The sequence below is a fragment of the Hemiscyllium ocellatum genome, chromosome 13, assembly GCF_020745735.1.
Source record: "Hemiscyllium ocellatum isolate sHemOce1 chromosome 13, sHemOce1.pat.X.cur, whole genome shotgun sequence".
Lineage (NCBI taxonomy): Eukaryota > Metazoa > Chordata > Chondrichthyes > Orectolobiformes > Hemiscylliidae > Hemiscyllium > Hemiscyllium ocellatum.
In genome coordinates, this window is record NC_083413.1 from 89389569 (window position 1) to 89461657 (window position 72089).

Below are 72089 nucleotides of genomic sequence, written 5' to 3' on the forward strand. Positions count from 1 at the left end.
AGATTTAGGATAGATATTAGGATAGATTCTTTACTCAGAGAGTAGTAGGGGCATGCAACGGCCTGCCTGCAACAGTAGTAGACTCGCTAACATTAAGCGCATTTAAATGGGCATTGGACATGCGTATGGATAATAATGGAACGGTGTAGGTTAGATGGGCATCGGATTATTTTGACAGGTCAACAAAATATCAAGGGCTGAAGGGCCTGCAATGTGCTGTAACATTCTATGTTCTATGTCTTTTTTAAATCTTTCTCCTCTTACCTTAAAGATCTGCCCAGAGTCTTGCAACACCGCATCCAAGGGAAAATTCACCTGCTATTCACCTTGTCTCTACCCCTCATTATTATATAAACCTCTATAAGGTTATCACTCAACCTCCCACTCTCCAGTGGAAAGGTTTCAGCCTATCCAGCTTCTCCTTCTAACTCAAACCTCCACTTCTGGCAACATCCCTGTAAATCTTTTCTGAATTCTCTCCAGCTTAATAGTATCCTTCCTATAACAGGGTGACCAGAACTACACTCAGTACTCCGGAAGAGGCCTCACCAACATCCTGTACAATCTCAACATGATGTCTCAACTCCCACACTCAAAGTTCTGAGCAAAGAAGGCAAGTGTGCTAAATTTCTTCTGAACCACTTGTCTAAATGTGATGCAAACTTCAAAGAATTATGTCATTGAACCCTTAGGTTTCTCTGTTCTGCCAACACTATCCAAGGTCCTATTTTTAATTTCATAAATCCTACCTTTGTTTGTTTTACCAAAATGCAATACATTGCAATTACACAAATTAAAATGGATTCATCTGTCACTCCTTAACCTATTGACCCAATTGATCAAGGTCTTTTAGCAATCTTCAAAACCTTCTTCACTGTCCAATAAACCACCAATTTTGGTGTCATCCGCAAACATACTAACCATCCCATCTATATTCTCATCCAAATCATTTATAAAAATGACAAACAAAAGTGTATATAGCACTGATCTCTGCTGAAAACAGGTCTCCTGTTCAAAAAACAACCCCCCACAATCACTCATTATCTCTTACCCTTAAGCTAATTTCATATTCAATTGGCAAGCTTACCCTGAATCATGTGATCTAATTTAACTAATTAGTCTACCATGCTGGATATTGCCAAAGGCTTAACTGAAGTACAAACAAACTATGTCTATTATTCTGCCCTCATCAAGCTTCTTGGTTACTTCCTCAAAAAACTCAATCAAGTTTGTGAGACATGATTTCCCTTGCATAAAACCATGCTGAGTATCCTTATTCATTCCTTGCCTCTCCAAATGCATATAAATCCAATCATTTATTTCAGTATCACGTCCAACAACTTACCAACCTCTAAGGTCAGGCTCACAGGTCTATGATTCCAGGCTTCTCCTTACATCCCTTCTGAAAGAAAGGCACAACCTTTGCCACTCTGCAGTCTTCTGGCATCTCACCGTATTTATAGATGACACAAGTGGCCCTGTAATTTCCTCCCTTAACTTCCTACAACATCTTGGGATACACCAGATCAGGTCACTGTGATTAATCCACCTTTATGTTTTCTAAGACCTCCGGTACTTCCTCTTTCAGGGAGAAAGCGGGAGAACGGGGTTGAAAAACTTATCAGCCATGACTGAATGGCAGAGCAGATTTGATGGGCTGAATGGCCTAATTTCTGCTGCTATGTCTTATGGACTGATGGTTTTGCAATGTGAACTGTTTTCAAAACATCAAGATTTGAATTCCTGAGTTCTCTCGCCTTCATTTCTTTCACCACAGTAAAAACTGATGTAAAATATTCATTTAGTATCTCTCCCATGTCCTGCAGTTCAACACATAGGTGGCCTCTTTGACCTTTAAGGAACCTTACTCTCTAGCTAGTTGCTGTTTTGCTCTTAATGTGCTTTGGCTTATCCTTAATCTTATTTGCCAAGGCTGTTTTATATCCCTCTGCCTCCCTGATTTACCTCTCACGAATGCCCCTACACTCTTTATACTGTTCAAGCGATGCAGTTGAACACAGTTGCCTGTATCTAATATATGACTCATTTTATTCTTGACTCGAACCTCCATATATTTAAGCATCAATTGATCTCTAATCCTACCAGCCTAACCTTTCACTCTAACAGGAACATAATGACTCTAAACTTTCGTTATCACACTTTTGAAAGCCTTCTACTTATCACACATCCCTTTACCTGCCAACAGTCTACTTCAATCAACTTTTGAAAGTACTTGTTTTGTATCATTAAAATTTGCCTTACTCCAATTAAAAATCTTAACTTTTTATGGAAGGCTTATTCTTTTCTACAATTATTTTAAAACAAATGGAATTGTGATCACTGGACCCAAAATGGTTCCCTATTATCACTTCAGTCAATTGGCCTGCGTTATTACCCAAGGGAAGGTAAATTTTTGCACCTTCTCCAGTAGGGACATTTACATATTGATAAAGAAAATGTTTTGAATACATTTAACAAATTCTTCACCATCCAAATCTTTAACACTATGGTAGTCTGAATCAATGTTTGGAAAATTAAAATCACCTATTGTTACAAGCTTATCATTCTTACCTGGAACTGGGAACTCTACATATTTGTTCCTCAAATTCCCTCTGATTACTGCAGGCTCCAATTCAGAAAGGTGGAAGGTAAAGTTAAATTCACAGTTAGATTTTTGTTTGTTGAGAAAGAGATTGTTGCAAGAATAATATCTGAACTCAACTTAACTCCAGAGCTTGTTAATGGTTTCAGCACAATATCACCACACTATTCACTGGCACATGAATTCAGAGAAGGAAAATTCCTAAGTGTCAATGAAGTGATAGTAGACAAAGGGAGAATTTAACATTGACCTGCTCTGTCTCTCTGATCTACACCACTCAAGCTTGACATGAAAGCGCTTGCAGATCTCCCCGGTGATTGGAAGTACAAATCCATCTTCCAAAGCAAGCTCCACACTCCAAGTGAGCAGGAGATGAAAACAAAAACTACATATTGAGGAGTAAGGGACAGACTTTCCATTGGTTGAGTACAGGAGTTGGGAAGTCATATTGAGATTGTACAGAAGATTGGTGAGGCCTCATCTGGAATACTTTGTCCGGTTCTGGTCACCCAATTTTAAGAAGGATATTATTAAGCTAGAGATGATTCAGAAGAGATTTACCAGGATGTTGCCAGTTATGGAAGGTTTGAGTTATAAAGAAAGGCTGATAGGCTGGCATTTTTTCACTGGAACATAGGAGGTTCAACCTTTTACAAATATATAAAATAGTGAGGGGTACAGATAGACTTAATGGTAGTTGTCTTTTTCCCAAGATGGGGCATTTCAAGACTAGGGACCACATTTTAAAGGTGAGAGGAGAGATACTTAAAAAAAAATGACATGGGGCCAAATGCTTACGCAGAGAGTGGTTCATATGTGAAATGAACTTCCTGAAGAAGTGGTGGATGTGGGGACAGTCACAAGTTTAAAAGACATTTGGATAAGTACATGAATAGGAAAGGTTTGGAGGGATACGGATGAGGAGCAGGCAGATGGGGCTAGCTTATTTTGGTGGATATTCAGCATGGACTGGTTGTATTGAAGGACCTGCTTCTGTGCTACATGACTCACTGACTCAATGACTATGACCGGACAATCATTATTCCAGTGTAAACGGGAGCAGGAACACTGTGGGATTTCCTGTTGTAGCAGGCTCTGAAGGAATTAACCGGGAAATTGAATTATCCACTGAGCAATTCCTCAAGACATGAAATATTCAGAAAGTAACCATTTAAATTGAATTGGGTAGAGGGTTCTGATTGAATTAAGTAAGTACTGTACTCAGGTATTAGATCATGTATTTAATTGCCTAACTTCTCCTGAGTGAATGTTACATTGACTTCACAGCTACCTCTCACAGCCCCAAACTATACTGCCTTCAGACTTTTGCCTGACACCTCCAGGATGTTACACCTTTGACCCAGGGCTCAACATACCCCAATCTACAGACATAATCCCCCAATTCCTCCATCCTCACCACCTCAACACTCCCCCACCATCCCCATCCAACCTGACCCAATTCCCATCATGATCTTCCCTCTTCCACTGTGATTAGACCTGCCCCATGTCATCGGTTCCAACCATTCATTAACCTGGACCCCTCTAGTGCAGAATGGAACTCAACCCTCCCCCAGCTGGACCCTACCAACACCCTCTGCCAAACCCCACTCACCACTGGATCCAATTTCTCTCATTCATCCCAACCCAACCAAAATACTTAGTTTCACACTTGCTACCTTGTGCCCCTACCTAGCTAGAAACTGGTAGCAGAGTCTATCGGGAGTCAGTAGATATCACTATGATGAACCAGCCTGGATCCTACTCAAGGCTGGGAGGCTGTCACTGAGGCCTAGACATAAGGAAGAGGGATCAACTTAATGAACTAACGACTGGCTTTCCGCATTCATACACTCTCATGCAGCTCGCTCCTCAGTGCCCCAGAGGAGGGTAAAGCCTTCTTGCTCATTTCTCTGTTCTCATGGCTGCAAGGAAAATTGCAGTTGAGCAGTTGAGGACGCCTGAGTGGAGGACATGCCAGTGGTGTGGCATTCGCTCCCTCTTCAGGTATGTCCTAGCCAGGTAGGCAACCCCAGCCGATACAAAAGAGGCTGCCAATGGAGCATGGTTGGCATCTTATCCAACACCACAGAGGGCATCATGTCTTCTATAAACATAATTGCTGAGTTTCGATGGAGGAGTTGGGGATGGTGGGGTGGGGAACGTGAGAAGGACAGCAGTCAATTCATGGCCAAGAGTGGCTCGATTCTGCGGGAGGTGTGAGTTGGACCAGTTCTGTTGGAAGGAGAGTGGTCAGGAGTGAAGATGAATCGTGGGTCTTGCAATCTTTGATTGTGAGGGTGGGATAACAGGAAGCAGCAATTAGACTTTGGTTTGGAGGGGCAAAGAGCGTCTGTGGCAAGGATGGTAGTTGGAAGGGGGTGTTGATTGAAGGTGGTTTGATGTGGGTTGGTTAACTGGAGTGGGTGGTCAGGAGGGAGTTGATGATGGGAGAGGAGTTGGGATTGGGCTGATGGTTTGAGTGGGTAGCAGGATCAATGGGATCAGCTGTAAATCCCACACAGAGAGGGGCTTGTCAACAAGATTGGACATTAGAGTCTCATGATGAGATAATCATGAATCTGTGTGGAGGGCTCAGTGTGTAAGGGCAGGGCATCAGGGCAGATGGGGGAAGAGATTTATCCTGGGGGGTAATTCAATGGCTTAAGATTGGAATGGAGACCTTGAGCCAAGAAGGGAGTCAGATCTTGGATAGATCTGAGAGCTGGGATTTGGGTTCATGCAGGAAAATCTCCATCGCATAGGTTCCTTGGGGGCTCCTGAATTTCATTTCAAATCTAGAATCCTCCGACTTCAATCCATGACTCAATCTGGATTCAGTCTTACTTCAGGCTGAATGTTGCCAAAGGTTATCTTTCCTGTTCATCAGCAGCTTCATTGGCCTTTGTCACCTGCTTTAAGTCATTTGGCCTGTCAGCAGCTGTTTATGCCAGCAAGTGTATTTCTGTCAGGACTGCGAACAGCTCGAGGAATTGAAGGGGAAATGCTGGGCTTGACGATCGGAGGAGGTGACAGAGTTTGTTGTAGAGCGCTTGTGACAAACAATAAGATCACACTCTTCTCCCACCCCCTTCAGAACTTGTCAACATTTTTAATGGGCACTGGATCTGAGAGAACGCTGCTCTTTATTTATCGTTTTATGTGAAAGGTGACAGTCCTGACAGTCACTGAAGTGCTTTCCTGAGCCCTATTCTTAAACAGGGGGGAGAAAGTGAGGACTGCAGATGCTGGAGATCAGAGTCCAAGAGTGTGGTGCTGGAAAAGCACAGCAGGTCAGGCAGCAGGAGAATCGACTTTTCAAGCATAAGTCCTTCATTAGGAATATGCCTGAAACGTTGATTCTCCTGCTCCTCCGATGCTGCCTGACTTGCTGTGATTTTCCAGCACCACATTTTTGACATTTTTTGTTAAAACCTGGACTGGAGCCTGAATCTACAACAATCTAAACCGCAGGAAGTGAAGCATTGTCCAGCCAAGTTAGAGTGTGACTCGAGGAACTATTTTCACCCAACTGTCCCAGCGATTTGCTTTTGCTTTTTAATCCATTTCCATACGCCCAGAGACTGGAGTTGTTGTTCACTTTACTTTCTTCGGTGAGTCAGTGTCTGAGGTAATGAAGTGAGTTTGGGGTACTGTATTCTGGAAATGTTGGAGGGTGTGGGGAAACTGTGACTCGCAGCTCAGTGTGGCCTGAACTGGGTGAAACCACACTGTGATCTGAAGAAAATTGAGTCAATATATTTTCATACCAGAATTTGCAGCTGCACTATGTGGAAAACGTCCAGCGACTTTGTAGCTTTGACACATTCGGGGTAGTGAACTACAACCCGAGAGCTTTTAACCAACTTTTCACAGTGGCAACTTAAGAGTTGTTCCCGCTGTCTAGTAATGGAGCTGGTTTAATTGGATGCGGGCTGCTGTTGAGGATAGGGTTGGGGGAAGACTTACAGCAGAGAATATTTCAGCTCCGGACGTGCTAGAATTGCAGGAAATGAAGTGCATCTGATGACGCACTGGATAGGAAGAAGAACAGACCCAGCATGAACAGACCCACAAGCCCGCTCGTCTACGGAGAGGGGAGAGGGTTAGAGAATGCTGCCGAAATGGACAAAAGGCTCGGGTGAAGTTTACAGCTGGATCTCGGAGTAAAGCCTGCTGCACTCCCACAGCCATCTCTCCTGCAGCAGGAAGCTGTGGAAACTAACGGCGGGGCAAGCCGTGCTAGAGAGGCAGTCTTGACCGCGAACGCCCGAGTAGGGGCGAGCAAAGCTGATCCCTGTCCTTCAGCCGCATGTTAATGGTCTGGTACTGTGAACGTTAACGCCGAGAGACACCATGGCTTCATCTGACGCCGAAGGTACGTTTTGTGTGCTTGCTGAGGTGGGAATGTTTTCACAGCCTGGGCGAGCTGGGGTGGGGGGAGGAGGTGGATATCAATGTAACCGCCAAAGCCGGTCTGCAGATGGCAAATGCTGCAATGGACACTACAGGATTTCTCAGCTCTTGTGTGAGTTGCCGACTGAAGGTCTCCCTGAGTCGTCTCTCTGCCTCTGAGCTGCACTTGCTTTAGTTGCACCATTTTTCATTGTGCGGGTTTTAGTGTCGGTGCTGTGATCCCAGGACCAGAACTCTGTCTCAAAGCACTCGGTTTCACAGTCATAGTAACATATCCCAGATACAAGCTCTTCATTTGAAGATTCACCTTGGCCAGGGTGTGTCAGAGTTCAAGAGCGCAGCCTCCTCCTCCTCCCCCCACTCACCCACCCAAGGGTAGACTAGAGCTGGTTGTCTTCACAATGCTACATTCCTACACTATCTCTTAACATCATGAATTTCCGGAAATCTATCTTGCGCCTGCTCAATGGTTGAGCCTTCATAGTCCCCCTGGGGTACAGAATTCTTAAGATTCATCACCCTTTGGACAAAGAGCTTCTTCCTTAGCCCAGATTTAAAGGGCCCTTCCCTGATCCTAAGGTTAAATCACCTGGGTAGAGAGTGTGGCGCTGGAAAAGCACAGCAGGTCAGGAAGCATCCGAGGAGCAGGAGAATTGACATTTTGGGCATAAGCCCTTCATCAGGAATGAGGCTTGTGGGTCAGGGCTGAGAGATAAATTGGCACGGTGGCACAGTGGTTAGCACTGCTGCCTCACAGTGCCAGGGACCTGGGTTCAATTCCCGATTTGGGCAACTGACTGTGTGGAGTTTGCACGTTCTCCCCGTGTCTGCATGGGTTTCCTCCAGGTGCTCCGGTTTCCTCCCACAGTCCAAAGATGTGTGGGTCAGGTGAATTGGCCATGCTAAATTGCCCATAGTGTTAGGTAAGGGGTAAATGTAGGGGTATGGGTGGGTTGCGTTTTGGCGGGTCGGTGTGGACTTGTTGGGCCGAAGGGCCTCTTTCCACACTGTAATGTAATCTAATCTAATAAATGGGAGTGGTGTGGAGTTGGGGGTGGGTGGGTTTGGGGGAGGGAAGGTTGCTGGGAAAATATAAGTGGGAGAAGGTGATAGGTCAGAGGGGGGAGTGATGGACATGTTCAGAGGGTGGTGCCGAGTTGGAGTCTTGGGACTGGGATAATGTGAGGGGAGGGGAAATGAGGAAGCTGTTGAAATCCACATTTATTCCATGTGGATGCAGGGTCCCAAGGTGGAAGATGAGGCATTCCTCCTCCAGGAGTCAGGTGGTAACAGTTTGGCAGTGGATGAGACTCAGGACCTGCATGTCCTTGACGGAGTGGGAGGGGGAGTTGAAGTGTTCAGCCACGGGCGGTGGGGTTGATGGGTGCGGGTGTCCAAGAGATGTTCTCTGAAGTGATCCACAAAAAGGCGTCCTGTCTTTCCAATGTAGAGGAGACCACACTGGATACAATGGATGCAGTGGATGACATTGGTCGAGGTATAGGTAAATTTGAGTGAAAAAGGATCCCTTGGGTCTTGGATGAAGGTGAGGGAGTAACGTGCTCGCAGGTTTTGCATTTCCTGCGGTGGCAGGGGAAGATGCCAGGAGTGGGGTGTGGGTTGGTGGGGGGGCGTAGACCTGATGAGGGAGTCACGGAGGGAATGGTCTCTTTGGAATGCTGTTGGGGGTGGGGAGGGAGGTATATCTTTGGTGGAGTCTGTTTGGAGGTGATGGATGTGGTGGAGGATGATGCAATGTATGCGGATGTTGGTGGTGTGGAAGATGAGGACCGGGCGGGTGGGTTCTGTCCTTATTACGTTGGGAGGGGTGGGGTTCAAAGGTGGTGGTGCATGAAGTGGAGGAGATGTGCTGGAGGGCAGCGTCAACCACGTGGGAAAGGTAGTTGCGATCGTGGAAGAAAGAGGCCAGCTGGGACTTTCTCAGGTGGAATTGGCCATCCTGGGAACAGATGCAGCAGAAGCGGAGGTATTGGGAATAAGAGATGGCATTTTTACAGGATGTAAGGTGGAAGTCAGTAGGCTTGTAGTATATTTCTGTGGTTAGTCGGTTGCCAAAGACTGTGATGGTGAGGTCCAGGAAGGGGAGGGAGGTGTCTGAGATGGTCCAGATGAATTTGAGGTCAGAGTGGAAGGTGTTTGTAAAGTTGATGAAGTGTTCAACCTCCTCGTGGGAGCATGAGGTGGCGCAGATACAGTCATCAATATGTTGGCAAAGTTGATGAACTGTTCAGTTATGTCCACTGGTTCTAGAGTCTGCCAAGTTAGAAGTTATAGTCCAACAGGTTTATTTAAAATCACAGGCTTTCAGAACACCACTCCTTCGTCAGGTGGAGTCTTCAACCAGGGAAACATCCCAACGATATCAATCTTATCAGTTTCACTGTGAGCACCCCTCATCCTTCAAAACCCTAGAGAATACAGAGTGAGTCTTCTCAGACTCTCAGGAGATAGTTTGCCATCCTAGGGATTATCAAGCAAACTCTCTATGGCACATGTATCATTTGCTCAGTAAGGAGATCAAAATTATGTACAAAACTCCAGATGAGGTCTCCCAAAGGATCTATACGACTGCAGCAAGACATCTTTACTTCTGGACTGGGATCTGCTTTAAATGCTACATTGACAAATCACTTGTTGCTGCGTACTAGCTTTTAGTGACTCGTGAGTAAGAATACTGTCTTTAGATTAGATTAGATTCCCTACAGTGTGGAAACTGGCCCTTTGGCCCAACTAGTCCACACTAACCCTCCGACGAGTAACTCACCCAGACCCATTTCCCTCTGACTAATGTACTTAACACTCTGTGTCAATTTAGCATGGCCAATTCACCTGACCTGCACATCTTCAGACTGTGGGAGGAAGCCAGAGCACCTGGAGGAAACCCACACAGACACAGGGAGGATGTGCAAACATCCACACACAGACAGTCTGCCCGAGGCTGGAATTGAACCTGGAACCCTGGTGCTGTGAGGCAGCAGTGCTAACCACTGAGCCACCTCATGGATGCTCTCACTTGCCAACCTCTTGAATAGTATTCTGTTCCCTTTTTGTCTATCAAAGTGAATCACTTCACACTCAACTACATTATGTTCCTTCAGCCATGTTCTAGACCATTCACTTAGCCTGGCCAAGTTCCCTTGAAACCTCCTTGCACACACCAAGCAAATTCCATTCCACTTCTTTGTCATCAGTAAATTAGAAATATTATAATTGGCCCCCACATCTTTAATGGACTGTATAAATTATGAACACTTATGGACATAGTGCAGACCCTTGTGATGCCCCATTTGAATTCTCGGCTTTCTGTCTATTGGTACAACCAGACCCTTGGTGAAGTTCCCAGTGTGTTATGGTTCCAGATTGGATACACAAAACAATTAAGCTCCCAGTGTTAGATTCTTTTCCCAAGGTTTTGCACATGAACTGCAGTTCACACACATCAACTTCTGAAAACAGTTAAAGTTTATTACAGGTGAAAGTGAGGACTGCAGAAGCTGGAGATTAGAGTCAAGATTAGAATGACGCTGGAAGAACACAGCTGGTCAGGCAGCATCCGAGGAGCAGGAAAATCAAGCCCTTCATCAGGAAGGGCTCTTGCCCGAAACGTTGATTTTCCTGCTCCTTGGATGCTGCCTGACCTGATGTGCTTTTCCAGCACCACTCTTATCTTGACTCTAAAGTTTATTACAGCCTGTCCAAGCTAGGTGACCTTTGACCCTTTTTCGCAGGCATGCTAAGTGGAGCCAAAGAGAGGCTCTGAACAAAGAAAGCACATCCCTTTTAGACAGGTCAGTTCGTAATAGTCACAGAGGAACGAACTGGCTTCCTTCTATTCACCCTCACTCTACAATGGTTGATTGTAACAAGGTTAGTTTTAAAAAAAAATCCCTTCCCTTTGTGGATCCCTTTCACCCAGACTCAAATCAACTTGTCTTTTGAACCACACTTTGTGTAAACAAGGAGTGAGTATGTTCTGATATAAGAACTAGGAATGTAACACACGCAAATGTGGATTAGAAATAAGAGGCAAGTCTAAAATTATTGGCATCCTTCCAAAGAAGTGCTAATTCTGACCTCCTTGAATCTTCTAGAATCCTAGGTAAAAACAATGACTGCAGATGCTGGAAACCAGATTCTGGATTAGTGGTGCTGGAAAAGCACAGCAGTTCAGGCAGCATCCGAGGAGCAGTAAAATTGACATTTCGGGCACAAGCCCGCTGAAGGGCATGAATGCAATCTAGTGAAGAATATAAAGTAAAACTGTAAAACGTCTATTGATCTGTGACAGGAAAATGGCTAGCAAGGATAAATGTAGGTCCATTGCAAGTGGGGACAAGAGAATCTTCATGGAAAATACATGAAATGTGGAGAAACTAAATGGTTACATTGCACTTTCATGGAAGATGGCACAGAAAACCTCTCTGCAATACTCGGTGCCCAAGGGACATGTGTTACTATCATGCTGAAAGAAATAAATCTGGCTAACTTATTCTATCCTGTTAATTTGTGGAGGGGTGCCTTTGGGACACAGACTGCCTCTCTGATGGCAGTCCATCTCCTATTGCACTGGACAGCACCTGTTCAGCCAGGTGAGGCATTTCCCTCTTTGTCTGGCCACCTCTCTGGCAACCTTCCTGTTCTCCCTCTCTAAGTTTGAAAGGATGCAGATAGCTGACCAAACTTGCCGCTTATCTTCATGAATTTTACCCCCTGGTTTTGGACCTTTCTCACATCCCAGTCTTGCCTCCTATCTCTGGGGACAGTCTCAGCCACAGGCATCGGTCTAGCTTCAGCTGCTCTGTCTCACAGCAGCTTCCACACCAGCTAGGGCTCTATTTTGGAGCCTCTTTCTTCAAAAATCAAGAAGAAGAATGTTTGAGCTAACAAGAACTCACACTCATTGACCAAGATTAGGGACTGTCTTCCTTAAAAACCAAAGTGAGGTAGCTTTCACATCTCTTGGGTCTCTATCTAAATACGGAAGGAAGGTTTCAGTTCGCCAGACCTCCCAACTCAACAAGAGTTCAAGCCCCCTTTTAAACAATCTATCTGCGTCTGGGAGCTTTCAGTGCTCTTGTTTATCCCTGGTTGGGTGGAGTAATCCTGCCACGCTTGCTAGTTCTCCTTCAACCTCTGCTGATCTCACTCCAGCATCATTGCTACTTTTCCAGTTCCCCAGCCTGAGTCCTGCACACCAGATTTGGATAGCTGTGGGAGCCACCAGTAGAGTCAAACTGTCCTTTACTTGGTTAAAGGCTGTTTTGCCTCTGGAGGAGTAATTGTTTTTTCCAAATCCGCTCCTGTGGGGATGGAGTAGTCCCTGTTCTATTCCATGTTGTTTGCGACCACCCAGGCTGAAATAGAGCAGCCTACCTTCAACTGCTCTGCTGAGTCAGCCAATTGAATATGGAGACACTCTCCTAGTTGGTTCATTTTCACCAGAACTGCCCTGAAATACTGCCCATACAGTTCAGCTTTTGCCAGTTCGATTTCTGGCTCACTCCCTCTTGTGACATCTGTTTTTGACCCAATTTTAAATTTTATTTCCCTGATGTCAGTCTTTGTAAAATTGGGAAGCTTCTCCTGAGCACCTTTTATTCTTGACTGGTTGCCTCACCTCCTGCAAGGCCCCGAAAAGCTTTCATGCTTTCTGCAGCCAGCAGAGTTTTGCTGTCACTATCCAGCCCCACGGCACTGTGTCTCCTGCTGTTGGTCCCAAACCTTTTTGACTGTGGGTTCTTTTTTGGCCTTTTCAGTTTTCTCACCTTTCCCCAGTTTTTGGTGCTGCCCTATCATGCTCTCCTGCACTCTTCATTAAACCTGGCTTGGTGGTCATGGTTGAGTGGGGTATGTGATCCATCCAGTTTCATTCCTTTGTTGAGTCTTTATAGTGACTGATACAACTGAATGGTTTGCTAAGCCATTTCAGAGGGCAGTTGAGAGTCAACCACATTGGGTCTGGAGTCACATGCAGGCCAGACCAGGTAGGGATGGCAGATTTCCTTCCCTGAAGGACATTAGTGAGCCACAGGGGTTTTTTGAATGATCAGCAGTGGTTTCATGGTAATTAATAGATTCATATTTCCAGATTTTTTTTATTGAATTGAAATTTCAGCATGGTGGAATTTGAACCTGGGTCCCCGGAACATTGGCTGAGTTTCTGGATTAATAGTCTAGGTGTCTGGTCAAACATGAGAAAGGAAACTGCCTGCTGATTACCGCCAACCATGCTGAGCTTGGCTGAGGAATCAGCACTCCTCCATGTTGGACAATCTTCGGATGAAGCACTGAGGGAGGCATGGGTGCAGAAATACTCTGGGAGGAAATACATTTCAAACTCCACCACCAAGAATGGCTTGGCAGCGCCAGGCATGGAGGCTTTGGCTAAATGGTGTTATCGCTCGACTATTAATCCAGAAACCCAGCTGATGGAGCGGGGAAAGTGAGGACTGCAGATGCTGAAGGTCACAGCTGAAAAGCTTTTCCAGCAACACATTTTTCAGCTCTGATGGAGCGGGGACCCAGGTTTGAACTCTACCATGGCACATGCTGAAATTTCAATTCGATTTAAAAACTGCAGTCAATGTTAAGGATGCTCAGGGCAACTCCTTCCTAACTGTCTACCACTGCTCTACTGCCTGTTAGAGGTCTGTTGCGCTGATGGGACAGGACCCAGCCATACACTGGAACCAGGGCTAGAGTCAGAAATCACAGATCATGGTGTTGGTCCCCAACCTGGGTCCAGCAGCCCCAGGGCTTGGTTAGCAGGCCCCAATATACCCTATCAACCTGGAGCCTGTCTGGGACATAGGTATTTTCATGGAATCATACCTGTCAGGCTGTTATTTGACCAGAGTTCATGAATTCCTTGGTTGGCCAAGTTAAAGTTTTTCTCCAGCAGAGCTGTTTGTGTCATCTGTGAAGCCCAATCCCCCCTCCCCTAATTGGTGTTATAGTCCTTCACCCACTACACTGTCCGTGGGTCCTCACTTCAGGTTCTACACACTTCTTGTCTCTGATTCTGTGGGTCCACTCACCATCTACCATCATGTAAGTGAAAATTAACAAGCTTTATTAAATATAACCATATGTCAAGGATGGGCGTCTTCCAAAATCCCTCGGAGTCAGACTTCAGTTCCATTTGACCTGACATCACTTTCTCTTCACTCCTTGTGCACTTAGTTGCTTTTTCAAGACAAGGTATAATTACCCCCTAGTCTGCAATTGCAACAGTTATTTAAAAAGCCACATCAAAGAGTCATAGTCATGGAGTCATAATCATAGAAATGGCATGGCAACAGACCCTTCGGTCCAACCCGTCCATGCTGACTGTTGCAAAATGGAGGTGGTATAGCAAGGTTTCCCAATTTTCTATAATTGTATCAGACAATGTTAAGAGCTCATCTGTGGTGAAAGGTATACGTTTAGTCTCTCTCGTTAAGAAAGGATATACTTGCAATAAAAACAGTTCAATGCAGGTTTATAATGCTAATTCCCAGAATGAATGGGTTATTTTATGAGGAAAGGAAAATTGAAAAGGTTGTGCCAGTACTCATTGGAGTTGATAAGAATGGGAGGTGGTATGATTGAAACAGATAAGATATTAGTGGAGCTTGACAGGGTATTAACTGAGTGAATGTTTCTGAACTCTCTCACTACCCAGCACTACAGTCTTACCTTTTCTTGTTAACTTAGTGAATTTCCACCCTGCCCCAGTATAAACATTCCAGTCTTCTGTCAGTCTGGCCAGTTAATGGCTACCCAAGACTGAGAGCACTGAGCTACCTGCTGAATCCACAGGGTGTTACCATTAACTGTAGGAGTCCTGCACTTGTTTGCCTTACCAAACATTTATCTAAATTCATCTCCATCTGTCACTCAGTCCAGAGGTTATAGAAATATCTAATTATATTTTTCTCTACCTTTCTTTCCTGTGTTTGGCCTTTATTTAGATGCCAGAGCTGCTGATCCTTAACATGGACTTTTGACTTGGTTCAATCTGGAAATAAACACAGCCCTAAATGCTTTGCAAAAGTAGAATGACTTGTCTTTGTTTCAAAAGATTACATTCCTCTGTTCTGAGCATACTCTAACAGCAGGGACAACAGCATGTGATTTGTTTGGTACTGAAGTTTAATTGTCTGAGCATTTCTGTAAGCTACCCATGAAAAACATCGCGGGTGTTGTCGAACTGTTTTCTTTAGAGTCGCAGAGAGCTGCAGCAAAGAGAAAAGCTCTTTGACGTGTCTGATCCACGCTGGTGAAAAACAGCCACCTTGTTTTTCTAGTTCCGCGTACCAGCACTTCGTCCATAGCCTTGTATACCTCGGCATCACAAGTGCATAACTAAATAGTTCTTAACTATTAAGGGGTTTCTGCCTCTATCACCCTTACAGACAGTGAGTTCCAGATTCCCACCACCCTCTGCGTGAAAATGTTTTTCCTCACATCTCCTCCAAACCTTCTGCCCCTTCCCTTAACTCTATGCCCCTGGTCAATAATCCCTCCATCAAGGGGAAAGATTTATTCCTGTCTACTCTCTCTATGCCCCTTATCATTTATACATCTCTATCATGTCCCTGCCTCAGTCTCCCCTACTCCAAGGAAGTGAAACCCCAGTCTATCAAATCTGTCTTCATTATTGGAACTTTTCAGCCCAGATAACATCCTGAGCACTGTGCCCTTCCTTGGAACAATTCCATTTACTTGTTTCTGTTAATACTGGAGAAGACTGAACAATGGCTTGCTGATGCAGAAGAGTTGTGGGTGAAAGGTTAGATGTTGAAAATAGTTAATGTTATAGACAGAACAACTTCAATTATCTGAATGAGACAGGCAGGGTGTATTTTGTTCAGATAACAGATTGTTCAGATAATGAACAGGATCTTGAAATCTTGTTTGGTAATCCAAAATTTGGATAATTGACGTTTAGATAACTGAGGCTGTTCTACATAGGGAGCCAGTGCTGATTGCCTTGAACTAATAATCCAGAGGTAGTTGAATTGTAGCATAGTAACTAGTGGAATTTAAATTCAATTAGTCTATCTAGATTAGCCACCATCATTAGATTGCTATAATTAAAAAAAACTGGTTCGCTAATGCTCTTTAAAAAGAAGGAAATCTGTCTCTTATTCATTCTGACCTACATATGATTCCAGATCCACAGCAATGACTGATCACAGTTTGACAATTATTATGGTGGACAGAAGGAAGCCCATTGTGTCTGCACTGGCTCTCCAATTCCGCACTCCATATAAACCCATTTTCATGTTTTTCACCCATCACTCTGCATGTTGCTCCTTTTCAGGGAACTGTTTGAGACCCTTTTTAGGTGTGCGCAATTTTTATTTTATCAGTAATGGCAAATTCTTGTGAAGGCTGTTAACTGTGCAGTCCTTGCAAGTCAGCTCGGTGCTTTTAAAATTAAACATGGTTTGCTGAAAAGTAACTTCAAAACTTGTTTTCCAATGTTGGCCCCATATATTTTGATCCTTGTTCCTTCACAGTTCTATCTTTCTCATCAAGCCCTCTGCGACCTCTCTCTCTCTCCTCCTGACTCATCCGAGCCACCCCAATCCAATGCATAATGCCCAAGGCCGTCATCTCATGCCATCCTCCTCCCAGCACAAATCCATGCTATCCCTGACCACTAATCTCAGCTCCCCTCTTTGCCCCACAACCAGACCGACTGTACAAGCAGCAAGAAAGTGTGAGGTGGGGTGCATGTAAGAGAGATTAGTGTAACAGTGTTGACCCACCCTCTGAGCCCAATCCACCCAGTCACTGGCTATCCACTGCTCGACTCACCCAGTCAGGGTCAGCTAGTCTGGAGCTTATCCAAAGAGCAGTGGGCAGGGAGTCAGCTCAGTGCCCAGTGGGGAATCTCGGCCAGGACCCTGTGAGACAGAGTCTGTGCCACAAACAGGAACTCCCTGTCAGCCCCCAATGTAAAGAACCCGTGTCCCCTCGATTCCTATAGCAGGCTCCAAAAGAGCGAAATGAAATGAATCAAAGATAGAGACTGGCAGCTCCAGCTGCAGAATCTGCTGCTCCATCCAGCCCTGATCCCAGTGGGCAGACCCCATTATTCCAGCGACTTGTGCCACCTCCTTGTGGCAATTGTAGAGCTGCCCCTCAAACGTGTTCCAGTCTGACACCTGGAAGGTGCAACGGGGAATGCAACATTGCCCACCACTGGGTCATCACTGAGCTCAGCAGCTGATTTATTACAAAGTGGTGGAAGGGCAGGGGAGTGAGCTGCCAATGTCTGCTCTCTCTCACCTCCACCCAGCCTCAGGGACTGACACAGCAATATCCGATTGCACACCATAATTAACCTCCACATGGCAGTGTGGGAGGGGGAGGTTGGTTAAGGCTTAAGGCTGACACTTGAGTGTGGCGCCATGGAAGTGTTGCACTGCCAGAAGTGCAGGTTTTGGCTCAAACACTCAGCCAGAGGCGCAACCTGCTGATTCTGCTGGTTATCATCAATCCTATGGCAGTATGTCTTGAAATGGTTAAAAGTGGATAAATCCCCAGGACCTGATCAGGTGTACCTGAGAGCACTGTGGGAAGCTAGAGAAGTGATTGCTGGGCCTCTTGCTGAGATATTTGTATCATTGATAGTCGCAGGCGAGGTGCTGGAAGACTGGAGGTTGGCAAACGTGGTGCCACTGTTTAAGAAGGGCGGTAAGGACAAGCCAGGGAACTATAGACCAGTGAGCCTGACCTCGGTGGTGGGCAGGTTGTTGGAGGGAATCCTGAGGGACAGGATGTACATGTATTTGATTCAGGATAGTTAACATGGCTTTGTGTGTGGGAAATCATGTCACACAAACTTGATTGAGTTTTTTGAAGAAGTAACAAAGAGGATTGATGAGGGCAGAGCAGTAGATGTGATCTATATGGACTCCAGTAAGGCATTCGACATGGTTCCCCATGGGAGACTGATTAGCAAGGTTAGATCTCTTGGAATACAGGGAGAACTAGCCATTTGGATAAAGAACTGGCTCAAAGGTAGAAGACAGAGGGTGGTGGTGGAGGGTTGTTTTTCAGACTGGAGGCCTGTGACCAGTGGAGTGCCACAAGGTTCAGTGCTGGGCCCTCTACTTTTTTGTCATTTACATAAATGATTTGGATGCGAACATAAGAGGTACAGTTAGTGCAGATGACACCAAAATTGGAGATGTAGTGGACAGCGAAGAGGGTTACTTCAGATTACAACAGGATCTGGACCAGATGGGCCAATGGGTTGAGAAGTGGCAGATGAAGTTTAATTCAGATAAGTGCGAGGTGCTGCATTTTGGGAAAGCAAACCTTAGCAGGACTTATACACTTAATGGTAAGATCCTAGGGAGTGTTGTTGAACAAAGAGACCTTGGAGTGCAGGTTCATAGCTCCTTGAAAGTGGAGTCGCAGGTAGATAGGATAGTGAAGAAGGCGTTTGGTATGCTTTCCTTTATTGGTCAGAATGTTGAGTACCGGAGTTGGGAGGTCATGTTGAGGCTGTACAGGACATTGGTTAGGCCACTGTTGGAACATTGCGTGCAATTCTGGTCTCCTTCCTATCGGAAAGATGTTGTGAAACTTGAAAGGGTTCGGAAAAGATTGACAAGGATGTTGCCAGGGTTGGAGGGTTTGAGCTATCGGGAGAGGCTGAACAGGCTGGGGCTGTTTTCCCTGGAGCGTCAGAGGCTAAGGGGGAACCTTATATAGGTTTACAAAATTATGAGGGGCATGGATAGGGTAAACAGGCAAAGTCTTTTCCCTGGGGTTGGGGAGTCCAGAACTAGACGGCATAGGTTTAGGGTGAGAGGGGAAAGATATAAAAGAGACCTCAGGGGCAACCTTTTCACACAGAGGGTGTTATGTGTATGGAATGAGGTGTCAGAGGAAGTGGTGGAGGCTGATATAATTGCAACAGTTAAGAGGCATTTGGATGGGTATATGAATAGGAAGGGTTTGGAGGGATATGGGCCGGGTGTTGGCAGGTTGGGACTAGATTGGGTTGGGATATCTGGTCGGCATGGGGGTTGGACTGAAGGGTTTGTTTCCATACTGTACATCTGTATGACTCTATGACTCTAACATGTCCAAGAAGGTGTTATTCCAGACTGGCATGTATCCCCCAGTCAACATCAACAGAACAGGTCATCCAGTCATTATCTCCGTGGTGTCAGCGGAAGTCTGGGGAGTGCAGGATGAGTGCCTGTTTCTCTATTTTAACAGTAACCAGCCGACACAAATCATTCATTGGCTGTCATGCAAATTAAGAGGTTTGTTGACTGTGAAAAACCATAGTAGAACTGTGAGACATTTTCTTTTTATAAAGACAAATAGATTTGTGGTGAAATTACAGAGCAGGACGAGGATTAAATTGTTATAATTAGTGACTTATTATCTGAGTGAATATTAGGATAATTATAGTGTAAAGAACCGAGAGGCTGAACATTTCTGACGTATTTTTGGAAAATGTTCAAGTCCCAGTTTGTTTCATTGTAATTTAGTCTCCCTAATGGGTGTCAGGTCAGACCTAATTATTTCTATTAGTGTATTCATTGTAAGCTTTGATGATGACTGTTGTGTGTGTTAGATTCAGGGGCTTTAACTCTGTTTTTTTTATAATTCTTGCACACTCTGATCTGATCTGCTGGAAAATGTCCATCTTTTATGCTCTGTATTTTCCTGTTGCATTCCATTCCCGGGTCACTCCATTGCCTCAAGTAGGATGTTGAAGCGTGACACTATAAAATCAATAGAGGCGTAGATAATGTGAATGGCAAAGGTCTTTTCCCTAAGGTGGGAGGAGTTCAAAACTAAAGGGCATAATTTTAAGGTGAGAGGTGTAAGATTGCAAAGGGCCTGGAGGGGCAACGTTTGTGCACACAGGATGGTTTGTGTGTGGCATGAACTGCTAGAAGTAGTGGTAGATACAGATACAGTTGCAACACTTAGAGTCAGAGTAATACAGCATGGAAACAGGCCCTTCGGCCCAAACCATGGTGCCCACTCAGCTCGTTCCAATTGCCTGCATTTGGTTCTAACATCTCTAAAGCCTTCCCACCAATGAACCTATTTAAATATTGCTGTTGTACCTGCCTCAACCACTTTCTTGGGCAGCCTATTCCACATCCACACCTCTGTTATGGACCAGGCCAGACCCCTCAATACATTTTAAGAAGGTAGCCCAGTCCCTAACTTTTTATCTTTTTGTAAAAGCAGGTGTAAAGTGGATATTCTAGGAATGATGTGCAAACCAGTCAGCTTTAAACAAAACAGAATTTATTTAAACACTATGGATGAAACATGAACAAAGGAAAACAGAATTTAGAATAACTTAACGTGTTTTAAGACCCATTATCACAATTTATGAAGGATGTTCCAAACCCTGCAACACCCGCTGGTAAAAGGTAAATTCAAACAGACACCCTTATAGGCTGGAGAGATTTCAGAGAAAGTCCAGACAAAAACTCTGTTGAAGCATGGAACCTCTTTTTACAATAGCTGCTTCTCTACAGTCCTTCCAAGTGAGACAGAGGTTCATCTGCCTCTCCTCCATTCTAGTTTATTGTATCCAGAGCCCCCAATGTGGTCTCACTAAACATCTCAGCCGGGCCCAAAAGAGCAAGCCTGATCTTCCAACTCCCTCTCCGACACGTCCATCCTTGGTTTTCTCGATTGCCACAGTGAATCAGACCACAAATTGGAGGAACAACACCTCAACTTCCCCCTGGGTAGCCTGCAGCCTGGAGGACTCAACAGTGAGTTCTCCAATTTCAAATAACCTTCCCACCCATCCCCCAAATCCCTTCCCAGCCCCGCTTCCTCTCTTTCATCTCTCCTACTGACCCCTCCTTCCTGCGACCAACTGGATTCATTCTTCCTACCATTTATATTCACCTGTTACCACCTCAACCACCCCCCTCCCCCACCCCACTAATGACCTTTCCCTTACTCCGCCCCCCCGCCCCCTCCTTATCTGCAACTCCCCCTACCCCACCTCCATTCCAGCAGAGTGATAGTGTCATAGAGATGTACATACAGCATGGAAACAGACCCTTCGGTCCGACCCATCCATGCCAACCAGATATCCCAACCCAATCTAGTCCCACCTGCCAGCACCCGGCCCATATCCCTCCAAACCCTTCCTATTCATATACCCATCCAAATGCCTCTTAAATGTTGCAACTGTACCAGCCTCCACCACTTCCTCTGGCAGCTCATTCCATACGCGTACTACCCTCTGCATGAAACAATTGCCCCTTAGATCTCTTTTATATCTTTCCCCTCTCACCCTAAACCTATGCCCTCTAGTTCTGGACTCCTGTACCCCAGGGAAAGGACTTTGTCTATTTATCCTATCCATGCCCCTCATAATTTTATAAACATCTGTAAGGTCACCCCTCAGCCTCCGATGCTTCAGGGAAAACAGCCCCAGCCTGTTCAGCCTATCCCTTTAGCTCAAATTCTCCAACCCTGACAATATCCTTATAACTCTTGACTAAATCCTTTCAAGTTTCACAACATGCTTCCGATAGGAAGGAGACCAGAATTGCATGAAATATTCCAACAGTGGCCTAACCAATGTCCGTAAAACTGCAACATGACCTCCCAACTCCTATACTCAGTGCTTTGACTAATAAAGAAAAGCATACCAAATGCCACCTTCACTATCCTAACTACCCACGACTCTAGTTTCAAGCTATGAACCTGCATTCTGAGGTTTCTTTGTTCTGTTTAAGTGTATAAGTTCTGTTCTGATTTGCTTTTTCAAAATGCAGCGCCTCACATTTATCTAATTAAACTCCATCTGCTGTTTCTCAGCCCATTGGCCCATCTGATCAAGATCCCATTGTAATCTGAGGTAACTTTCTTCGCTATCCACGACACTTCCAATTTTGGTGTCATCTACTAACTATGCCTCCTATGTTCACATCCAAATCATTTATACAAATGACAAGAATAGTGGATCTAGCACCAATCTTGTGGCACTCCACTGGTCACAGGCCTCCAGGCTGAAAAGCAGCCCTCCACCACCACCCTCTGTCTTCTACCTTTGAGCCAGTTCTGTATCCAAATGACTAGTTCTCCATGTATTCCATGAGATCTAACCTTGCTAACCAGTCTCCCATGGGGAACCTTGTCAAACGCCTTACTGAAGTCCATATAGATCATGTAGAGCGCTCTCTGCCCTGATCAGTTCTGTTTCTTCTTCAAAAAACTCAACCAAGTTCGTGAGACATGATTTCCCACACACAGTCATGTTGACTATCCCTAATCACTCTTTGCCTTTCCATATATATGTAAATATTGTTCCCTCCTTCTAACAACTTGCCCACCAGTGACATCTGGCTCACCGGTCTATAGTTCCCTGGCTTTTCCTTACCAACACTCCCCCACCTGATCAAGATCCCACTGTGATTTTACATTACCTTCCTTTGGAAGAGATACAGAACCTCCCAATTCAGTGTAATCTGCAAATGTACTAGTCATGCCTTGCACATTCATATCAAGATCATCTATATGTAAGTAACAAAGGTCCCAGCACAGGCTCCTTTGGTACACCATTAGTCATAGACTAATTTGAATCCGATTAGTGAGCTCTCCCTGGATTTCATACAAGCTAACCTTCATGACTAGCCTACTGGGTGTGACCTTGACAAAGGCCCTACTAAAATCCATATAAACAACATCCACTGCCCTACCCTCATTTATTCTCTTGGCTGTCTCTTCCAAAAGATTTGTCAGACATGACTTCCTGCACACAAATCCATGCTGACTGTCCCTAATCAGACCTTGACTATCCAAATGTTTGTTGATCCTGTCCCTCAGTATCCTTTCCAATAATTTGCCTACCACTGATGTCAGGTTCATCCGCCTGCTGATTTTGCTACCTTTCTTAAACAATGGAACATTTGCCACCTTCCAGTCTTCTGGAACTTCAGTGGCTTAAGATGAAGCAAAAATCTCTGCAATTTCCTCCCGTGCCTCCTTCAACTTCCCACGGTTGGGAAAGGTTTAGAGAGATATGAGCCAGTGAACTAGATGGAGTTTCTGCTGACAATCGAAAATGATTTTATGGCCATCAGTATATTCTTCAATCCAGTTTTATTTTAATTGAATTCAAATTCCACTATCTGCTGTTGCAGCATTGAACCTGGCTCCCAGTGGTGCCTGTATTTCACTTTAAAGATTCCTCATTTCAACTGCACGGTGGCTCAGTGGTTCACACTGCTGCCTCACAGCACTAGGAATGCGGGTTTGATTCCAGCCTCGGCGACTGTGTGGAGTTTGTGTTCTCCCTGGGTCTATGTGGGTTTCCTCCCACAGTCCAGAGATGTGCAGGTTAGCTGGATTGGCCATGCTAAATTTTCCATGGTGTCCAGGGATGTGCGGGCTTGGTAGATTAGCCATGGGAATGCAGGATTATAGGGATAGGTTAGAGAGCTGAGTCTGAGTGAGATGCTCTTTGGACGGTCAGTATGGACTCTATGTTCTGAAAGGAGAAAGTGAGGACTGCAGATGCTGGAGATCAGAGCTGAAGATGTGTTGCTGGAAAAGCGCAGCAGGTCAGGCAGCATCCAAAGAGCAGGAGAATTGATGTTTCGGGCATGAGCCCTTCTTCAGGAATCCTGAAACGTCGATTCTCCTGCTCTTTGGATGCTGCCTGACCTGCTGCGCTTTTCCAGCAACACATTTTCAGCTGTATGTTCTGAATGGCCTGTTCCACACCGTAGGGATTCAATGATTCTTTGAACATGAGCTGGGTTTCTGGATCGATAGTCTACCAATAATACCAGGACATCATCACGTATTCAACTGCTAATGTTATTTATTTAACTAATGTGTGCAGTTCAGGAAGTTATTCAGCGAATATTGTCTTTGTGGTCCTGTTTTGGACTTTGGCCCATAGCTGCACAAACAGATCCTCTTTCCAAGTCTTATCTATGTTATTGTACCAAATATGAACGACCAAAAGGGGATCCCGACTCTTCCTACCCAATCCTATATAATCCTACCCAAACATGAGCAGACATCCTGAATCCAGGCATGGGGCAGCCTCTATAGCAATCTGGACTTTCATTCCTGGTTGAGAAAAAGCATCTCATCCCTCCAAAACATGTAGTGCCCTGTACCAGTGCATTCCTTTTACTTCTCCAAATTTTGAGTGTTTCCTTACACCACAGAAGCACTGTCAGTTCTCGCATTCCCCATGTTTGTGCAATTAAAGAAGTAACTGCAAAAAGAGGCTCCACAAATCATCCTTTCCTCAGTGGTGAGGGATGTAAATTGATATCGGAATGGTCCAGATCTTGGTCTGCTGGATGGAACGACAAACTCTGTCGATGATATGAAACTTGGAGTTTTCATAAATGGCGAGGGCAGGGTAAAACTTAGGAAAGATGCAGAAATGTTCATGAAATAGTTGGATAAGTGAAAGATAAAATCCAAAACAGAGAAATGTGAAGTGATTATATATTTTAGTAAGAGTGCATCCAGACCATAAGGGATATCACCGCAAAGTAGGTGCAGGGGCAGAGAGAGCTGCACGTACATCAGCACAAATCGTTGAAGTTGGCAATCACACAGGTAATAAAATGTTCCGTATCCTAAGGACACATACACAAAAGCAAAGTGGTTCCATTAAACTTGTCTACAACACCAGTTTGGCCATGAGTGGTGTATTTTACCTAGTTTCAGTATCCAGTGCCTCCAACTGTTTCATGATATGACATGCAGGGAATTGAATTAGCTGAACACTAATCCATGATGCGAGGGACAACTAGAGAAGTTCAGACTTCAGCAATATCTTTTATACTGATGTGCTGAACTCTCATGTCATTACAGATGGCGGTCTTTGTGGAAACTGCTGGTGCAGTTAGTTCTTTAGTTGCCAACTACCATTCACGATTCATGACTGGATATTTTTGAACATTTGCTGATGGGGTGTGGGCGTTGCTGGCCGGGCCAAGTCCCTGGTTCTCCTTGAGAAGATGGTGGTGAGTTGCCTGCTTGAACTGTTGCCGATCATGTGCTGTTATGGAGGGAGGTCCAGGATTAAGACCTAGGGACATTGAAGGAACAGCCAAATATTTCCAAGACAGGATGGTGAGTGGCTCGGAGGGGAACTTGCTGATGGTGGCATTCCCATGTACCTTCTGTCTTTGTCCCTCTAAGTGAATGTGGTTGTGAGTTGGGAAGGTGCTATTTAAGGATCTTTGGTGAAATACTACAGCGCATCTTGTAGATAGTACACATTGCTACTGCTGTCGAGAGTGCGGCGCTGGAAAAGCACAGCAAGCCAGGCAGCATCCGAGGAGCAGGAGAATCAATGTTTCAAGCATATGTCCTTCATCAGGAATCATGCCCAAAATGTTATTTCTCCTGCTCCTCGGATGCTGCCTCACCTGCTGTGCTTTTCTATCACCACACTCTCGATTCTCATCTCCAATATCTGCAGTCCTCACCTTCTCCACATCGCTGCTGCTGAGTGTCAGTGGAGGGAGTGGATAGTTATGGATGTGCCAATCAAGCAGCCTACTTTATCCTGGATGGTGTCAAGCTTCTTGAATATTATTGGAGCTGCTCCCATCCACGCAAATGGGCGGTATTCTGTTATATTCCTGACATGTGCCATGTTGATGATAGATAGGCTTTGAGGGGAGGGGTCAGGAGATGGGTTACTCACCGCAGTGTTCCTTTGCTTCTGACCTGCTGTTGTAGCCACTGTGTTTATGTGTTGAGTCCATTTGAATTACTGGTCAATGATAACCCCAGGATGTTGATAATTCAGTGATGGTAACACTATTGAATGTCCATTGGCAGTGGTTGGTTTGTGTCTCAGTAGTGATGGTCATTGCCTGACATTTGTGGGGCACAACTTTGTTGGTTAGAGTAATGAGTACAGGAGTTGGAAGGTCATGTTGCGGCTGTACAGGATGTTGGTTAGGCCACTGTTAGAATATTGCGTGCAATTCTGGCTTCCTTCCTATCGAAAAGAAGTTGTGAAACCTGAAAAGGTTCAGAAAAGAGTTACAAGGAATTTGCCAGGGCTGGAGGATTTGAGCTATAGGGAGACGCTGAATAGACTGGGGCTGTTTTCCCTGGAATGTCGGAGGCTGAGGGGTGACCTTATAGAGGTTTATTAAATAATGAGAGGCAAGGATAGGATAAGTAGACAAAGTCTCTTTCCTGGGGTGGGAGAGTCCAGAACTATAGGATATAGGCTTAGGGTGAGAGGGGAAAGATATAATAGAGACCTGAGGGGCAACTTGTTCATGCAGAGAGTGTATGGAATGAGCTGCCAGAGGGAGTGATAGAGGCTGGTACAATTGCAACATTTAAAAGGCATCTGAATGGGTATATGAATAGGAAGGGTTTGGAGGGATATGGGCTGGGTGCTGGCAGGTGGGACTAGATTGGGTTGGGATTGGCATGGACAGGTTGGACCGAAGGGTCTGTTTCCATGCTGTACATCTCTATGACGCTATGACTCTAAATATTATGATGTGGCAGGAATCCAAAGTTGAAATCTGATCTTGGATGTTGCATCATTTAACTCTGTCTATCACAGATTGCCTTATGTTGTTTATCCTCTGTTTTCCTGTATTGTGGCTCTACGAAGTTGACACCTCATTTCTAAGTAGCTTAATCTTGAATATCTTAAAGAGCTTTACTGCCAATATTTTTGATCTCGCTCTCCTGTACTAAGTTCCCATGAAAATGCATTCCAGAAAAAAAGGAATAATAATGAACTCTCAGCAGGCTAACATAAAGCAGTATCTATTTTAATTCAAGTATCTAATTTAAGTTCACAGTCACATACACATTCCCTTTGCAAGTCCCTTCTGCTAGTTAGCTTTCTATTCCTGTTACTAAAGACTATAGTTACAAGGTCACCAACTTCAATGAGAATTCTGGTCATTTGTTTCTCTAGGAACTTTGTGAGTGTTCATTTGGAACGGGGTTCCTGAAAAGCAGTGGATAAAGAATCCTTGAATATCATTAAGCCAGAAGTATGTAAAGTCTTATAGCGGGAGGTGGGGAGGGAGGGTGGAGGTTGGGGGGGGTTGAATGGTTATCAGAAGTATGTGGGAATGTGGTTCCAATCAGGTCAACTGTGATCTTACTAAATATTGGAGCAGTCTTGAGAGGCTGCCTGGTTTACTCTCACTTTAAACTCGTGTGTATATTCATTTGTTGGACACTGCATCCTGGCTGACTGATCTCTCTTCAATCCCAATGTTTGTTGGCAAATCTTTGCCCTGAACCCAAGGCTGAGCTGATGCTTGTACATTCTTATACACATCTAGATTAGTCTTGTTCATGTTTGCTAAGTCAAGACTTTAGCACTATGGCAGGAATCTCCTCCAGTTTTGGTAATACTGCTGTGATCTCGTTTGTGAGTCTATGCTTTTGCTCTCTACCACTTCCCTGGGCAGTCCTCCAGACTGTGGACACTACATTGACCCAGGTGGCATTGCCTGACCAAGTTGGCTGAGCCTGGTGTTACAGTCTCCTCTGGTGGCCCTGAGGAAAGACCCTCTTCTCCGTCACCTATTCCACCATACCTTGACATTCCTGTCAGCAATGCAGGGTGCCAGTGTGACTCTGTCAGCCATTTCCAGACAATATCATTGACTAGAAATTCTACTGGACTCACAATGACTACAAAAGCAGGCCAGAAGTTAGGAATACTGTGGGAAGTGACTCACCTCCTGATTTCCCCAAAGCCATCTACAAAGCACAAGACAGGAGAGTGATGGAATACTCCCCATTTGCCTGGATGGGGACAGTGCCAACACCACTCAAGAAATTTGACACCATCCAGGACAAAGCAGCCTACTTGATTGGCACCACATCCACACACATCCTCCCTTTATACCACAGATGCTCAGTCACAGCAATGGGTGCTGTCTACAAGATGCACTGACAGTCACCAAGAATAGCAACTCCCAAACCCATGGCCACTTCCATCTAGAAGGGCAAGCGCAGTAGATACATGGAACCACCACCTGTAAGTTCCCCTCCAAGCCACTCACTATCATGGCTTGGAAGTACATTGCAGTTCCTTCAGTGTTTCTGGGTCAAAATCCTGGAATTCCCTCCCTAAGGGAACTGTGGGTCAACCAACAGCATAAGAAGGCAGCTTATCACCATCTTCTCAAGGGCAATGAGGAATGAGTAATTAATGCTGGCCCGTGCTCAGGATCTCCTGATTGACAGCATTTGATCTGGTGCACAGCAGTTTTAAAGATGGCGTTGGCACTAAGTTTTGAGGATTCATGCAGCTAGCAAGACCATAAAGACATGAGCCAGACATCATTGTGGCATACTGCATTGATCCTGAAGTGATTAACACACAGACAGATCTGGCCATGCAGGTCCATAGTTCTCTAAATGTGCCAACATAGGTGGCCAAGACAACATCTGATGTGCTTGCATTTGTTGGCTGGCGCATGGACTACAAGAGTTGGCAGATCATATTGTAGGTCGCATTTGGAGTATTGTGTCCAGTTTTGATCACCACATTACTGGAAGAACGTGGAGGCTCTGGAGAGAGTGCAGAGTAAGTTCAACAGGATGTTACCTGGTCTTGAGGGCATTGGCTATGTGGAAAGGTTAAAAAGACTCAGATTGTTTTCACTGGAAAGACAGCAGCTGAGAGGAGACCTGATAGAGATCTACAAAATTATGAGCGGCAGAGATCGGATGGATAGTCCGAGGTTTTATCCCAGGGTTGAAGTTTAAATTACAGGGAGGCATAGAGTCAAAGTGAGAAGGGGGAAAGTTTTTAAGGGAGATGTACAAGATGAGTTTTTATTGCAGGGAGTAGTAAGAGTGTAGGATGCTGCCAGCAAAAGTGGTGGAAGCAGGCACATTGGCGACATTTAAGAGACATCTAGATGGTTACAGGAATAGGGAGAGAATGGAGGGATATGGACTGAATAAGAACAGAAGCTTTGTTTTTAAGTTTAGTTAGGACATGATAATCGTCACAGGCTTGGAGGGCCTGGTGTTCTTTTGTTCTTTTGATCTTCAGAGAAATGTGTGAGAAAAGCTGCTGAGGCCCACAAAGAGAAGCATTCTCTGAAACACTCAGAAATTAGCTGAGTTTTCAGTAAAGAGTCTCTGACTCTGCTTCTTTGTCCATAAATGTTTTTAGATTAGATTAGATTAAAGTGTGGAAACCGGCCCTTCAGCCCGACAAGTCCATACCGACCCTCCAAAGAGCAGCTCACCCAGACCCATTCCCCTACATTTACCTCTTCACCTAACACTACGGGCAATTTAACATGGCCAATTCACCTGACCTGCACATCTTTGGACTGTGGGAGGAAACCGGAGCACCCGGAAGAAACCCACACAGACATGGGGAGATTGTGCAAACTCCACACAGACAGTTGCCTGAGGCGGGAATTGAACCTGGGTCTCTAATGCTGTGAGGTAGCAGTGCTAGCCACCGTGCCGCACCCCAATAAGGTCTGTTGTCAGACCCTACTGAGAAGTTCCAGCATTTTCTGCTTTTATTTGGATTTCCAGCAACCAAACATTTTGTCCATTGGACTCATAGCTGGTACATGTCACAGGTATAAAGCAGACCTGGCTGTTTTACTGACATCTCAATGGTTCTTCCTTTTCGCAGGAGTTATCCATGAAAAATATCCAGTTATGAAACAGTATAAAAGATCACTTCGCATGGGGATGGGCATCATCACCGTCTTTTTGCTTGTGTGTTTATTTTATGTACTCAATAACTCATCTGATAAAATCAAGGAAACTTTCATGCAAAACACCCTGATGTATAAACTGGGAAACTCCTCCAGCAAACCAGCAGAAGCTTCCCAAATGAAATTGACCGCATCTGGCCAGGTCTCTACTGAGAGCACTTCGCATCCAACCACAGAGCGCAGAATTATGTTTGTGCAAACATCCAGTGAACTAAACCCTTCCCCGTTGGTCATATGCAGCGTTGAATCAGCAGCTAGACTAAACCCAAACAAGTCAGTTTATTTCTTCATGAAAGCACTCAATGGTGATATATCTGAGTATCAAGAACCTGAGTACAAAGGCATCCGTCTGCTTTCTTCATTCAAGAATGTGATCATCTTGCCTTTGAATCCTAAAGAATTGTTTAGCAACACGCCCTTGGCTGGATGGTATGAGAAGGTAAGGAGTTGTACAGAACTGGCTGCTTGATTTTGTGGATGATAATAGCTGCCATTAGTCACTAATCTGCCAAATGAAATAGTAAACTTTACACTGACAAGCGGATGGATAATGCTGGACTGGAATTCCTGTGGGTTTTAGATTGAATTTCAGTTTCTGGTCCAGACAAAATCATTTGCAGAATCTGAAAGAAAACCAGGATAATTATTTTTCTAAAAATCAATGTTTATCTCAATTATTCAGACTGGACTTTGTTCATTGGCGGTATGGGGACCATTAATTTGGCAACTCCCCAGAGATTATTAATTCAGTCTTTATCCAGCAAAGGTTAGCAAATGTTTTGTTTTGCGTCTCTCTCATGTTCATTTGATACAATGGGGTTGTCTCTATATCCCAGTTAATTCCACACCAATACTATGTTGAATTGGCTTGGCTCATTTAAACAGAGGGTGTGATTTAGACAGTAGATGTCAGGGGAACCATGCCCCAGAAGGAATGTAGCAGTTTTAATTGGTGACTCAATTAGTTATTCCCTCATCCAAAACGAGAGGAGATCCAGGTCAAATCTTTTGTTGTAAAAGCAAAATCTGAAGCAAACACGCACAAAATGCTGGAGAAACTCATCAGCATCTGTGCACAAAATTCTGAAGAGTCATCCCAGACTCAATGTTATCTCTGTTTCTCCTAGCATATTCCTGCCAGACCTGTTGAGTTTCTCCAGTATTCTATATTTGTTTGTGATCTATTGCTTTAGATAATGTGGACCAGATTTTGAGGAGTGGTAATCTTACACAGATTGTAGAGGTTGAGGGGACAGGATACCAGTGTAGTGGATTGCTAGCTGGGTAAGGTGTTGCTAGGGAAGTGGTCAGTTCCATGGATGGAATGCCAAATACATAGAGTGATTTGATTTTATTATTGTCACATGTACCATCATACAGTGAAAAGTATTATTAGGCATGCTATCTAGAAAAATCATATGATATGAGAGTACATCAGGATAATAGAACAGAATGCAGAATACAGTGTTACAGCTACAAAGAAGGTGCAGTGAATGATCAACCCTAATATGTGAGAGATCTGTTCAAATAAAAGTAGGGAAGAAGCTGTTCCTGAAACTGTTGTCAAACTTTTGTATCTTCTGCCTGTTGGAAGAAAGTGGAAGAATCTGATTGAAGATTTGTAGCTCGGGTGTCCGTTGTTGTGGTTCTGCTCGCCGAGCTGGAAGTTTTTGCTGCAAACGTTTCGTTCCCTGGCTAGGGAACATCATCAGTGCTGTTGGAGCCTCGTGTGAAGCGCTGCTTTGATGTTTCTTCCGGTATTTATATTGGTTTGTTCTTGCCGCTTCCGGGTGTCAGTTTCAGCTGTAGTGGTTTGTATATGGTGTCCAGGTCAATGTGTCTGTTGATGGAGTTTGGGGATGAATGCCATGCTTCTAGGAATTCTCTGGCTGTTCTCTGTCTGGCTTGTCCTATGATAGTGGTGTTTTCCCAGTCAAATTCATGTTGCTGGTTGTCTGAGTGTATGGCTACTAGAGATAGCAGGTCGTGTCGTTTTGTGGCTAGCTGATGTTCATGGATGCGGATTGTTAGCTGTCTTCCTGTTTGTCCTATATAGTGTTTTGTGCAGTCCTTGCATGGTATTTTGTAAACTACGTTAGTTTGGCTCATGCTGGGTATTGGTTCCTTTGTTCTAGTGAGTTGTTTTCTGAGCATGGATGTTGGCTTGTGTGCTGTTATGAGTCCTAAGGGTCGCAGTAGTCTGGCTGTCAGTTCTGAGACGCTCCTGACGTATGGTAGAGTGGCTAGTCCTTTTGGTTGTGGCATGTCCTCGTTCCTCGGTCTATCTCTTAGGCATCTGTTGATAAAGTTGCGTGGGTATCCGTTTTTGGCAAATACCTTGTATAGATGTTCCTCTTCCTCTTTTCGCAGTTCTGGTGTACTGCAGTGTGTTGTGGCCCTTTTGAATAGTGTCCTGATGCAGCTTCGTTTGTGTGTGTTGGGGTGGTTACTTTCATAGTTTAAGACTTGGTCTGTGTGTGTTGGTTTCCTGTGTACCCTTGTGGTGAATTTTCTGTTGGGTGTTCTCCCTACTAACCTGTCTAGGAATGGGAGTTGGCTATCCTTTTCTTCTTCTCGTGTGAATCGGATTCCTGTGAGTGTGGCGTTGATGATTCGGTGTGTTTTTTCTATATCTGTGTTTTTGATGATTACAAAGGTGTCTCAACATATCTGATCCAGAGTTTGGGTTGGATTTGTGGTATGGCTGTATGTTCTAACCTTTGCATAACTGCCTCTGCTATGAGTCCCGAGATTGGTGATCCCATGGGTGTTCCGTTGATTTGTTCGTATATCTGATTGTTGAATGTAAAGTGTGTGGTGAGGCACAGGTCCAGTAGTTTAAGTATGCCGTCCTTGTTGATAGGTTCGGCCTCCTGTGTTCTGTTATGTATGTCCAGTAGGTTGGCTATTGTTTCTCTGGCTAGGGTTTTGTCAATTGAAGTGAACAGTGCTGTCCCGTCGAATGATACCATGGTTTCTTCTTTGTCTATGTGTGTATTCCTGATGACGTCCAAGAATTCCTGTGTTGATTGTATGGAGTGTTTGGATCCGCTGACTAGGTGTTTCAGTTTTTGTTGTAGTTCTTTGGCCAGTTTGTATGCTGGTGTCCCTGGTAGTGATACTATGGGTCTGAGTGGGACGTCTGGTTTGTGTACTTTGGGTAGTCCATAGAATCTGGGGGTGTTGTGGTGTGGGAACAACAAAGAGGCACAACAAACAGTGAGACAAACGGTAGTACCCATGATGATAAAAAAACGACAAACACATAACCTCAACACCAAGGAGAGGGAAGCACTGAAAGCACTGAAAAATGACAAAAACATAATCATACTACCGGCAGATAAAGGCAGAATGACAGTCATCCTAGATAAATCAGACTGCATCAGTAAAGCACAACAACTACTCGCAGACACCAACACCTACCAAATGAAGGATTCCGACCCCACACCACAACTCACCAATAGAATAAACAACACACTAAGGAATCTACAAAAAAACGGACAGATAACCAAAGCGGACCAGCAAAGAATGAAACCTGAAAGCAACAACACCCCCAGATTCTATGGACTACCCAAAGTACACAAACCAGACATCCCACTCAGACCCATAGTATCACTACCAGGGACACCAGCATACAAACTGGCCAAAGAACTACAACAAAAACTGAAACACCTAGTCAGCGGATCCAAACACTCCATACAATCAACACAGGAATTCTTGGACGTCATCAGGAATACACACATAGACAAAGAAGAAACCATGGTATCATTCGACGTGACGGCACTGTTCACTTCAATTGACAAAACCCTAGCCAGAGGAACAATAGCCAACCTACTGGACATACATAACAGAACACAGGAGGCCGAACCTATCAACAAGGACGGCATACTTAAACTACTGGACCTGTGCCTCACCACACACTTTACATTCAACAATCAGATATACGAACAAATCAACGGAACACCCATGGGATCACCAATCTCGGGACTCATAGCAGAGGCAGTTATGCAAAGGTTAGAACATACAGCCATACCACAAATTCAACCCAAACTCTGGATCAGATACGTCGACGACACCTTTGTAATCATCAAAAACACAGATATAGAAAAAACACACCGAATCATCAACGCCACACTCACAGGAATCCGATTCACACGAGAAGAAGAAAAGGATAGCCAACTCCCATTCCTAGACAGGTTAGTAGGGAGAACACCCAACGGAGAATTCACCACAAGGATACACAGGAAACCAACACACACAGACCAAGTCTTAAACTATGAAAGTAACCACCCCAACACACACAAACGAAGCTGCATCAGGACACTATTCAAAAGGGCCACAACACACTGCAGTACACCAGAACTGTGAAAAGAGGAAGAGGAACATCTATACAAGGTATTTGCCAAAAACGGATACCCACGCAACTTTATCAACAGATGCCTAAGAGATAGACCGAGGAACGAGGACATGCCACAACCAAAAGGACTAGTCACTCTACCATACGTCAGGAGCGTCTCAGAACTGACAGCCAGACTACTGCGACCCTTAGGACTCATAACAGCACACAAGCCAACATCCACGCTCGGACAACAACTCACTAGAACAAAGGACCCAATACCCAGCATGAGCCAAACTAACGTAGTTTACAAAATACCATGCAAGGACTGCACAAAACACTATATAGGACAAATAGGAAGATGGCTAACAATCCGCATCCATGAACATCAGCTAGCCACAAAACGACACGACCTGCTATCTCTAGTAGCCATACATTCAGACAACCAGCAACATGAATTTGACTGGGAAAACACCACTATCATAGGACAAGCCAGACAGAGAACAGCCAGAGAATTCCTAGAAGCATGGCATTCATCCCCAAACTCCATCAACAGACACATTGACCTGGACACCATATACAAACCACTACAGCTGAAACTGACACCCGGAAACGGCAAGAACATCCATCAACAGACACATCGACCTGGACCCCACATACAAATCACTGCAGCTGAAACTGACACCCGGAAGCGGCAAGAACAAACCAATATAAATACCGGAAGAAACATCAAAGCAGCGCTTCACACGAGGCTCCAACAGCACTGATGATGTTCCCTAGCCAGGGAACGAAACGTTTGCAGCAAAAACTTCCAGCTCGGCGAGCAGAACCACAACAGAAAGTGGAAGAGATTATAACTGTGGTGGGTGGGGTCTTTGATTATATTGGCCACTTTCCCAAGGCAGTGGCAAGTGTAGATGGAGTCAATGGATGGAAAGCTGGTTTGTATAATGGCATGGACTGTGTACACAACTCTCTGTAATTTCTTCTGGTCTTGGGCAGAGCAGTTGCCATACCAAGCTGTGATGTATCTGGGAGACAATGATGTATCTGGATAATGGTACATCTCTAAAAATTGGTAAAAGTCATTGTGGACATACCGAATTTCCTTAGCCTTCTGAGGAGCTAGAGGCATTGGTTTGTTTTCTTGACCATAGCATTGACGTGGATGGACCAGGACGGATTGTTGGTCATATTTACGTTCAGGAACTTAAAGCTCTCGACTGCAGCACCATTTGACATTGACAGGGCATATTCCCCACTATGCTTCCTGAAGTTGGCCAGCTCCTTCATTTTGCTTCATTGAGGGAGAGGTTGGTGTCTTTACACCATGCCCCTAAGTTCTCTATCCCTTTTCTGTACTCTATCTCATCGTTGTTTAAGTTCCAACGTACTACAGTAGTGTCATCAGCAAACTTAGAAATGGAGTTACAGCTGAATTTGGCCACACTGTTATGAGTGTGTAAAGAGTATTGTAAGGGCTGAGTAGACAACCTTGTGGGGTACCAGTGTTGAGGATTATAGTAAAGAAGGTTTGTCACCTTCCTTACTGATTGCTGTCTATGGGTCAGGAAGTCAAGGAACAAGTTGCAGAGGAGGGTGTAGGGTCCTAGGTCTCTGAGTTTAGAGATGAGTTCTGTTGGAATTAATGGTGTTGAAAGCAGAAGTAAAATCAATAAATGGGAGTGTGACATAGGTGTTCTTTGTTATCCAGATGTTCCAGGGATGGGTACAGGGCCAGCAAGATGTCAGGTAAGATGCTAGAGTGCCAGGTAATGGTGTGTCATTAAAGGTGCCAGATATATGGGGTGCCAGCTGGGTAGTTTGCCTGCCCCATAGGGACTTGGGTACCATGTGGTAGGATGCTATGTGGGTAGGAAGTGGCGTGTCAAGTGGATAGGGTGCCAAGATGCAAGGTTGGGTTAATGATGCAATGATTCGAATAGGTTAGGGTGGGTAAGAGAAATGTGGTAGTGAATCTATCCAATTGTATGGATCGGTTTGAGTGGCAGTTAGAGGCAATGAGGAATTTACTAGAGCTAAGGGATGTGATTGGATGGGAAGGGAGAAAAGCCACAGATACAGTCAGGTACATGGGTTAACTCAAGCAAAGGTAGAAGGGGTAGGCAGGTAGTGCAGCAGTCTTCTGTGGCTATCCCCATTTCAAACAAGTATACTGTTTTGGAAAATGTAGGGGGTGATGGACTCAAGGGATTGTAGCACAAGCAGCCACGTTTCTGGTATCGAGACTGGCTCCATTGTAATGAGGGGTACGTCGAGTTCCAAGTGATCGATTGTGTTAGGGACTCTCTAGTCCGAGGTAGAGACAGACCTTTTTGCGGCCAGCAGTGAAAAAGCAGGATGGTGTGTTGCTTCCCTGGTGCCAGGATTGAGAATATCTCCGAGAGGGTGCAGAATGTTCTCAAGGGGGAGAAGGCTCCGCAGAAGGTAATTGTACTCATTGGAACTAACCACACAGGAAGCGAAAAGGATACAATTCTGAAGGGAGAATGTAGAGAGTTAGGCAAGAATTTAAAAAGGAGGTCCTCGAGGGTAGTAATATCTGGATTAGTCCTGGTGCTACGAGCAAGTGAGGGTAGGAATAGGAGGTTAGAGCAAATGAATGCATGGCTGAGGAGCTGGTGCAAGGGAGAAGGATTCACTTTTTGGAACATTGAAATCTCTTCTGGGGTAGATGTGATCTGTACAAGAAGGATGGATTGCACCTAAATTGGAAGGGGACTAATATACTGCCAGGGAGATTTGCTAAAGCTGCACTGGATGATTTAAACTAGTAGGTTGGATTACTTACAGTATGGAAACAGGCCCTTCGGCCCAACAAGTCCACACTGACCCTCCAAAGACCAATCCACCCAGACTCATCTCCCTCTGACTAACACTACGGGCAATTTAGCATGGCCAATTCACCTGACTTGCACATTTCTGGACTGTGGGAGGAAACTGGAGCACCTGGAGGGAACCCACACAGACACAGGGAGAATGTGCAAACTCCACACACACAGTTGCCTGAGGCGGGAATTGAACCCGGGTCTCTGGCACTGTGAGGCAGCAGTGCTCACCACTGTGCCACCATGCCACCCCAAAGGTGGGGTGTGGGGGTGGGGGGCTGGGGCCAGGGAGAAAGTGAGGAAAGAGATCAATCTGAGATTGTTTGTTTCAGTTAGGAACCGGAGTAAGTCAAATAGTCAGGGCAGGCAGGAACAAAGCCTAATAAATTAAACTGCATTTACATCAATTCAAGACGCCTAACAAAGAAGACAGATGAATTCAGAGCATGAGTAGGAACATGTGACTGGAGTATCATAGCAATTACAGACACGTGGCTCAGGGATGGGCAGGACTGGCAGCTTAATGTTCCAGGATACAAATGCTATAGGAAGCATAAAAAGGGGGACAAGAGAGGATGGGGAGTGGTATGTTGACAAGGGATAACTGTACTTGGGGAAAATATTCCTGGGAATAGATCCAGGAAAGTTATTTGGGTGGAACTGAGAAATAAGAAAGGGATGATCATCTTATTTATAGACTGCATAATTGTCAGCAGGAAATTGAGAAACAAAGATTTCAGTTATCTGTAAGAATAATAGGGAGTTTATGTTTGGAAAATTAAAATCGCCGACCATAGATTGGGACTGCCATAGTGTTAAGAGTTTAGATGGAGAGGAATTTAAGTGTGTGCAAGAACATTTTCCGATTTCAGTATGTGGTTATACCTACTAGAGAAGCTGCAAAACTTGACCTACATTTGGGAAATAAGGTAGGGCAGATGACTGAGGTGTCAGTGGGGGAGCATTTGGGGCCAGCGACCATACTTCAATCAGTTTTAAAATAGTGACGGAAAAGGATAGACCAGATGTGAAAGTTGAAGTTCTAAATTGGAGGAAGGCTAATTTTGGTGGTATTAGGCAGGACTAGTGACAACCTGTTAGCCACATAAGTGAATGCCCCCACCCCTGAAATTCCTCATAGATACAAGAACCATATTTATGCTAACATGTAGAAAGTGAAAGTGCTCAGTGCATCATCACTGCTTTACCACAGATATTGCTGTAGGTGTTTTAGCTTTTATAGAAATGAGTAACAGAAAGTAGCTGACTTTTTTTTTGAGTCATGAACAGTAATAGCTACTGACAGCATTGGAAATGTGGGAGGGACAATGACACCAGTGTCATTCAAACTTGCTAATGAAAAGTCGGCACCTCATCATCCTGGGAGCATTTGGTCTCTGTTCTTGTGCAAGAGCAGGATTGACAATGTGGTATATTCATCCAGTGACTCAATCTTGTGATAGCCCACCTTTATATTTCAAAAAGACACACATTTGTCTGTTCCACAGTAAAGAGGCTGCAGTTTTTCTCCATTGAAAGACCCTGTGCAAGTTTACGATTGAACCAGCCCACGTTCCCCTCTCCTCAAGACCCACCTTGCAGCCCATTACAAAGTGCTTTCAGGAATTGGTACTTAACCAGTGAGCACTGTGTGGAGGGAGGAGACACTATTTGGAGAGAAGGATCATTTAAAGTATCGAAAGATAGAGATTATTAACCTTTTTATTCTTTTACAGGTAGATCCCAGCAAGGAAACTTTCTGGTACCACGTGCTCGCTGATGGCTGCCGGCTAGCCTTGCTGTGGAAGTACGGGGGCATCTACCTGGACACGGATATCATTTCAATCAAACCTTTGCAGTTTGAGAACTTCCTCTGTGAAGAATCTATTAATTGTGCCAATAATGCAGCTTTGGGATTTAACCATTCTCATTCCTTTATTGAGAGCTGCTTACGTGATTTTGTTGAGGATTACAATGGAGCAGATTGGGGCCATCAAGGTCCTAAACTGATGACCCGGATTTTGAAGAAATGGTGTGGGACTGATAATCTCGATGACTTTCTGAACAAAAAATGCAAAGGGATCCTGTACCTGTCCGGCAACTGGTTCTACCCTGTTCCATACACCAACTGGCAAAGGTTTTTTGAAGAAGGTACATGGAACGAGAACAGTGAGGAGATTAGAAATGAATTCACAAAAACACGTGGGGTCCATATCTGGAATTTTTTAAGTGGCCGGCATAGAGCTCCTATCAAAGGAAGTCGGTCTATAATAGAATATCTGTTTAGTGAATTCTGTCCAAGCACATATGAGAAACTGATGTAAAGTGCTGAGGAAGCTCAGCAAGTCTGGTAGTATCTGTGGAGAGAGAAACCAAATTAGCATTCCGAGTACAGGATGGCACTTCTTTGGAAGTAGACCAATCCTATGTTAATTTGGTGTGCATATTTGCTGCCAACCACATAAATCACTATGGCTGATACTATGAGGTTCCACTTGGCCTCGTCTCATTGTATCTTCATCTGTATCTTTCCACTGTCAAGAGACCTACAGATTACTCCCACCGGGGACTTATTTCTCTTGTCATTTCTTATTTCTAGCAAATGTGACATCATTTCTCACTATAGCATTGGTCTCTTCCTTCATTAACAAAACTAAATAAACTACCTCCTTTTTCCTCCTGCCTATCCTTTTGAAACACTGAGTACCCCAGATATTCAATTCCAAATCTAATCTTTCTGCAACCTTATCTCAGTGATAACCACCAAATCGTGCCTCTTCACTGTTATTTGTGCTGTTAACTTGTTAATTTTATACCAAATGCTTTGTGCATTCCGACGCAAAGCCTGTATTCTGTCAAATTTCCTGACATTTTAATGGTTCCTGGGTGCAATATGTTATTCACACATTCTGTCCCTGCTTTTTATTTTCAGGCTTTCAATTAACTGCACTTCTACCTTTGCCTTTAACTTTGTTTTCATAATTTTCCGTGCAACAAGTGTGGTGCTAGAAAAGCACAGCAGGCCAGGCAGCATCCGAGGAGCAGGAGAAATGACACTTCGGGCATAATTCCTGATGAAGGGCATATGCTCAAAACGCTGATTCTCCTGCTCCTCGGATACTGCCTGACCTGCTGCACCCCTCCAGCACGGCGTCTACACCTCATCTCCACACTTGTCCTCTTCAATGCCAGCTGATTGAATTTTTGCAAGGAGAGAATTAAATATAGCTCTATAACTTAAGTCTACTTTGCAGACTGTACTGAAAAATGTGCCCTTTCCTAAAGAAAAAACAAATCTTGATGTATATTGTCTCTTCTTGATGAGTTGATGCTTCTTGGCAGTTCTCAAAACTTATTGACATTACTAACACGTCCCAGTAATTCTCAACACTTAGTTTAACAGGTGAAAAATTCCAAGGTGGAGTATACAGCTTTTACGAACAGTCTTCTTCCCAAAGTTGAGTCTTAAAGGGCACCTGATCCCATCAAATAGCCTGTAAACAACACCCATGTCTGAATTAGAGTGGTGCTGGAAAAGCACAGCAGGTCAGGGTAAACAACACCTCCCTCACAGTGGGGAGCACTTCCTGCACACGTGGGCATCTTTGACACGGACAGGGTCCATGACTTCCCACATAACACAGGTGACACACTTCACTTGGCTGACCTCAACTGCTATGAGTTAAGCTTGAATTTTCTTAACAAGTAAGACTAACCTTCTCAATTACCTAATCTTAAGGTACTCCTTTTACGTGAATTTTAGTTTCTAGCCCTTCCTGATTTTTATTTGTCATGGTGCTTCTCATTTCATTCCTTAATCACCAAGCTCTTGGGTCTTGGTCAATTCCTGCCCCCGCTGATCTTTTACTCTGCAGTCTCATCTGAGGAGAAAAACATTGGAGTTTACATTGTGACAGGTGGCATTATTTATCGATTGAATCACTATCTCTTGCCTATAGTGAGATTTACCAGATACATACAAATGCAAGCATTCATTTTTAAAAGTGATAAAAATATAATTTTAAATGTTTCATGAATTGCAGCTTTCTATTTAAGATTTCAGCAATTTTCTGTAAAATAAGGGAAATCTTTGCACTATTGTTTCTCTTGAATGAATGGACACTCTTCAAATGGGTCTACATTTATAATTAAATGCCCTTGAATATTCAGACGTTTTAACTGAACCAAAGGGGTCTGTCACATTGTGGAATTGAGCTTGTTGTTCAGCTGTGGTTATAATTAAGAAAGAAAGACTCCAGAAGCTGGAGAGGATCTGCTCAACTACTAAAAACAGCTTGACCCCCAGCTACCAGTCTTGAGCTGATATCTGAGTCAGAGACATTGTGTCAACTTGCTGTATGTCACTAGGGTCCTCTGTGAGGGAGATCTATCTGTCTGTCATCATTACGGTGGCACAGTGGTTAGCACTGCTGCCTCACAGCGCCTGAGACCCAGTTTCAATTCCCGACTCAGGCGACTGACTGTGTGGAGTTTGCACGTTCTCCCCGTGTCTGCGTGGGTTTCCTCTGGGTGCTCCGGTTTCCTCCCACAGTCCAAAGATGTGCGGGTCAGGTGAATTGGCCATGCTAAATTGCTCTTAGTGTTAGGTAAGGGGTAAATGTATGGGTGGGTTGCGCTTCGGCGGGTCGGTGTGGACTTGTTGGGCCGAAGGGCCTGTTTCCACACTGTAAGTAATCTAATCTAATCTTAATATGATGGGAGCAGCCCCTTTATTGAATATTGAAATGCCATTTTGTAAACACCCAGAAACAGAAGGTGTGCTTATTAAAATGGACTGGAGTTATACTGCACCCAGTGTATACTTCCTGATGTGAGACCCAATGATAGGATTTTGCATCCTAGTTTTAATTCTGTCAGGGCTCAGATCAGCCCTGTCTCTCAGGGACCTTACCATTCCTGCATTCATTTCAGTGAAGCAGGCTGTATGTTGATGTAATTGAGACTTTGTAACTCAATCCCAATATCTCTGGCTCCTGGTGTGTGTTCCTAGTGTTTGGCTTTAGGCCATTTGGACCCATGTCTGGGAGTGACCAGCAAGTCATTCTAATAGTTTCACTCAGCTAAGATGGTGGGATGATAGGAGGTCACCTGTCCTTCCGGCAGGAGCACTGTTCTCTGCAGCATTTGCACACTTTACAAAGACTCTTGAGTAAGTTGATACTCCTCCAACCTTATCTTTAGTCTCATTCCCTTATTTTGTGACTTTTATTTCTCAATTAATCCCTTAATAATCTCCCCAACCTTGGGCCTTAGTCAGCTCATACAGGTGCCACTGAGGTTAACCCTTGGAGATTAAACAACACTGACCCAGTGGAAAACAGCAGTTGTAATGATATCAGAAACCTGACAAATGGAACAAGTGTTTGAATCACTGTTCCTCATTTTCTAGAAAGTTCTGCCTCAGTCTCTCTGTCTCACTTTCCACTGTCTGTAATGGTTCCTGGTTAGTGACGATGTCAGGGATTTGTGGAATGAGGGGTTTGATATTTGTGATGCTGCCTATACGGACAATAGTTTTATACCTAACCCCTAAAATGGCGGTTTGAAAGTCATTTTGATCTGAAAAAGATTCTTTTGAATATACTTGTCATAAAAATACATTTTAATGATATTCTTCCATAATTATTTTTAAAAAAACGGTTATTTCTGATCACTTAACTTTCAGTTTAAAGCAGCTTTGTGATATCTCTACTCTGATAAATTGGGGTGGCACGGTGGCTCAGTGGTTAGCACTGTTGCCTCACAGCACCAGGGTCCCGGGTTCAATTGCAAGCTTGGGTGACTGTGTGGAGTTTCCGCATTCTCCCCGTGTCTGCATGCGCTCCCTCCAGGTGCTCCCACAGTCCAAAGATGTGCAGGTTAGGTGAATTGGCCATGCTAAATTGTAAATTAGGTGCATTAGTCAGAGGGAAAGGGGTTTAGTTGAGTTACTCTTTGGAATGTCGGTGTGGACCTGTTGGGCCGAAGGGTCTGTTTCCACACTGTAGGGAATCTAATCTAATCCTTAAAAAGAATCTGTGAAACCATTGGGTGGCACAGTGGTGAGCACTGCTACCTCACAGCGCCAGAGACCCCAGTTCAATACCCACCTCAGGCAACTATCTGTGTGGAGTTTGCACGTTCTTCCTGTGTCTGCGTGGGTTTCCTCTGGGTGCTCTGGTTTCCTCCCACAATCCAAAAATGTGTAGATTAGCTAAATTGCACGTAGTGTTAGGTGAAGGGATAAATGTAGGGGAATGGGTCTGGGTGGGTTCTTCAAGGGGTAGGTGTGGACTTGTTGGGCCGAAGGGCCTGTTTCCACACTGTAAGTAATCTAATTTAATCATGATAAATGGATCCAAAGATACTTTTTTGATGACTGCAATCTTGTTTATGTGTGTACCTATATTATTTAGAATGTATATATTTATGGAAAGTGAGACTCTATGTTAATGGAAGCGGGCTTATCATGTGATTTCTTGCAAACAAAAGGACAAAAAAACGGTGTGAATTATCTGTTTACTGCACAAAAGATGTAATTTTGGGGGAAGAGTCCAATGGATTCTTTTGACAGAAGTAAGAGGTGAATATTATGCCCCTTTATCACTGAGCAGCAAACTTGCAGCGTAAAGCAAAATTATCTTTCTTTCTTTTTTCATTCAGGAGTAAGGCCATTTGAACTATCTCTTAATAAAGTATTTGTGAAACTTGACAAAGTTTAAATGTTATTGTTCCAAACTGATTTCCACATGAGTGTGAAGTCTGGCTTGAAGATATTCCCTCAGTGGATGTCAGCAATTTGATCTCGCTGAAAGGGACTTAAAGGGACTTAAAGGAACTATGGGAAATCTGAATTTGTTCAGTTTGTCCACAGGGGTTCCTTTTACTCTGCACAGCGTTTGTTTTGTCTTGTCTGCTTATGAATGTGTGTGTGTTTGGAATCAAGGAAATCTCAAGAGTAGTTCAGTTGTTAACCATTGTTACCACTTGTTTAAAGAATGTATCTTGCTTATAATAAAAAATTATTTTTGAGTATATTGAAGTCTAGTGTACTTTTTTTACTCTGATAGTAAAAAAGAGAAAAAAAAAGGGTCATTTTGGTTGATCCGGTTCAACATTTGCACTTATAGGACAGTTTGTGAAACAGGTTTGCTTGCCAGTGCACTCATTTTTTTGACACAGTAAATTGGTTTGATAGGGTTGAATTTGCTTTTGATTTTCTTCATCTGTGTTGAATTGAGTCAGTAGGTTCAAGTTGGGAGTCAACATTTAATGGAATCCCTACAGTGTGGAAGAAGGCCATTCAGCCCATCGAGTTCACACTAACCCTCTGAAGCACATCCCACCCAGATTCACTCCTCCACTCTATCCCTGTAACTCTGCATTTCCCATGGCTAACCCACCCAGCCTGCACATCCCTGGACACTACAGACAATTTAGCATTAACAATCCACCTAACCTTCACATCTTTGAACTGTGGGAGGAAGTCAGGGCATCCAGAGGAAACCCATCCAGACACGGAAAGAGTATGCAAACACTTCACAGATAGTCACCTGATGGTAGAATTGAACCTGGATCCTTGGTGCTGTGAGGCAGCAATGCTAGCCACGGTGCCAGCCTTGGTTTTTTTCAAAAGGTTTGTTCTCACTTGCATGCTCTCTCGCTCTCTCGTCCTGTCACGTTCTCTTGGCCCCTCACGCTCTCTCGCCCCTTTTCGACCCTCTCGCCATTTCCCAGTTTCTGGACCTTGTTTCCTATCTACGTCTCCTTCTTTCCTCCACACGCCTGCCCCACATATAACGCCAACAACCAAAAACTGGAGTTTTCTCTCTATTGCAACAGTTTGTTGTTTTCCCCTGATGTGACATGACCATGACTGCATGCAATACTCCTATGCAGCCTCACTGATACAATTGAAGTAAGGCATCTTTACTTATGGCCCCAAATTGTCTTGCAATAACACACTGTTGTCTTCTGAATAGCTTGATGCACCTGCATGTTAGCTTTTAGTGAATTATGAACAAGAACACCGGGGTTTCTTTGCATATTAACAGTTCCTAATCTCTCTCCATTAGATGGATATTCTGCAGCTCTTCCAAACCTTGCATTGTATAACCTAGCATTTATTCACAACATATTCCATCTGCCACACTCTTGAATTGTCCCAATTCGTATTGTATTATTCTCACAAGACAATCCCACCCAGTTTTGTGTTATCGACAAACTTGTAAATATTACATTATGTCATCACATCTAAATCATTGATATAACTTTTGGTCTTGGGCTATCCTACTAATAACAGTCTGCCAATCCAAGAAGGATTCATTTATTCTTTTTTTTCTGTCATTATTCCATTGATCAATCCATGCCAGTAATTTTTTAATCATATCCAAGAGTGCTCTTACATGCAAGTGAATGTTTTCCATTACCAAATCACCCACTTTTTTTTCCCAATCTATTAACCACCACCAATAAATTACCCATGTTTCCAATTGAGTAACTTGCGTCTAAAGTCTATCAGGACAATATAACCCATTAATTGTGAGGAAGAGGTAGAGAAAAGGCCTCCAGTTATAACATTGTTTATCATAAATTCTAGCATAGTTCTGAATTCTGATGTCTGACCAATGGGTCTGGAGTTCCCCATTCTTTCCCTCCTCTCTTTCATAAATAGTGGGGTTGGACTTGCAACATTTCCATCACAAACACATTCCAGAATCTATAGACTTTTAGCAAGAGGATCACTAATTTATCCACGATCACTGTAGTTACCTTATTCAACCTTCATTAATTTCACCAAAACTTTTTAAAAGTAATACTAATTTTCTTCAATTTCTCATTCTCACTAGTCTATTAGACCTCCGATATTTCAGGGATATTTCCTGGATCATCATCTTTTAAGCCAGATATAAACTATTAAGGTTTTGTACCATTTCTCTATTTCTCATTATAAATTTCCCTTTTCTGCCTATAATGAACCCACATTTGTCTTTGGCTGTGTTATTTTCATTTATCCATACTTGTAGAAGCTTTTACTGGGCAAGTTTATGTTTCTTCCCAGTTTATACTCACGTTCTATTCCCCCTTTCCTGAGCAGTTTCTTGGTCCACTTTTGAAGTTAATATGGGATAAATATCACACCAAGAGTCAGAGATGGTTAAGCCAAAAGCTTTTTGTAAGAAACATGTAGATGAAAGATTCAAAATCCCAATTCTCACTCAAAGTATTACCTTAGAAATCTCTGAAGTAATTCCTACCATTCCTAAGTCCCTGATTCTCTCTAATATCAGGTTCAGCAGGCAAAATTTATTTGTATGAATTTATGAAGAACGAACAACACATTTCAAAATATTTTCATTCATATGTGATCTGCAACTTCCCTGATTATTCATGAAAATTAAAATCCCCTATTATGATTACACCCCCCCTGTGACCATAATTCTATTAGTTTTAAAATAATGATGGAAAAAGATCTAAATGTTGAAGTTCTAAATTGGAGGAAGGCCAATTTTGGTGATATTAGGCAAGAACTTTCAAAAGTCGATTGGTGACCGATGTCGCAGATAAAGAGATGGCTAGAACAATGGAAGGCTTCAAAATGTGGTAATGAGAGTCCAGATACAATATGTTCCTGTTAGGGTGAAGGGCAAGGCTAGTAGGTGTAAGGAACGCTGGATGAGGAGAGAAGTTGAGGTTTTGGTCAAGAAAAACAAGGAAGCATAGGCCAGGTGTAGACAGCAGAGGTTGAGTTAATCCTCAGCAAAGGATAAAGGCAGTAAGATTATCCTTAAGATGGAAAACAGGAGGTCAAAAATAGGAAGACATGAGGTAGCTTTGGGGCTAAGGAAAATGTAAAGGGATTCTATAAATAATTAACAACAAAAGAGTAACTAAGAAGCGAATAGAGCCGGTTAAAGATTAGCAAGGCATCCTATATGTGGAACCACAGGAAGACACTAAACAAGTATTTTGCAACAGTGTTTACCATGGAGAAGGAGAGGGATGATATAGAATGTTGGAAATAAGTAGCAACCTCTTGAAAAATGTCCATGTTACAGAGGAAAGGGTGGTGGATGTCTTAAAATGCATAAAGGTGGATAAATCTCTAGGAACTGATCAGGATTACCTGATCAGAACTCAATGGCAAGCTAGGAAAGAGCTTGCTCGGCCCCTTGCTAAGATATTTGCATCATTCATAGCCACAGGTGAGGTGCTGGAAGACTGGAGGTTGGCTTACATGGTGCCACTATTTGAGAAATGTGGTAAGGAAAAGCCTGGGATCTATACACTGCTGAATCTGACATCGCTGGTGAGTAAGTTCTTGGAGGGAGGATTTCCAAGTTTTTGGAAAGGTACAGGCTGATTAGCGATAGTCAACATGGCTTTGTGCATAGGAAATCATGTCTCACTAACTTGATTGAGTTTTTTGAAGAAGTCACAAAAAGGATTGATGAGGGCAGAGCAGTAGACGTGATCTATGTGGACTTCTGTAAGGTGTTCAACAAGGTTCCTCATGATAGACTGATTAGCAAGGTTAAATCACATGGAATACAGGGAGAACTAGCCATTTGGATACAGAACTGGCTCAAAGATAGTGGTGGAGGGTTGCTTTTCAGACTAAAGGCCTGTGACCAGTGGAGTGCCACAAGGATCGGTGCTGGGTCCATTGCTTTTCATAATTTATTTAAATAATTTGGATGTGAACACAGGAGGTATGGTTTGCAGATAACACCAAAATTGGAGGTGTAGCCAACAGCAGAAAAACGTTATGTCAGAGTACAACGTGATCTTGATCAGATGGGTCAATGGGCCGAGGAGTGGCAGATGGAATTTAATTTCGATAAATATCAGGTGCTGCATTTTGGAAAGGCAAATCAGGGCTATAACATGAAAATGGATTGACTCACCCTTACTCATTAATCAGCTCTTTCTCTTGTGTTTAGAAGCTAAATCCTTAACAGTCATGTCAAGTTTTGATGTTTTTCTACAATCCAGCTGTTTACCGAACAGCGAGTCCAGCTGCTGGTTAAGCTATAAAAAGTCGAAAAGTGTGACACTGGAAAAGCACAGCAGGTCAGGCAGTGTCCGAGGAGCAGGAGGGTCTATTTTTGGGTATAAGTTCTTCAGCAGGAGCAATGAAGAGCTTATGTCCGAAACATTGACTCTCCTGCTCCTCAGATGCTGCCTGAGCTGCTGTTCTCTTCCAGCACCACACTTTTAGATACTGATTCTCCAGAATCTGCAGTCCTCACTTTCTCCTGGTTAAGCTATGAGGCTTGGAACTCAAATTTCCAACTCAGCTGGCAACACTTCCTACACATGTGATCATTTCAGATACTGGTAGAGTCCATGACTTCTGAAATATTACAAGCTGCTCATTCTACATGACTGAGCTATGCTTCTATATCTTCCATTTTGTTCCCTTCTGAGAACTTTTGTTGACTTTGGGTTACTTGTATTACTTTATTTTTTTGGCCCTGAATTTCCCTTATTTCTTGTATTTCTCAGTTAAATTTAAATAAGTCCCTCATAACATGTTCTCACCAGCATTGAACTTGCAGTTTTTCTGTCACACCATTTCTTTTTCACTCTCTTTTCAAACTCAGCACGGGCCAGTTTTGAGCATAGAGTCATAGATTTCTGCAGCACAGAGATAGGCCCTTTGGCCCAAACTGGTCCATGCCAACCAAAATGGCCATCCACGCTAACCCCATTACCCTGCACTTGGACCATATCCTTGTAATCCTTTTCTACCCATGTATTTATCTAAATGCCTTTTAAATGTTGCTAATGTACCGACCGCTACCATTTCCACTTGGAGCTCATTCCACTGCATACCGCCCTCTGTGTAAAAACGTTGCCTCTCGGGCTCCCTTTAATTCTTTCCCCTCTTACCTTAAACTGATGCCATCTAGTCCTCGATTCCCAAACCCTGGAAAAAAGACTGAGTGCATTCACTTTCTCCATGCTTCTCGTGATCTTATACACCTTCATGCTCCCCCCACTCAGTTTCCTATGCTCTAAAGAAAAAAGTCCTAACTTGCCCAACTTCTCCCTATAACTCAGACTGTTGATTCCTGGCAATGTCTTTATAAAATTCTTCTGCACTCTTTCCAGTTTAATAACATTCTTCCTATTAAAAGGTGACCAAAACTGAACACAATACTCCGAGTGCAGCCTCACAATGTCCTGTATAATGCAACATAATTTCCCAACTTCAATACTCAATGCCTTGACTGATGAAGGCCAGTGTGCCAAAAACCTTCTTCACTGACCTGTCTAACTGTGACTCCACTTTCAGAGAACTGTGCACCTGAACTCCAAGTTTCCTCAGTTCACTGCACTCCTTAAGGCTCTACCATTTACCATGAGCAGCTAAGTATTGTGTCTCTTGGATTCCCAGGTAAGTGAAGTAGATCTAAAATGTCAGGCCTGATATATACTTTCCTGCCCTGGCCTACTCCCTTGTCAGACCAAGCCAAAACGAATGCTCTCAAATCTCAGGACTGCTATTAGTGCCACATGCCAGTCAGAGGAGAAATAGCAGGTTGCATCAGATACACAAGTGGCGAGAGCGAGGGTTTCAGATTCCTGGGTCATTGGGATTGGTTCTGTGGGAGGTGAAACTAGTATAAACTGGGTGAGTTACACCTGAGACAAGACCAGGACTGATATCCTGGGGATGTATTTGCTAAAGTGGCTGAGAAGGGTTTAAAATAGAAGGGCAAGGGTCTGTGCCCCTATACAGAGGGACAAAGGAGAGAGCAACAGGCGCAAAAACAAGTAGTACAGGGTGTTGGTGTAACCTTATTGAGAGGCACAGTCTACAATTTTGACTTTCTTACTTAAGAAAGGATGCATTTGCATTGCAAACGGTTCAGGGAAGGTTCCCTTGACTGATTCCTGGGATGAAGGAGTTATATTGAAAGGAAAGGTACAAAGAAATGAAGAAGGAACAAAAGTTGGGCACTAGGCCCTTTGATCCTTCTCTCCATTCAATAAGATCATAACTGACCTGATGTTAACCTCAACTCTACATTCCTGCACATGCCTGGTAATCTTTCATCCCCTGACTAATCAAAAATCTATTTATATCTGCCTTAAAATATTTAAAGGTTCTGCATCCACTCCCTTTAAAGGTGAGGAATTTGGAAACACTCCCAACACCCTGAGAAAGAAAAAAATGTTTCCTCATATCTGTTTTAAATTTATGACACATTGTTTTTAAACTCTGTCCTGGAGTTCTGGATACCGTATAAGAGAAAGCATCCTTTCTACAACCACCTGGATGTTCCAATTAAATCACCTTTGATTCTTCTAAACTCCAGACAATACAGACCTAACACATCTAACCTTTCATCATCAGGTAATCCCCCATTCTAGGTCTTAGTCTCATAAACCTCCTTTGAATTGCTTCTCCTGCATTAACATTCTTCCATAAGTACAGTGACCAGTACTGCACACAATACTCCAGATGCAGTCTTGCTTTTGTCCTTAAAAACTGAAGCACAACTATGCATTTTCTCATATTATACTCCATCTGCCAGACGTTTGTCCATTTTCTCAACCTTGCTATATTTATGTGAAACCTGCTCAAATCTTTTTAACTACTGACTGTCATCTGTGAATTGAGCTGCCAAGCCTTCGTTCCCCTCATCTAAGTTATTAACATAAATTGTGAAACATTGAGGTCCAACATGGACCCCATTGGACTTCATTTGTCACTTCCTGTTATTCAATACAGGAATTCCATTCATACATTTTCTCCATTTGCTGCTAACCAATCAATCTTCAATCTATACCATGATCTTGCATTTTCTGCAATAATCTTTGATATGGCACCTTATCAAGTGTCTTCTGAAAATCCAAGTATGGTATCTTTAGCAACATTTAAAAGGTGTCTTGGCACATACATGAATAGGCAGGGAAAAGAGGGATACAGACCACATAGAGGCAAAAAGGGATTGAATTTGTGGACAGCAGGGGAGCTCAGTGGTTAGCACTGCTGCCTCACGGCATCAGGGATCCAGGTTCACTTCAAGCCTCAAGCAACTGGCTGTGTGTAGTTTACTTGTTTTCCTTGTGTCTGCGTGGATTTCCTCTGGGTGCTGTGATTTCCCCCCACAGTCCAAAGATGAGTAGGTTAAGTGGATTGGCCATGCTAAATTGTTGTGTAGTGTTCAGGGATGTGTAGGCTAGGTGGATTAGCCATGAAAAATGCAGGGTTATAGGGGTAGGGTAAGGGAATGGGTCGAGCTGGGATGCTCTTCAGAGGGTGAGCGTGGACTTGATGGATCAAATGGCCTGCTTCCACAATATAGGGATTCAGTGAATATATTGAGTGGTCAATACCAAAACCTCTTGTATTCTTGTTCAATACAAGAACCTCTTCTTGTTATGATATGGAGGTGCTGGTGCTGGACTGAGGTTGACAAGGTCAGGAATCACACGACACAGGTTAAAATCCAACAGGTTTATTTGAAACCACAAGCTGCTTTCCCATCCACAGGCAAACTGAAACAAGCATCACACTTGTTGACATGTTTTCTACAAAGTCCCAGGGAATGTGTAACCTCACCCTGGCAATGCACTGCAGGGCAAACAGACTCTGCAACAGATCAAACTACGGTTAACAGCAAGTTATACAAGCATTATTTCAACCCAGAAACACCTACCAGCTGATCTTGAATATAAGCCAGACACTTAGGTGTGATGTCAATGCAAAAAAAAACCCAGGCAGGGAGCACTCCAAAGGTTGTGGAAGATTGTTAATGGCTATGAAGTGTAAAGGGTTAATGTTGAATATGTGAATAGACAGTTTGCATCATCAGACTTACAAATCACATGACACCAGAATATATTGAGTGGGGATCCAAGATGGTGGCGACCCAGCAAGTCTGAGTCTATAGTGCTCTTCCCAAGACTTGGGTAAAGTGGGTCACCCACCCCCACCACACTCACCAAATCATTCATAATAGCTGTTAACTTTAAATAGTTGCTTAGTATTACATTTAAATAGTCTAATATTTAGTGAAAAATGACCAAAGGGAAGGGAGCCTGCAGCTCTCAACAAGCAGGGCCCCCTCCCCCACCCTCTCCCTCTTCAGCTGCAGCAGAGGCGTCCACAGCCGCCCCGGGGGACTTACCGACGGTAACAAGCCTTGTGGAGATGATCACCAAGCTGGACGCGAAGATCGACGCATTTATTGAGGTGTCCCGAAATCGCTGGGAATCACTCTCAGCCGAGCTGCAGAAGCACGGCCGAGACATCCAGGAACTGGAGCGCCGAGTCGGAGGGGCGGAGTTAAAGGCCGCGACCTCCGAAACTGCAGCTCAATCGGCCGCGGATCAGGTCCGGACTCTCGAACAGCGAGTCCGGACCCTAGAAAATCATATTGACGACCTCGATAATCGAGGTCGTCGAAAAAATATTCGGTTGCTGGGCCTTCCCAAACGGGAAGAGGAAGGCCTGCTTACAGCATCCCTGGAGCAGTGGCTGCCACAGCTTTTAAATCTGCATGCTGGATCAGGCCAGGTAAGGGTGGAATGGGCCTACCGGGTCGCAATACGTGGGCCCACGCCCGGTCCTGTTCCAGCTGCAGAGCTATAGGGAGAGGCAGATGCTCCTAGAAGCCTCAAGAAATCTCGGAAAAGATCCCCAAGCCATGATCTATAAAGGATCCAAGATCATGCTATTCCAGGACTTTTCCCCAGCTCTGGTCCAAAAGAGGAAGGCATTCGATGAGGTGAAGAAGCGTTTAAGGGACTTAAATACTCAGTACTCCTTACGCTACCCAGCGACGCTACGCTTTAACCACGAAGGATCCATATATAACTTCGGATCACCAGAGAAGGCTAAGGAATTCTTGGACTCTCTTAGATAAACTGTAAGAGATAGTGGATGTTGGTTTGCCTTTCCCCCCACTTTGGTCTATATCCCCCCCCCTTTTTTGTCTCTCTTTTTTCTTACCTTATTGTTTAATATTATCATGGGGGGTGGGGGAGGGATTTGATTTTCTCCCCCCCCGCTTGGGGTTGTTTTCTTTTATTATTTTATGTATATATATGTTGGGGCATTTGGTTAATGTTGGTGGGGGGAGGTGGTTACCTTATTCTATTTTACCTCTGTCTTTAGGAGCGGGGTTGTTTCTCCCCTGTTATTTTGTATTATTATATTTAATTATTACTTGTTGAGATTGTAATTTTATAGTTATATATTTATATATGGTATTAACATTCCCAAATATATCCAGGTGTTGGTGTGAGCGGGGGTAGGGTGCTCACTGTTAACTCTAGCTTTATATTATATTTGAATTCTCCTCATTTTATTGAGGAGCACCTGGGTCAAGGGTGGGGCATTGGTTGGGAGAGGATAAGATGGACTTTTGGAGAGGAAGTGACACTCCCTGGGAACAAGGGGGAAAATCTCTACTTAGGTACGTTTTATGTTTTTTTTATTTAGAAATAGTTTTTTATTATACTGTTGTGAGTGTATTAGAGAGCCTTTATTTTTGTAAATTTTATATGCTCTATGCTCGGGATGTTCCAGATAGGGTTTCCCCTCCCAAGGGGTCTCGGATTTGCCCAGATGATTATGGTTGATCAGTCGGTTAAATGGTGCACCTGGAATGTCAAGGGGAGTAATTCGCCAGTCGAAAGGAAGAAAATATTATCAAATCTTAAGAAAGAAAGAGTTGATATAGCTCTCGGATAAAGAACACTTAAAATTACGACAGGGTGGATTTGATCAGGCCTTTTTTTCTTCTTTTAGCTCAAAAAGCAGGGGAGTTGTTATTCTTGTTCGGAAGAATTTCCCTTTCAAAATCCTAAATCAGATAAAAGACGAATCCGCACGATATATTTTGATTAAAGCCCTTATAAATGGAGAGGAATATGGGATTTTAAATTTGTACTGCCCCCCGGCACACCCCTTTAAATTTATAACGGAAGCTTTTTCAAAATTGATGGCCTTTGGTGCCCGTCATACAATTATAGGGGGAGATTTTAATTGTATTATGGATCCAGAAATAGATAGGATTCCCAGGAGTGCTGCCGGAGTATCTCCCAGATCTAGACAACTGGCGGATCTGAATAAAGAATTAGGATATGGAGATGTCTTCATCCACAGGGCAGAGATTTTTCTTTCTACTCTAATCCACATAAATGTCATACTAGAATTGATATGTTTTTTGCCCCCTCGATTTTTTAAAAATTCCATATCATCCTGTAAAATAGGTACTATAGCAATTTCCGATCACGCTGCTGTATATCTGGAAACTAAGGCGAGGAACAATGGGACATCCGCTCGGCATTGGCGTATGGCCCCCTTCCTGATAAAAGGTAGTAAATTTGTAAAGTATTTCTCCCAAGAATTTAAAACTTTCTTAGAAATTAATTCAGGTACGGCTAGCAACCCATCAATGATGTGGGAGACCATCAAAGCTTATGCACGAGATTTGATCATCTCCTACTCAGCGACCCAGAAAAAATTGAAGGGAGAACAACAGCGCCTGCTTGAAGCTCGCTTAAAAGCAGCTGAAACAGCATACGCTGATAGACCTTCTATTATAAAATTGCAAAGGATTACAGCCCTTAGGACAGCTCTAAACACTACGCTTACTCAAACGGCTAAGAGGGAAATATTATTTGCAAAACAAAGGTTATATGAATATGGCGACAAACCGGGTAGATACTTAGCATTTCTTGCAAAGAAAAAGAAGGCCCCTCAGACTATTACGTCTATCAAGGAAAGTACAGGTACTTTGACTCATGATCATAAAAAGATTAATGTGATCTTTAGAGAATTTTATTCTGAGTTATATAAATCGCAGGATTGTGAAGATAGGACTAGGAGGATGCAGTCATTTCATAAGAATTTGACCTTTCCGGGCCTAACTCCGGAATAGGTATCGGTCCTAAATGCTCCTCTAACAGTCCAAGAAGTACTTGACGCAATTAGGCAACTCCAGAGCGGAAAGGCACCGGGCCCAGATGGTTTTCAAGCTGAATTCTATAAAGAATTTACAGAAATATTGGCTGATCCACTTATGGACATGTATAACTATGCATATAGTCAGGGCTGTCTCCCGCCTTCGCTGAAAGAGGCAAATATCTCTCTTATCCTTAAAAAAGGAAAAGATCCAGAAGACTGTACATCATATAGACCAATATCCTTGCTAAATGTAGATTTTAAAATCCTCTCTAAAATGTTAGCACTGAGACTAGAAAGGGTACTGCCACATGTTATAAAGGAGGATCAGATGGGATTTATTAAGGGCCGTAGATCATCCAATAATATTAGAAGGGGCTTGAATATGATTCAAGCCTGCCATCAGGGAAAGATACCAGGAGTAGTAGTCTCATTAGTCGTGGAAAAGGCATTCGACAGGGTTGAATGGTCATATTTGTTTTACACATTGGAAAGGTTTGGCGTTGGACGGGTGTTCACCAAATGGGTCTCAACATTGTATAGTGATCCCAAAGCAGTTGTGCTTACCAATGGATTAGGTTTGGATAGCTTCAGTGTGGGTAGGGGCTGCCGTCAGGGATGTCCTCTCTCGCCATTGTTATTTACGCTAATAATTGAACCACTAGCAGAAGCTATATGGACTGATCCTAATATAACGGCCCCGAGGATTGGTACAGGTAAACATAAAATTACCCTTTATGCAGATGATGTTCTTTTATTCCTCAGTAATCCTCTGATGTCCGTACCTCGCCTAATCCAAGTTATTAATACATTTAGTGCATTGTCAGGCTATAAAATTAATTTTTCAAAATCGGAGGCTATGCCAATGGGTGGCCTGGCTATGACACCCCACTTAGCGGATGGATCCCTGTTTCCCTTTCGTTGGTCCCTGGAGGGTTTCTTATATTTAGGTATTTTTATTACTCCAGTATTTGGTCAGTTGTATAAGGCTAATTTTGTGCATTTACTAGAAAGGATAAAGCAGGACCTCCAGCGATGGGGAGACCTTCCAATTTCCTGGTTGGGTAGAATAGCCCTAATTAAAATGAATGTCCTGCCCCGTCTCCTATATCCTATGAGAATGCTCCCGGTGATGCTGCCAAGGATGGCTCTACGTAAATTATATGGCTGGCTGGGTTCCTTTATTTGGAATCATAGACAGCCCCTCATTAAGCTGAAGAAGCTACAGCTTCCACAGGCAAGGGGACGACTGGACTTCCCAGATTTTAGGGAATATCAGTTAAGATCCCTACTAAGTTACATAGCTGATTGGGTCTTGTCTGATCCACAATCAATCTGGCTGGACATCGAGGCCTCCCAAGTAAAATACCCACTTATTAACCTCTTATTTTCAGACAAGAGGAAAATCATTACAGATCACTGTAAAAACCCCATAATACTAAACACAATTAAGGCTTGGAATATAATGCGGCAAAATGAGGGTAATTTACATAAAACATCCCCCTATGCACCGATAGTAGGAGCATGCGGATTCCAACCGGGGTTTACAAATGCCACGTTTAAACTCTGGAGATCCAGGGGTATCTCATGTTTAAGGGACCTATTTAAAGATGGGGTCCTGATGTCTTTTGAACAGCTGCGTCAGAAATTCAGATTACCTAATGGAGACCTCTTTCGATACTTCCAAATTCGAGATTATATACAGAAGAAGACTATGTTATTAGATAGTCTTTATAAATCAGATAGAGAATGTAATGTCCTACGACCGGTGGGGGTATCCTCCGTCAGCACTATTTATCATTTACTACATGATGAAGTATCGGGAGATATGGGCAATCTGCTTAAAACATGGGATCAGGATTTGGGACTAGAAATATCTATAGAAATGTGGAATGATATTTGGGAAAATGGTAGAAGAATTACTATCTGTACAGAACCCAGGCTATCCAGCTGAAGATACTTCATAGGGCCCATATAGGACCGGCTCGATTGGCAAAATTTAAGGCAGGAGCATCTCCAATGTGTCCCAAATGCAAAATAGAGGTAGGCACTCTGGTACATTGTCTATGGACTTGTCATAAGATCTGTAGATATTGGACTAAAGTAGCAAGTAATTTTAGGAACAGAAATTAGAGTGGACCCTATATCTCTCCTTTTGGGCTTTTCGAACTTTCCCTCCCTGGATATGCACGGGAAGAGACTATTTTCTATTCTCTCTTTTTGTGCAAGGAAAAATATTTTGGGGAACTGGGTGGCTGAGGGCCCCCCTGGACTTTCAAATTGGCCCAGATTAATAATGGAATGTATTCCCCTTGACTTCCTTACAAATACGGTGGACCGAAAGACTGAATTATTTTATAAAATATGGCAGCCCTTCTTGAATTACATAAATACAGATATTTCGGCCATCCTAACACGGGCTTTTATTTAATGGAGATTACAAACCTGGCTGCAACGGGGCCCCTTAGGAGAGTACGGGTTTTATTACATTTGATGTTAATACATTCCGAGCATGTAAGAGACTTAAGTATACACTCTGGTTAGTTGTAGGTTAGATTAGTAGAAAGTTGAGTTTTGTTTTTTTTTCTATTTTGGTATTTTTTTCTTTTTTTCTCTTTTGTTAAATTTTGACTATTGTATATTTGATTTAATTGTATATCAATGTTTGTATTTGAGAGTTTTGTTTATTTTTGTCAACTTTTTAAATTTCTAATAAAAATATCTTTACAAAAAGAATATATTGAGTGGAGGCTCAATGTGAAACCTTGTATTGAATCATGTCCTGGATATAGTGAGCAGTCAAGGGAAGTTTACCAACAGGTTAGCCTCTGCTATCTCTTTTAATCCAAAACAAACATAGACCACATTCCAAGAGTCGCAACATTGATAACAATGTAGAACTGAGGTGACAATCTCCAACCAAGGTTAATTGGGCTTGATAACCAAAATTATCATAATGCCAAATGATAGGAATACAGAAATGCCAACACCTACCATGGGTGGACTGGTCCCACCTGACATATTGGGAGATACAATTCTACAGAAACTAAAGGAATAACAATTTGACTTACCTCAAACCTCTGTAAAAAAAAAATCAAAAAGCCTTCATGGGGCAAAGGTCCCTGGATAATATTAAAAGGGCGTGGAGGGAAACAACCCATATGAAAGAGAAAGAATGAGTAAGGTGGTTCCCCCTCACTCTGATGGGGCAGATCCAACAACCAAACGCAATTATACCACGCTTTCCGAATGAGTGAGATTTAACCATCGCATTAAAGAACCATTAAAAGTGATGGGTGAATAGTTAACAGGGACTAAAAAGAAAACACAGGAATCTAAAAGAAAGTTTGGGTAGTTAGAGTCAGAGAACAAGAAACAAATATCTAAAGAGCCTAACAAGCCCCCCTGAGCCCAAAGGAGAGTGCTGAATCCTGGCCAGGATATCCCTGTTTAAATCAATTAGCCAAAGACCAATGGAGGGCACAAAGAAGGGAACACAGTTTAGACAGATTCTGATTCTTCTGGTGACTCAGAAGAAGAGACTGAACATCAGCTTGCTTCCCTGGGAAATGGAACGGTGAAGGTCAGAACAGAGGAGAGAGACAACAGAGATGGTGGGGAAACCACCCCCACTTACACTTACAGAAAACATTACTTATCATATACTTGTGGACCCAGAGAAGATCGGTGTGTGTGTGTGTGTGTGTGTGTGTGTGTGTGTGTGTGTGTGTGTTTGGAATGAAAACATGGGAACAGCTGAGGGACATTTACAGGTTGCACCCAATACTTGGGGTCCGAATGTTGTCAGCACTGAAGACTCGTACCGAAGCAAAACCGTTGAGTACAAAGTTTATGAAGGATTGGACAGGGACAGGGACAAACAAAATTTGGACAGGGACCAGGAAGCAATACAGAATTTGTTGTGAGGTGTTTGTTCCCCAAAGACGGATTAAACAAAGGTGATGGCACATATCCAAAAAAAAATGACGATCCATTTGATTATTTTGAAAGGTTTAAAGTGGCATTGTCAGATTGCTCTGGATTTGACATTACAGAACACAGTGACCTGGATGACAGTAGCGTGGGACCTCCAAAGGATGTCTTTGTGGCAGAACTGAAGCTGTAATTAGCCAAATTGTTGAAAGCAACCAATTGGTGCCATAGGCTGGACAGGGAGCTGGGTGCTAAGGTGAAAGTAATACGATCCACAGGGGGAATACTCAATGAGAAACTATTGTCAGGAAGTTTCCCCCCTCCCCCCCCCCCCCCCCCCCCCCCACCCCAACAAGGACTTGTAGAGCCAAGTGATGAGACTGCCAAGGTGGTCTGCAAGACAACTCTAAACCAGGAGTTGTTTACCCCTCCCCAGAATAATTGTTGATAGACAGGGTCAAGAACGTGACTGCAGAACAACAGAAGGAAATATTGAATATAACAAAAACCTAGAGGAGCTTGCCCTCTCCATCACTGCACTCCTGATGGCTCTAGTACAACCATAAGAGAATGGAATTTATGTCCTTATGAGGATGGGCAACCAAGGAATACATTGTCTTTTGGATACTGGAACAGAATTAACCATTTCCCTTGGTTTTATGGAAAATGGCTAGCCTTGGTTGGGAAAGCAGAAACAGCACACAGTGTGGGAAGTGAAGATCTTACTATTAACAGAACGCATCCAGTGTTCATTAAACTGGGCCTGCATAAATTAACAGCCTCGGTTTGGGTAGGACTGGTGGACCAAGCTCTCTTGGGGAATGGACATTCTGACCTAGGTAAACTCCTTCACGTTGAAAATGGTAAAGTGATCTGGTCCATAAGATGCATGAAAATGGAAGAGTTAAGAGACCACTCAATTTGGGCAAAGGATAAGAACGATTGCGGCTTAGTCCAAGTGGACCTATTATTATTAGCCAGAGTCACCCCTCTATGCACCAAACAAAACACCACCAGCCCTGCCTCAATCGCAGGAATCTTGCCTGTCATTCAACAATTAGAAGAGCAAGATGCATTGGTGAAAACACACAGATCCTCCGACAGCCCCAGGTGACCAGTGCAAAAACCTGACGTGACTTGGCACTTGACATCAACTATAGAAGGGCCAACTAATGCATTGGTCAGAAAGTTTCTTTGTTTGCGGATCCCACCACTATTCTTAATGCCTTCACACCATAACATAAGTACTTCTCACTGATAGATATGGCCAACAGGTTCTGGTCAGTACTCCTGGTATCTGAAATCCAACAGTGGTTACCCTTCCCTGTCCAACAACAACTGTACTTGGCTGAACTTGGCTACCACAGCAGTCCTACTGTATTTCACATGTAGCTGGAAAACCACTCGTGAGAATTACCCACAATGCTTTCTATGGTCATTCAATACATGGACGGTATTCTGGAGGCCTCCAATACAGACAAACAGCATGAGCAGGATCTGCAAATCCTGCTGGACCACTTGCACTCCTGAGGACATAAAGCCAATTTTAGTAAGACTCTTGTGTTGCAAGAAGAGGTTGTGTATTTGGGACAAAAGATTCCAGACAGAAAAAGAGAACTTACCCAGGGCAGCAATTCGGAAGGCCCAACAGGCCGAGCTGGTGCTGTATCAGAAGCATACAACATAGCAGAGGACAGACGGCTAATATCTACACAGCTTCATAGAACCCCTACAGTGTGGAAATGGGCCATTTGGCCCAAAAGGTCCACACCGACTCTCTGAAGAGTAACTCACCCAGACACATTCCCCCACTACTCTACATTTCCCCTAATGCACCTAACCTACAGATCCCTGGACACTATGGGCAATTTAGCCTGGCCACTTCACATCATTGGATAGTGGGAGGAAACCAGAGTACCAGGAAGGAGCCCAGGCAGACAGGGAGAGAATGCGCAAACTTCACACAGGTAGTCGCCCAAGGTTGGAATTGAACCTGGGTCGCTGGCGCTGTGAGGCAACAGTGTTAACCACTGTGCTACCATGTATTTGGAATTGCCCACAATTTTGGATCACTAAAGCAAAGGAGGGTATTCCTTACAGCTGCAGTTACCCCCATCTGAAATGGCAACAAAGTCCTAAATCTACTTGAAGCCATACAATTACACTAAGAGGTCTTCATCCTGAAATGTAAAGCCCAGATCAAAGAAAACCACCACAGAAACCTAAGGAAATGCTCTGGCTGACCAAGCTGCCAGAAAAGCCACCTCACAAGACGATCCTCCAAAGGAACCCACCTTAATATGTAAATTAAAGATGCTCGAGACTTTAACACAAGACCTAAAGGATACACAGAGTCAATGCTCCGGGGAGGAAAAAGGACTTGGATTAAGGTAGGAATTACAATGTGCAGCAATAGTAACTGGAGATAAAGAGACACAAGCAAGCCTGTCACCCTGCAGGCATTAATGCCCTTTTTGACACAACAGATCCACTCATGGGGACATTTGGCTCTGCAATAAATGATTACATGATTCCAGAAGAGTTGGTGGGGTCGGGGTTTTTAAAAAAAACATGCCCAGGCAGTAATAGACCATTACGTGACCTGCCATAAGACCAACCCCGGACCCATCACAACCACGCCCCAAGTGAGACACCCCGCCCCTGCAGAACTGTTCCAACATCTCCAAGGCGATTACATATTCCGCCATGTTGAGGCTATCCAGAGGTCTCAGTCATTGTCGAGAAATTCTGCAGATGAGTAGAAGCCTCTCTAACCTGAGGTGTCACATCCAATCACACAGCTTGTTTAAGGATTACATTCCTCACTGGGAGACCTGACCAGCACAAACTCTGACCAGGAGACACACTTCCCAGGTGCTGTCTGCCAGGAAGTTTGCAGGTTGCTAAATATTAAATGGACCTCCACTGCCCCAGTCATACCCAGTCATCAGGGCAAGTGGAACAAACCATCCCAGACCATCAACCAAATGCTCGCTAGCTTGGCCAAGGGAGTGTCTTGGCCACAAGCCCTGTGAATAGGGTAGGCCACATCTGGGCAACCCCCCCTCCCAATCGATCAGGACTAAACCTTTTTGAAGTCATCACTGGAAGGTTTATATCACTGCCAGGAACAATTGACTTATGGAAAGCCAATTACCACTTCATGAGTGACACACTGTTGAAGAATAGTCAAGATTTAACCAATGTCATCAGGTCAGCTTTGCTACAGCTATTGGAGTGATCCACCAGAGGAAAACGCCCTGGGAACATGGGTCGATATGAAGAAAATCCATAACGAACCACTGGGAGCCAAGTGATAAGGATCCTACTAAGTGCTGCTGACCACTCCAGTGACAGTAAAAGTCCAAGGGATGGAAACCTGGATCTATACATCACAGGTAAAAAGAACCACAAACAGTTAAAGTATTAAGATGGGGAAATTGTAACTGTGTGTATTTTGAGTATTCACCTACTAGTAACTTGCCAACTCTTGGCACCTGTAGGTAAACAAAGAAAAAGGGAATTGCATGTAAATTTGTTTTTTTTGCATATGTCTTATTCCTACACCAAATGAGCTAATGTTTCCAGTTGTTTGGTGTGCTCCCACATACCCATCCGATTGAAATAGGGCATCCTCTTGAGATCCATCCCTTTTAAGATATCTGAAATGGCGGAATGGGTAATTCACCAGAACGCCTCCTCAGAGGATCCGGTATCAGTAGGAATAGGGGCATATTGGGTGCACGTCGGTGACTCCCAAGAGCAGTGGGAGTCAGCAGGCTACAAACTGACAGCTTTAGCAGGGTGCTGTCAGGCAAATGATAACATCTCACAGCAACCTCCATTTGTGACCTTTACTAACACCTGTGGAATGGGGAGACCAGCAGGAGGAATATGTTTATGTAAAACCCAGACGGAAGGGCAGGAGATGTTGACTGCACCCTCCTGACATTCCAGTATCTCACCAGCAAAGGTACTTTCCAGCAAAGGTGGTATCTCAAGATAATAATTAGGTTTATTCCTTTGAATGGTACTTAGTTTGTTTGTTGCCATCAGCCTTTGCCAGGTTAGCCTCATCATGGATGGGATCGGTTACTTGAGTTATATCATCCCCTTTCTCCATCACTCGCTCCCCCAACCTGAGATAGCGCACTGGCAAGGATTTAAAAGAGCCATTACAGAGACAGAGAGATTCTTTTCCATCTTGAAACACTGGATCTGGACTGCAAAACTGGCAAGGGAATCCATCAAAATGGCAGATGTCCGAGGGGTGACCTTATAGAAGTTTACAAAATTATGAGGGGCACAGATAAGATAAATAGACAAAGCCTTTTCCCTGGGATCGGGGAGTCCAGAACTAGAGGATATAGGTTTAGGGTGAGAGGGGAAAGATATAAAAGAGACCCAAGGGGCAACGTTTTCACGCAGAGGGTGGTACGTGTATGGAATGAGCTGCCAGAGGATGTGGTGGAGGCTGGTACAATTGCAACATTTAAGAGGCATTTGGATGGGTATATGAATAGGAAGGGTTTGGAGGGATATGAGCCGGGTGGCGTCAAGTGGGACTAAATTGGGTTGGGATATCTGGTCGGCATGGGCAGGTTGGACCGAAGGGTCTGTTTCCATGCTGTACATCTCTATGACTCTACAACAGGTGGCCAATGGTACTGCAGAGGCCTTGGATAAAATAAGGGCTGAAATGGTAGCCATCCATAAAATAGTGCTGCAGAATAGAATGGCTCTTGATTGTATACACTGGCTGAAAAGGGAGGCATTTGTGCCCTAATTGAGGCCATATGTTCTTATATCCCAGATAACTCCAAAACAATCACCGATTAGCAGCACATATATGAAAAGAAATCGACAAACTAAAACGACCCCCATCCTCCACTCTGTGGAGTTAAACAATGGGCTAATTGAGATCCTTGGGATCCTTACTAGTGCAGGGTATAGTGTTATTTTTGTAGTAATTTTCATTTTATATTGTTTGTTTTTATTAATCAAATGTTGTTGCCAATAGGTAGCTTCTGCCATAGTCCCACAGGTTAGGCTTGTGCAAGCTAAGCAAGCAGTGAAGTAACTGTTCTTGCATAAAAAAGCCTGTCTCCCCTATGTGTAACTATATACTTGTGTGCTTTGTGATTCACTTAAGGGGGAAACAAAGGGAGGATTGTTAGAGATGACCATAACTGAGTAGTACAAAATGGCCGATGGCTGGCAGTAGCTGAAAATAAAATAGCTGATGACTGTCCATAGCTCATGCAACAGAACAGGACAGACAGGAACTTATTCAAGATTGCTTATGTGCATGAGATATAAATAACAACATTTAACATTTGACGAATACCAAGCAGAACAATAGCAGCGCTGAAGAACATTTGATTTAGCTAATGTTGAAGTTATAGATAATAACATTTAACAGTAGCCACTCTGTAAGCAGCTAATTTATTAGACATTGAATATTTGACCTGTCAATAATTATTGATCTGAATTAGTTAGAAATAAGCATTAAAGGAAAAAAATCAAACCAGACCACAAATAGTTAAAAATTAATTCAGTGAATGTGATACAGAAAGCTCCGTCTCTCTCTCTCTCTCTCTCTCTTTCCAGCCTACTTATGAGCATTTTCTGACTTTCTTCCTATCTCAGTTTTTAGCTTCTTGTTACAGGGACAAATGAATACAAAGATCAATATTATTTCCTATAACGAGAAATTTAAAAGGTTATCCAATTAATTGGTAATTAACATGGTGCAGCTGGCAAATGTCACTTTAATACAGTAACTATTGTGAAAAGCCTCTCACAAACAAAGAGGATTAATGAGGGCAGAGTGGTAGATGTGATCGATGTGGACTTCAGTATGGTGATCGACAAGGTTCCCCATGGGAGATTGGTTAGCAAGGATAGATCTCACGGAATACAGGGAGAACTAACCATTTGGATACAGAACTGGCTCAAAGGTAGAAGACAGAGGGTGGTGGTGGAGGGTTGCTTTTCAGATTGGATTTTAGATTAGAGTGGTGCTGGAAAAGCACAGCAGGTCAGGCAGAATCCGAGGAGCAGGCAAATCGATGTTTCAGACAAAAGCCCTTCATCAGGAAGGAGTTTAATTCAGATAAATGTGAGGTGTTGTATTTTGGGAAAGCAAATCTTAGCAGGACGTATACACTGAATGGTTAGGTCCTAGGGAGTGTTGCTGAACAAAGAGACCTTGGAGTGCAGGTTCATAGCTCCTTGAAAGTGGAGTTGCAGGTAGATAGGATAGTGAAGAAGGTGTTTGGAATGCTTTCATTTATTGGTCAGTGTATTGAGTACAGGGGTTGGGGGATCATGTTGCAACTCTACAGGACATTGGTTAAGCCACTGTTGGAATATTGCATGCAATTCTGGTCTCCTTCCTATCGGAAAGGTGTTGTGAAACTTGAAAGGATTCAGAAAAGATTTACAGGGATGTTGCCAGGGTTGGAGGATTTGAGCTATGGGAACAGGCTGAACAGGCTGGGGCAATTTTCCCTGGAGCATTGGAGGCTGAGGGGTGACCTTATAGAGGTGTACAAAATTATGAGGAGTATGGATAGGGTAAATAGACAAAGCCTTTTCCCTGGGGTCGAGGAGTCCAGAACTAAAGGTTTAGGGTGAGAAGGGAAAGATATAAAAGAGACCCTAAGGTGCAACTTTTTCACACAGAGGGTGGTACGTGTATGGAATGAGCTGCAGAGAATGTGGTGGAGGCTGGTACAATTGCAACATTTAAGAGGCATTTGGATGGGTATATGAATAGGAAGGGTTTGGAGGGATATGGGCCGGGTGCTGGCAAGTGGGACTAGATTGGGTTGGGTCGGCATGGATGGGTTGGACCGAAGGGTCTGTTTCCATGCTGTACATCTCTATGAAATGAAAAAAAGGCTCTGAAAACATCATGACCTGGGGTAGACAACAGGCCTGTCCATCTCAATGATTAGCAAGCTGAGAGCCAATTACAGAATGACAACTCAGCTCCACTGACTAATCATAATCAAAGGGAGGTATGTGCACTCAAAGTTGAAATTGTACAAGTTAAGGCATTTTGAAGCCTTTGTACCTTTGTATCATTTGCTGTATGCTATAACTAAGCTATAAATCACAAGGCATCATCTCAATCTGCCCCGCAACTCGGACTCATCTTGAAATATGAGATCTAACAGTCTGTTGTTCTAATCATAAGGAAACTATTGCTGAACGACATCTGAACTAGGAACCTATGACTGTTAACATGCCGCTGAAACTCACTGACAACAATTTGAGTTGCTACAACTCTCTGGACAGAATTAGGAAGAAATTTCAATGAGTTTATCAAAAGAACAAACAAAGTTATTCCCATCCTACAAGATCTTTTCAATATTCAATATGAGCTCGTAAAATGCAGCACAACAGGAAAACTGAAAAGGAAGCAAAATACTGCAGATTCTGGATATTTGAAATATGAACAGAAAATGCTGGAGAAAACTCAGCAGGTCTGGCAGCATCTACGGAGAGTGAAACAGAGTCAATGTTTCAAGTCGAAAGGAGTTCTGCTTCAAGAGTCAACTCAAGTTGGCTCAACTTGAGTTCTGATAAACAGTCGTATCAAAGGTTATGTATTAACTCCTTTTCTCCCTCTACAGATGCTGCCAGGCCTGCTGAATTACTTCAGTAATTATTGTTTCCATAGTTAAGAAGGAAGCCAGTTGTTTGCTCATGCATTCATAAACACTGGGTGTGCCTTGTTTTTCTTTTTGAAACAACTTCACGAATACCTGAACTGTTTCATTTCACATACTAGGGATTTTCTGTCCATTCAACACCCAGTCCCAAAGATCATCCCATCAATTAGTCTCCTTCATTTGTTTGAACTCCTCTGTTTATTGTATCATAGAATCCCTGTAGTGGAACAGGCCATTTGCCCAACAAGTCCACACCGAACCTCCGAAGAGTATCCCGCCCAGACCCATTCCATTACCTATTCATTTATATTTCCCCCAACTAATGCACCTAACCTACATATCCCTGGACACTTATGTGCAATTTAGCATGGCCAATTCACCTGCACATCTTTGGACTGTGGGAGGAAACTGGAGAATCCGGGGGAAACCCACGTTGATGTGGGGAGAATGTGCAAACTCCACACAGTCACCCGAGGCAGGAATCAAACACAGTCCCTGGCACTGGGAGGCAACAGTACTAACCATTGAGAAACTGTGCCACACTTGTTGCAGGATAACAGCACACTTTCCCTCTGAATCTGAACATCTCCCTTTCCCTGGTTAGGTGGTTGGGTAATGGACATAGAGGAAATGAAAACTGATTCACATATCGATTGTGATCCTCCTTATGGTCATCACAGATGCCAAGCACCATAACCTTCCACCTATGCATGTCAACCCATGACTGTTACAAGCTCATCTCGTCCTCTTAAATTTCTATCCCATGCCCTTAGATTTCAGTCCCATATATTCATGAGGACTAAGGGCAACACCTCATCATATTTCTGAGGTTGACCCATGAATCCCTCTGCAGGTCTGTTTTCATGGTCCTGCTCATGTACACCATTTTTCACGAAGATGGAGGATTGTGGGACACATTTACCCTCTATCCCCAGCAAGCTGAAGGTGGTTTGCATCACGTGTCCCATAAAAATCACTTCTCAGTTTCTTATTGAACTACATCAGGCAAACCCCGGCTCAAAAACACTTCCTTTACCAAGGAATTCACTCAGCCATGGCTCACCTACAGGGGAAAGCCTTGACCCACTGTGTGAAATTATCCACGGCACCGGACAATACTTGCTGCTTTTCATAGTCACTGGCAAATGACCAATAAAGTCAATTTGTACTGATAATCAAGTCCCCTCCACCTGTTGGGTACTTCGCAATGTGACCTTCCTATTCTGGGGCTCTGAGTCTTTCTGTAGATAGACCAAATATTCTTTCCACATTTGAACTCATTTCTGACAACCATCCCACCTGCCTAATACATCCCCAGGTTTCCTCATTTCCTGGATGACAGATGCCTGGGTCTCTGTGGACCAAGCATTACACCCTGTCAGTCTTCCTCAAACTCATTTTGCTAAGTGTTCCAACAAATCACATGCCTCCACCAATCCCATCTCTCACCTATATGGAATATTGTCACAATTCCCAGTTTTTCCACCACATCTCCCCAGAAATTAAGCCCACTGTCAAGCAGTGAACCAATCTGCTTCGAACACGCTGAGTCATCTCCCCCCGTGTTACTCATATACATCCCCACTGAGTATCTGACTGAAAGGTTTTGGTACAGCTCCATTACCAAGTTAGCTGTGAAATCCTCCAGTTGGTATTAATGTCCACTCAAAAGAAATGATCCCAGTGCATTTGATGAATAGATCACCAACAGTGGCTATTGGATATGGTCCCTGTTCCCTGGCCACACATGTATGGACTCAGGGTCTTCTCCATTCATCAGGCACAGAGTAAGCATGGGCCCTTGATACTGTGATCAGAGTCAAAGCAGACGGAGAGTTTCTCTCCTCACTCTGGGTATGGAATATGCTGTACTTCACGAAGATGTGATAGTGGCCATGGATTGCACTTTGAGTAACATCAACCAAACCCTCAGATAATCTCCCGCAAAGGCCTAATGAGTCCCCTCACTCACCTTTGGATCGATTGCGGACAACTTACAAGATGGCTATTCCCAAGATTCCTGAATACAGAAGTGACCTTACAAACATCACCTTAACTCATTGGTTGAGGACTCTGATAGGCCAATCCCTCCCATATCTATGGGTCATATTTTCCCATCTACACTCTGAGGTCAGCTACTGCTCAGCAAGAGCTACTGCTCCTCTATCTTTCAGAAGTCAAATTTGTCTTCTTTCTTTTTTCCATTTACTGGGGAAGTGTTTCTGGGGACACTGGGTTTGCACTGAATTTTCCCCTTCTTGCCACAGTTGTAGGATTCCTATCCTGTCCTGGGAGCCCCCATTGCCCCTGTATTCTTTACTTCTTCCTTCCATTCCTTGGAAGTAGAGCTTTAAACTTCCTTTCCTTTAGATTTCTATTCTGGCTCCAATTTCTCATCCCATTGTTCCTCTTTAAATCATTTTTTCAACACTGCAGATTCTGTATTATGATTGGCCATTGGGTCATGTTCCTCAAATATGACCCATAGATATGGGAGGGATTGGCCTATCAGAGTCCTCAACCAATGAGTTAAGGTGATGTTTGTAAGGTCACTTCTGTATTCAGGAATCTTGGGAATAGCCATCTTGTAAGTTGTCCGCAATCGATCCAAAGGTGAGTGAGGGGACTCATTAGGCCTTTGCGGGAGATTATCTGAGGGTTTGGTTGATGTTACTCAAAGTGCAATCCATGGCCACCATCACATCTTCGTGAAGTACAGCATATTGGTCCCTGGTCCCTGTTTAGATGTAATGGGGAGGCTCCTGGAGAAGGTCAATAAGAATCCTTTCTCTTCATCCACCCACCCCACCCCCAACATCCAAGTTATGCATCCAAGTTATGCATAGTGGGCGGCACGGTGGCACAGTGGTTAGCACTGCTGCCTCACAGCGCCTGAGACCTGGGTTCAATTCCCGACTCAGGCGACTGACTGTGTGGAGTTTGCACGTTCTCCCTGTGTCTGCGTGGGTTTCCTCCGGGTGCTCCGGTTTCCTCCCACAGTCCAAAAATGTGCAGGTTAGGTAAATTGGCTATGCTAAATTGCCCATAGTGTTAGGTAGGGGTAAAATGTAGGGGTATGGGTGGGTTGCGCTTCGGCGGGTCGGTGTGGACTTGTTGGGCCGAAGGGCCTGTTTCCACACTGTAAGTCTAAGTCTAATCTAATGATCTACCTCCTGGAAATGCTCATATTACGGGTCATTCCTAAAGTGGAACTTCGGAAGGTTTTCAGCCATTCCCTGTGATTTCTCAAGTAAATGTGGCATCATGTATTTGTGCTCCATCTCGCCATCCAGGCTTTTCACACCAAACTTACATCATCTCTGTATCATAGAGGTTATCAATATATAGAATTTATCCTTTATTGTCACGTGTACTCCAGTACAAAAGTACAATGGGAAGTTTTTACAATTGCTGCCTTCTTTTGTCTCCATCTTTGGTGCAAGCATCTAGGGACAAATCTTGGATACAAAAAAGGGATGAAAGAAAAGAAGTAGCATTACTTACAATGTCTAAAAGTTAAGGCAGAAATAAGATAGTTCTAACATAGTTAAAGGATTGACATTACAATCTGGTAAAGAATTTCAAACAGACATTACATTGCAGCAGTTCAACGAACGTGTGGTTTAACTGCTAGTGCCAAGCTACAGTCCCACAACTGTCCTGCTCTGTTCCAAGCTTCCAGTCCATTCCACACCAGCACTCAACTACTCCAAAGGTAGTTGCGCTACTCCAGGACTTCTTCCCCTTTCACTGCTCCAGGACACATTTTCCTCGGGCTGCACAGGCATTCACATCCCCTCGCGCTGCTCCGGGACTCACTTCCCCTCGCGCTGCTCTGGGTCTGTTAAAAAGAGACAAGAAAAAAGGAAAGAAAGGATAAGAATAGTCTGAGCAGAGGAGCTCCTTGTGGAGCATTCTACTCTGCCACTACCTTGCCAGGAGTGTGCAAGTTACTGTGGATTTATACAGGAGTCCTGGACTGGAGCATGTTCATTTGACTACCCCACACCCTGACCATCCCCTTCCTCATCCTCTGATGCAAGATCACTAATATTCTCTTCATTTCCCCAATTCCCCACTACTGCACATATCTTTGTGCTTGTTCACCTCAGAACCTTCTGTCATAGAGTCATAGAAATGTACAGCATGGAAACAGACCCTTTGGTCCAACACATTCATGCTGACCAGGTATCCCAACCCAATCCAGTCCCACCTGCCAGCACCCAGCCCATATCCCTCTAAACCCTTCCTATTCACATACCCATCCAAATGCCTTTTAAATGTTGCAATTGTACCAGCCTCCACTGCTTCCTCTGGCAGCTCATTCCGTACACATACTACCCTCTGTGTTGCCCCTTAGGTCTCTTTTATATCTTTCCCCTCTCACCCTAAACCTATGCCCTCTAGTTCTGGACCCCCCGACCCCGGGGAAAAGACTTTGTCAATTTATCCTATCCATGCCTCTCATGATTTTGTAAACCTCTATAAGGTCACCCCTCAGCCTCCGATGCTCCAGGGAAAGCAGCCCCAGCCTGTTCAGTTCTCCCTATAGCTCATATCCTCCAAGCCTGGCAACAGTGGGCGACACGGTGGCACAGTGGTTAGCACTGCTGCCTCACAGCGCCTGAGACCTGGGTTCAATTCCCACCTCAGACTGTGTGGAGTTTGCACGTTCTCCCCGTGTCTGCGTGGGTTTCCTCCGGGTGCTCCGGTTTCCTCCCCCAGTCCAAAGATGTATGGGTCAGGTGAAATGACCATGCTAAATTGCCCCTAATGTTAGGTAAGGGGTAAATGTAGGGGTATGGGTGGGTTGCGCTTTGGCGGGTCGGTGTGGACTTGTTGGGCAGAAGGGCCTGTTTCCACACTGTAATGTAATCTAATCTAATCCTTCTGTCAGCTATCAAGAATGGATATCACTGCGACTTCATGAGCAGATACCTAACAGACAAACAAAGCAATGAGAGCAGGCAACAACCTAACTCACTAGCCATTCTGCCTGACATAAAAAAGGGCTCAGAACTAACAGTCCGATTTCTCCCACCATTCGGGTTTATGACAAGCCACGCTCAGACAACAACTTATCAGGACAAAGGACCCTGTTCTGGGCAAGACTAACATAATTTACAGGATTCCATGCAAACACTGCACAAAACACCAAATAGAGCAAGCAACGAGCGATCACCAACTAGCCACTAAATGCCATGACCAACTGTCCCTGGTAGCCATACACACAGAAAACAAGGACCACAAATTTGATTGGGGCAACACCATGACCATAGGACAAGCTAAGCATAATACGGCCAGAGAATTTCTAGAAGCATGTCACTCAGCCTCAGGCTCCAAGAAACAAGCACATTGACCTTGACCCAATATATCGGCCACCACAATAAACAACCGGAACCGGCACCCGGAAGCAACAGAAACGGAACAAAATAAATTCCAGAAGACACGGTACAGCAACGCTTCACAGAAGGCTCCAAAGCACTAAAGGTGTCACCAAGTCAGGGGCAAAATGTCTGCAAATCAACTTCCCAGCTCGGCAAACATACGCACAACCACAGCAACCGGTACCCAAGCTACAAATCTTTCCACCA

At 43.8% G+C, this 72089-nt stretch overlaps 1 protein-coding gene across 2 annotated transcripts; it reads left to right on the plus strand.

Moving 5' to 3' along the window:
* The first annotated feature begins 6562 nt into the window (after positions 1-6562).
* On the plus strand, positions 6563-43945 carry LOC132821987 (lactosylceramide 4-alpha-galactosyltransferase-like). 2 transcript variants are annotated; one of them, XM_060835035.1, is made up of 4 exons: positions 6563-6977; positions 24884-25035; positions 29682-30205; positions 38688-43945. In XM_060835035.1, exons 3-4 carry the CDS (start codon positions 29708-29710, stop codon positions 39273-39275), a joined length of 1086 nt encoding a protein of 361 aa, XP_060691018.1. In that variant the 5' UTR covers positions 6563-6977; positions 24884-25035; positions 29682-29707; the 3' UTR covers positions 39276-43945. The 2 variants fall into 2 exon arrangements, with proteins under 2 accessions (XP_060691018.1, XP_060691017.1); XM_060835034.1 differs by lacking the exon at positions 24884-25035.
* The last annotated feature ends 28144 nt before the right edge of the window (positions 43946-72089 follow it).

Coding starts and splice junctions, on each gene's coding strand:
- LOC132821987 (XM_060835034.1), top strand. CDS start 6,956: ATGGCTTCATCTGACGCCGAAG. Junction 6,978..29,681: donor GGCTTCATCTGACGCCGAAG/GTACGTTTTGTG, acceptor TCCTTTTCGCAG/GAGTTATCCATGAAAAATAT. Junction 30,206..38,687: donor TGGCTGGATGGTATGAGAAG/GTAAGGAGTTGT, acceptor ATTCTTTTACAG/GTAGATCCCAGCAAGGAAAC.